The sequence below is a fragment of the Panthera uncia genome, assembly GCF_023721935.1.
Source record: "Panthera uncia isolate 11264 chromosome C1 unlocalized genomic scaffold, Puncia_PCG_1.0 HiC_scaffold_4, whole genome shotgun sequence".
Classification (NCBI taxonomy): Eukaryota; Metazoa; Chordata; class Mammalia; order Carnivora; family Felidae; genus Panthera; species Panthera uncia.
The window spans coordinates 11,686,582-11,758,670 of record NW_026057585.1 but is presented as its reverse complement, the minus strand read 5'-3'; the positions used below and the strand labels follow the sequence as shown (position 1 = coordinate 11,758,670).

At 37.1% G+C, this 72,089-nt stretch overlaps 1 long non-coding RNA gene and 1 other non-coding gene across 3 annotated transcripts; both read right to left on the bottom strand.

The window, feature by feature from the left end:
- Positions 1-42,308: 42,308 nt before the first annotated feature.
- LOC125912266 (uncharacterized) lies at positions 42,309-67,969 on the bottom strand. Of its 2 annotated transcripts, none has more exons than XR_007454656.1 (3): positions 66,541-67,969; positions 45,115-46,844; positions 42,309-44,142 (listed from the first exon to the last, which is right to left on the bottom strand). It is a non-coding gene; the product is annotated as an uncharacterized LOC125912266 (long non-coding RNA). The 2 variants fall into 2 exon arrangements; XR_007454657.1 differs by having other exon boundaries at positions 42,309-46,844; positions 66,541-66,598; positions 67,205-67,969.
- On the bottom strand, positions 49,462-49,546 carry TRNAQ-UUG (transfer RNA glutamine (anticodon UUG)). Its single transcript has one exon. It is a non-coding gene; the product is annotated as a tRNA-Gln (tRNA).
- Positions 67,970-72,089: the final 4,120 nt, after the last annotated feature.

Here is a 72,089-nt window from a genome sequence, read left to right as displayed (position 1 = left end):
GGGAGACACAGAATCCAAGGCAGGCTCCAGGCTCTGAGCTGTCAGCCCAGAGCCTGATGTGGGGCTCAAACTCACAAGCTGTGAGATCATGACCTGAGCCTAAGTCAGGCACCCCACTGACTGAGCCACCCAGGCGCCCCTGTAAGCCTGTTTTAGAAAATGCTGTAAGAGAGAGGGCAGGGACCTATCATTAGGGGTTGGTTAGAAAAGACAGTAAGTTCTCCTGGCAATATTGAGCTTTATCAGGAAGGCATTTATTTTAAGGGGTAGTTAGGGTCATCCTAGGGACACAGTTGTATGTTGCTAAAAGTCATACTGGAGTTTGGTTGTGTCTTACTGCAGAGATTTGGATGCATGCTTAACCAACTGAGCCACCCAGGCACCCCAACAAACTAGAATTTAAATAAAAATTCAGAAAAAAAACCCACAAACTTATATCACTAAAGAGTTGAAAAATTGACCAAAGGTAATGGAAAGTGAAAACCCTGTAGAATCTAATAATCCCCAAATGTCTTCCAGAGAATGTCCAGCATTTCACTGAAAGAACACAAGTCTTATTTTTTAAAATTCAAATCCAAGTTATTTAACACATAGTATAATAATGTTTCAGAAGTAGAATTTCTTTTAAAAAAATTTTTTTTAAACGTTTATTTATTTTTGAGACAGAGAGAGACAGAGCATGAACAGGGGAGGGGCAGAGAGAGAGGGAGACACAGAATCTGAAACAGGCTCCAGGCTCTGAATTGTCAGCACAGAGCCCGACGCGGGGCTCAAACTCACGGACTGCAAGATCATGACCTGAGCTGAAGTCGGATGCGTAACGGACCGGGCCACCCAGGCGCCCCAGAATTTCTTTTTTTAATGTTTATTTATTTGAGAGAGAGAGAGAGAGAGAGAGAGAGAGAGAGAGAGAGAGAATCTGAAGGAAGATCCAGGTTCTGAGCTGTCAGCACAGAGCCAAATGTGGGGCTCAAATTCGTGAATTGCGAGATCTTTGCCTGAGCTGAAGTCGGATGCTTAACCGACTGAGCCACCCAGGCACACTGGATGAAGTCTTTATGTGCTGAAAACTCATGGGACCTCAAGGCCTCCCAAATTTGTCAGCTTGCTTTATCAAAGCCAACCAGGAAGAGTCTCATAGCAAGATGAAGTTCATAATCTTACTTAGCATAAACAGAGAAGTGATATCTCATCACCTTTAATGAATTCTTTTGGTTAGAAGAAAGACACCAGGCCACCCTACACTCAAAAGGAGATGATTACACAAGAGTGTAAATACTAGGAGGTGAGATCATTGGAGGCCATCTTGGAGTTGGCCCACCACATGAGCAAGCATTAAAAATTATATTGCCAGCTAGTATTCTTATAAGAGTCATTTTAAATTCTAGTTCAGACTTCTTACTTATATCTGTGTTGATTACATCCCTGGACATCATTTCTTCCTATTCTTTCTTTTGGAGTGAATTCTTCCATCTTGTCATTTTGGAGGAAGAAAAAATAAATAAGATAAAAAGTAAAAATTAAAAAATTAAAAGCAAAACAAAAAATCAAATAAAGGAAGCTAGATCCTAGGGGTGTTTCCATCTGCTTGTTGAGAGAAGGTTGATAGAATAGAGAAAAAAGAGAAGGGAAAAAAGTTTTAAAATTTTTAAGTAAAAATTTAATAAAATAGAATAAAAATTAAAAATAGAAATATTTGCTCTTTCTGTATCCAAGAAAAAGAAGTAAAATAAAACAGAAAATAACCTACACAGAACCAGAAGCAAAGAAAACAAATAAGTAAATCTGCAAACAGAATGAAACCTGAATGAAGTTACAGCCAGTTTCCTCTAGCACAGAAACTTTGCAGCACACATTTTATAGTCTGTAGACTAATAAGCAGGTGGAGGGGATTTGTGCTGGTCTTCTGGGGAATGTGCCTGGAGAGCACAGGTGGGTGAGGTTTGGTGTAATGGCTATGTTCTTCATTTGGTGGCGCTGCTTAGCTCACTGGGGCTGATCTGTGTGCATGCACACATGCATGTGAGCACTAGAAGTGAAAATGGTTTCACACAGATCCCTAGTCTCTGGTACAGGAACCCCATGCCCTCACCAACCTGCGATCAAGCACCCCTCCCTTGTCTCAGGCCTCTGTCTGCTCCCTGCCTCTACCCTGTCCATGTCCAAGCTGTCCACCTGCCAGGTGGCATATCCCTCCAGAGTTTTATCTCAGATGGGACTGTGTTTCATAACCCCACACCTCAGAGAGCCCTGCAGCTTGGACCTGCACCAAATCTCTGGGGGAGTGTCTCGTTGGACAATGGCCGGGTGCCGGCTTGTCCTGGAAAACATTAGCACAATAACACTGTGGCAGAGGTCCAGGGTTTACGGCAAATCACAACATACAGCTGGCGCCAGATTTTGTTGTACTCCAGTGTCTTTGTTCCAATATCAGTAAACATGGCTGCTCTCCAGGGTCCTCCAGGACTTTTGCCCACTGGGAAGCCATAGGGCCTGTACCAAATGCACTTCAATCAGGAGAACTGATTCTCTTTGTGGCACACGGACCCCATCAGGCCATGGTGCCTGCTTCTGGGATTCACCTTACTTTCTCACTAGAGCACCGGCAGGCACTGAGCTCTGAACTTTTAGACTCTGTTCTCCATAGTTTATAGAATCCTGGTGGTATCGAAATCCTCTTCTTTCTCTCTATCCAGTCCCTTGCGAGTGTTTTCACTTTCTCCCTCTTTCTCTCCAGCTACTTTCGGGGAGGGGGGTGCTTTTCTTGCACAATCCTGATGTGCTGAACTCTCCCCCTTTCTCTTTCTCTTTCTGTCCTCTCTCCAGGAAAATGGCTCTCTACCCTCTGGGGCTCTTCAGCTTTTCTCTCCCCCAAGTCATCTTTCCACACTGCATACCTGCCATTTTCTCTGGCCCCAAGTATGCAGATTGTTGCATTAGTCCTCAGATTAGTTTCCTAGGTGTTCAAAATGGTTTGATGCTGATGTAGCTGCATTTCAGGGAGGAGACAAGCTCAGGGTCTCATCTCTGTCATCTTAACTCTTCCCTCCTCAAGCATATTAGTCTTGATCTCAGCTCAGGTCTTGATCTAAGGTTCTTGAGTTCAAGCCCTGCATTTGGCTCCATGCTGGGCATGAAGCCATTATTCTTCTCTAGTATTCAGGTCACAAAAGATCAGGAAAGATGTAGGACCTTACCCACACAAGAGAAGAGAAAGCAGCCATGACAAGCATGTAATGTGAGATCCCTGACTGGATCTAGATCATGGGTGGATTGTAATAGGATATAATTCAGGACCAGCCAGATGAGGAGATTCAGAGGGCCACGTGTGGGGAAGGGTGCTTCTATGGCCTCTGCAGGTACGCCTCTCTCCCCAAACCTCCATGTGTCCACCAACCCGGAAATTCTGTTCTCTGTATTGAAGTCTCTTATGGTTTGCCTCCCTCTCTGTTTTTAATCTTTTTTTTTTCACTTTAACATTTTTGGAAAATTTTCTGAAATAACCAAGAAATTTATATACAGTAAAAATATCATTTAATATGACATACAAAGCTTCATAAGAATTTTTGCACTACTAGATGTTTATCCAAAGGATACAAAAACTCTGATTCAAAGGGGCACCTGCACCCTGATGCTTACAGCTGCATTATCAATGATAGCTAAATATAGAAATAAGATGTGGTGCCTATATATATATATATATATATATATATATACACATATATATTATGTATTATATACATGTATCATAAATATAATATGTATATAATGTGTATTATATACATAATTGAATATTACTCAGCTGTCAAAAAGAATGAAATCTTGCCATTTGCAACAACATGGATGGAGTTAGAGTGTAAGTGATAAATCACTTACTTAGTGATAAATCACTAAATTCTACTCCTGAAACGAATATTACACTATATGTTAACCAACTAGAAATTAAATAAAAACTGGAAGCACACACACAAAAAAAGAATTTTTTACTCTAAGACATAAACTTAAAATATTTTTAATTAAATACTAAAATAATAAGAAAAACAATTCCATAAAATATTGAAAAAATAAGAAAAGTACAGTTATTTTTCTATAATGTTTATTCTGAACACATGATTTATTCCTATACAATTCACACACTATGGAAGAATTTGAGCATGATATGTATTTTGTATTTCCTTAAACACAGTTTCATACCTAAGAAACACTAGGTGAGTATAAGACTGTACCCAGCTGAACTAAGAGGTGTAAGACATAAAACACATGTTCTCACATACCTCAAGAGAAATGATTCATGCACATCCACATCTGCTATTACAACTGTCCATCTTACATCAGATAACCCTCTTTCCAGACTTCACAATACTTCACAAATTGCAGATTTTCAGATGTCTATTTTGACTGCTCAACCCCCACACATTCTCTTTTTAGTTTTCTCCTCTTTCCTGTCAGCCAATTTGTACTTTTTTCTCTATATTCCCCATTACTCCATTATTTCTCTCTCTTTATCTCCAATTTCTTTTATAAAAATCTCTCCTGGAAAAAAAAAATCTCTTTTGTTCTCTTCCTCACCTATGCAGCACGTTGGGGGCAGGAGATGGTCAGGCTTGCAGGAGAATGAACATGCACTCCCACAATCAATCTCAGGTCTTTTACAAAACAAAGTGCCATGTGTATTACAGTATTTATATATTTATTAACCATTTAACATGTTAAAAACTGTACTTCCATTTTTATTTGGTTCCCTATCTTTTTGTTTAATATCTCAGAAGTTTTTGGTGTTGTGGTCCTAACCTCATTTTCCCATGAGCATAATGGATTTTTATTGCATAATATTGCATAGTGTGGTGATTTTTAGGAATATATGTGTCATGTTATGCCAAACCTGCAAAAATAATCGAAAACCTTTGGAAAGCCACTTCTGGACAAGACAGAGTAACAAGGACTGGATTTTTCCTGCAATTTCAAGTAACAATAATAACAATCAGACAAGAACACATGAAACAACACTTTTCAAGACACTGGAGTCAGGCAATGAAGAACAATACTTTAGTCAGCACAGGCTGTTTATAACAAAATACCATAAAATCGGTGGCTTATAAACAACAAAAATATATTATTCATAGTTCTGGAGGCTGGAAGTCCAATGTCAGGATTCCAGCAGGTCAGATTCTAGTAAGCACCATCTTCTGAGTTACAGACTATTGACTTCTCATTGTATCTTCATATTGAAGAGATTAGAGAAAAGAAGCAAGCTCAGTCTTAACTCTTTTAAGGACACAAATCACATTCATGAGGACTTACCTACATGCCTTCTTCCAATAATAGTTAACTCCCAAAGTCCCCATCACATTGGAGAGGGTTGTTGGTAGGGTTTCAATATATGAGTTTTTGGGAAAACAAATATTTCATCCACAACAGACTGTGATCCTTGAAAGATGAGTAGCAAATGAGGTAATTCTTAGGATACTGCTTTGAGAGAGTTTACAGACCACAGCTCAGAAAACTGAAACTGAGGCAGAAAATGGCAAACTAGCTGAGTTGAGAAAATGAAGCTGAGACTCCAGGAAAAAAGGCAGCTTGAATTGATAGGATAGACTATCAGAGAGAGGAAAGAACTGCATATGAGAACCACAGAGATCTGCTGACAGTCTCTCTTGAATATTCAGTAGAATACTGCTAAGCACATACCTGTAAGGAAACAATACAAAGCTGGATAAAGAACCATCCAAAACGGGGTACCTGAGGGTTCAGTTGGTTAAGCATCTGACTCTTGGTTTTGGCTCAGGTCATGATCTTAGGGCTTTGTGAGCTCGAGCCCTGCATTGGGCTCTCACAGTGTGGAGCCTGCTTGGGATTCTCTGTCTCCCTCTCTCTCTGCCCCTCCTCCACTCACGCTGTCTTTGTCTCTCTCAAAGTAAATAAATAAACTTAAAAAAATTTTAGTAAAAAATAATAAAAATTAAAAAAAAAAACATCCAAAAGGAATAGAGGAAAGGCCACCTGACACCCACACAGGGCTGGAAATAGTGCCCGTTCCCACATCTAGACTGGAAAAACTCATATTTTTATAGGGTACTTCTACACTCCAGATCCACCTAATTAATTATAAAAACAAGACCTCAAGTCAAACTGTTTCCAAGTAAAATGACTGTATCCCAGAGCAAAGTTCAAGTAAATGTGTAGCAATACAAAAATGTCCAGCACCCACAAGGCAATAGCCCCAATGTTAGAATCCAATCCAAAACTAGTAGGCATACAAAGAGACCATAAAATACAATCTGTAATGAGAATAATCAACCAAGCAAAACTGACCTGGATGTTAGAATTAACAAAGAAAGATATTAATATAAATATTATAAACGTATACCATTTGCTCAAAAAGTTAAGTAAAGACATAGAAGATATTTTAAAAATCCAAATAAAAATTTCCAGAGAAGAGTTACAATGCTGAAACAGAAAAAATACACTGGGTTAGATTAATGAAGAATTAGAGATTTCAGAAGAAATGGTAGGTGAACTTGAAAGCTTAGACCCTAGGTGTGCTTTTCTTGGATTTATCTTATTTAGGATGTATAGGGATTCTTGAACCTGTATTTTAATAACTGTAATTAATTTTGGAAATTTCTCCACCAATATTTTTTGAAATATTGCTTCTTTGTCTTTCCCCCCTCTCTCCTTCTGTCTCTTTTCCTTTCTTTATCTTCCCTTTCTTCTGTCTCTGCCATGCCCCCTACACACATTTCTATATTTCAATTACACTTATGGTAGAACTTTTACCAATGTCCCATATGTCTCCTATGATCTATTCAATATTTATCATTTTTTATTTTCTGCATGCTTGATTCGAAATATTTTCTTCTCTCTTATTTTCCAGTTTACCAATCCTCTGTACAATGATGTCTAATAAACTATGCTACCAGTCTATCAAACTATTACTTTCAATTTAGTAGTTTCAGTTGTAGAACTTCCATTTTAATTGTTTTTTACATTTCATATCTCTAATAAAGTTTTCTGTTTTAAAAATTATATTCATGTGTTTATTAATTATACTTTAAAATACCATTTGTTAGGGGTTCCTGGGTGGCTTATCTGGTTAAGCGTTTGACCCTTGGTTTGGGCTCAGGTCATGATCTCACAGTTTCATGAATTCAAGCCCCACATTGGGCTGTCTGCTGGCAGTGCAGAGTCTGCTTGGGATTCTCAATCTCCCTCTCTCTCTGCCCCTCCCCCACTTGTGCTGTCTTTGTCTCCCTCAAAATAAATAAATAAGCCTTAAAATAAAATAAAATAATAAAATAAAATACAATAAAGTAAAATAATAAAATAAAATAAATAAAAAAAATAAAATAAAATAAAATAAAATAAAACAAAATAAAATAAAGTAAAATAAAATAAAATACCGTTTGTTAATTCCCAATCTAACTCATTTCAGAGTTTGTTTTACTGTCTATTTTGTTCTTGTTTTTGTCAATTTCTGCTGTTTTATAAGATGTCTTATGATTTTTTTTGTTGAATGCTGGACATTTACGTTAAACATGTTTAAGGATAAAGCTTTTTTCTGGACAGCAGTAAGAGTACCAATAGACCATATTAATCCTTTAGAGGGTTTGTTTGAGACTATGTTAGGACTAGTATATTTCAGTTTTTATTATTATTCCTATGGCATGGTCCATATTTCTAGGGTGTGTCTATTGTGGAATCTTAACTGAAAGCTCTAATGCTTATCAAAACCCTTTCACATAGCAAGCTTTGAACTCCAACGTCTGTCTCATCAGTAAAACATGGCTGCTGAAACTTGTGCTCAGTTTGTTAATCCCCCAACTGCTGTTTTCTGATTAATTCATTGTATTTCTGCCCTTTGTATGCATAGCTAAGGATGTGGCCAATGATTTCATGTGAATTTGTAGCTGGAATTCTTTCTCTATGGTTTATTCCCTGTAGAAATTTTCTTAAATCCCAGACACATGGCATCTCTGAACTTTGATCTCTGCTGTTCATTCTAAAATGACTGTGTTTTATACTTTCGACTGCAGTCCCTATGTTGGAAAAAGCCATCAGGGAACTGGTCAGAATACATATGAATCTCTCCTTACATGCTTTTTTTTCCCTAACAAGAAGCATAGTTCTTTAATTCCTGACTCCATTGTTTGTTCTCCAATGCCTTTAAATTTTTGTTTTATATAAGCTGTTTACTGTGTACACACACACACACACACACACACACACACACATGTATATGTATGTTTACATGAAACAGATTTAGTAAAATATAATCTACTCTATCCTGGTCAGAACTAGAAGTTTTCTCAAGACAACCCACTGGTTCTTTAATTTCAATATTTATTTTTCTTTCCTAGGATATCCAGCTCCTTTTCAATTGTTTGTCTATGGCTTTTTAATACATGTTTATGTTTTCTAACTTTAACTTTACTCTATAAACAGAGTGAACATATTCCTTTCATACCTTGATTCAGATTACATCAGCATCTAAAATCTTTGAGGGACTTATTCTGCTATCCATTTTTCTGAGTAAGATTTCTGAATGTGAGATCATGTTTCTTGGAAATTTATTTCTTTACTGTTGAGTCCTTTAAGTTGCATTTCTTTTTAGATAATTTGATTTTTAAAACAAAGAATGTTTTCATAAGAGTAAGAAATTTTCAAAGTACTACTAATATACAATAAACTATATAAATTTTAAGTGTGTGGAATAGGAAGGGGCTAAGATGGTGACATAGTAGGAAGACCTTAGGCTTGTCTAGACCTGTGAACACAACTAGTGACTATCAAATCATTCTAAATACCCCAGAAATCAATCTAAAGACTGACGGAACAATCTCCACAACTGAAAGGAGAGAAAATGACACATCAAGGAAGGTAGGAAGAGGGAGACATGATTAGGAACAGAAATGGACTGCAGGTGCTGCAGAGAGGAAGGAGCCATGGTTGCAGAGAAAGGCAATAAAGAGAGGAGCACACAGGGGAATACACAAGGAGAACACTTCCCCAAATTCATTGGCTGGGAAAATGAGAGTGGCTTATTTGGGTGAGTACTTGTGACCAGTGGGGCTTAGAGACTGGAGTTACTTACCATAATATTTTCTGATTGCCTTCTTTTACTTACCATATTTTCCCAATGCATCCAGTTGTAGCATGTAACAGTACTGCATTCCTTTTTGTGGCCAAATGATATTCCATTGGATACACGGTTTATCCATTGATATATTCGATTTATCCATTCATCAGTTGACACACATTTGGGTTGGTTTTACATCTTGGAATAATTAAGAATAATGCCATTAGGGATAACGCTGCTTTATTCATGTGCAAATTTCTGTGTGGACATATGTTTTCATTTCCCATAGATATCTGCCTAGGAGTGAAACTGCTGGGTCATATGCTAAGTCTATGTTTAATCATTTGAGTAAATGCCAGTTTTCCAAAATGACTGAACTATTTTGCAGTCCCACAAGCCGTGTATAAGGGTTTTGATTTTTTGTACTGTTACCAACATTTTTTATTATGTGACTTATTGGTTTTAGCCATCCTAGAGAGTATGAAGTTGCATCTTACTGTGGTTTTGATTTGTATTTCCTGGGTGACAAATGATGTCAAACATCTTTTCATATACTTATTGGTCATATGCATACCTTCCTTGGATAAATGTGTATTGAGACCCTTTGTCCATTTCTTTTTTCTATTTAAAAATATTTAATGTTTATTTTTTATTAAAAATTTTTTAATGTTCATTTATTTTTGAGAGAGAGTGTGAGTGGCGGAGGGGCAGAGAGAGAAGGAGACACAGAATCCAAAGCAGGTCCCAGGTTCTGAGCTGTTAGCATAGAGCCCGATGGGGGACTTGAACCCACGAACCATGAGATCATGACCTGAGCCAAAATCAGACATTTAACTGACTAAGCCACCAAGGCACCCTTCTTTGTCCATTTCTAAATTGGATCATTTGTCTTTTTATTATTGAGTTAGAAGAATTCTTTATACATTCTAGATGCAAGGTGTTTATCAGATACAAGATTTGGAAATATTTTCTCCCATTCTGTGGATAGTTTTGTTCACTTTCTTGATAGTGTACTTTAATGCATGTAATGAGCTGAACTGTGTCCATCAAAATGCATATGATGAAATCCCAAACTCCAGTACCCACAAATATAATCAAAATAAGGTATTTAAAGAGGTAATTAAGTTAAAAGAAGCTATTAGAGAATGGGGCCATAATCAACATGACATGTGTCCCTACGAGAAGGAAACACCATGATCATGTGCTCACAGTGGCAGCAGGAGGGTGGCCATGTACAAGCCAAGAGAGGCCTCAGAGAAAACTAACCCTGCAGGTGCCTTGATCTTGAACTTCTAGCCTCCAGAGAAAATAAATTTCTATTGTTTAAACCACCCAGTCTGTGGTATTTGTTATAGTAATCCTAGAACCCTAATGCAATGCCCAAAGTTTTAATTTTGATGACATCCAATTTATCTATTTTCTGTTCTTGCATTTGGTGTCATATTTAAGAATCTTTTGTCACATTAAAAAAAGTGGGGGTCGCCTGGGTGGTTCAGTCAGTTAAGTGTCCAACTTCAGCTCAGGTCATGATCTCATGGTTTGTGAGTTCAAGCCTCTGTGTCGGGCTCTGTGCTGACAGTTCAGAGCCTGGAGCCTGCTTCAGATTCTGTGTCTCCCTCTCTCTCTGCCCCTCCCCGGCTTGTGCGTGTGCGTTCTCTCTCTCTCTCTCAAAAATAAATAAACATTAAAAAAAGAGAATCTTTCGCCAAATCTAAGATCATGAAGGTTTAATCCTATATAGCTTTCTAAGAGTTTTAGTTTAGTTATATTTAGTTACATTTAGGTCTTTGGTTCATTTTCAGCTGATTTTGTACGGGGAGTAAGGAAAGTATTCAACTTCATTCTTTCCCATGTGATTGGTCAGTTGTCATTACCACTTATCAAAAATATTCTTTCCCTAGAGATAGACTTGTATCCTTGTCAAAGATCTGTTGACTATAGATGTATGGTTTTATTTCCATCATTTGTTTCATTGATATATTTGTATATCTTCTTCCATCACTTCATTGTTTTGTAGGAAGTTTTGAAATCAGCAGGTATGACTCTTCCTACTTGATTCTTCTTATTCAGGATTATTTTGGCTGTTCTAAGTCTCTTTAAAATTCATTATGAATTTTAGAATTGGCTTTTCAATTTGTACAAGGAAGTCAGCTAGCATTTCTCTATGGACTACAATGAAACTGCAGATTTATTTGAGAAGTATTTACTTCTTACAATCTTTGCTTTCAATCTAGGAATATGGTAACGTGTTTACATTTATTCAGATCATTTTGAATTGATTTCAACACTGTTCTGTAATTTTAAGAGTCTAAGTTTGTACTTCTTTTGTTAAATTTATTCCTGAGAATTTTGTTAATTTTGGTGCTATAGTGAATGAAAATGTTTTCTTGTTTCAAATTTGGATTTGTTTAAGATTAACTGACCAATACTTGTGGGTTCATTTCCGGGTTTTCTATTATGTGCCATTGATATATGTGTTTGTTTTTGTGCCAGTAGCATACTGTCTCGATTACTACAGCTTTGTAATATAACTTAAAGTCCAGAATGCTGATGCTTCCAGCTTTGCTTTTCTTTTTCAAAATTGCTTTGACTCTTTGGGGTCTTTTGTGGTTCCATACAAATTTTAGGATTGTTTGTTCTAGCTCTGTAAAATATGCTGGTGGTATTTTGATAGGGATAGCAAGAAATGTGTGCTTTGGGTGATGTAGACATTTAAAAAATATTTGCTCTTCTGATCCATGAGAAAGAATGTTTTTCCATTTCTTTGTGTCATCTTTAATTTCTTTTATCAATGTTTTATAGTTTTCAGAGTATAGGCCTTTCACCTCTTTGGTTAAGTTTATTCTTAGGTATCTTATTGGTTTTGTTGCAGTTGTAAATGGGATCGGTTCCTTGATTTCTCTTTTGCTGCTTCATTATTGATGTATAGAAATGAGACAGATTTCTGTGTGTTGATTTTGTATCCTGTAATTCCACCGAATTCATGTATCAGTTCTAGCTCTTTTTGATGAAGTCTTTTGGGCTTTCTATATAGAATATCATGTCATCTGCAAATAGTTAAATTTAATTTCTTCCTTGCTTATTTGGATGCCTTTTATTTATTTATTTATTTTTTTGGTGTCTGATTGCTGTGTCTAGGACTTCTAGTCTTATATTGAATAAGTGGACATCTCTATTGTTCCCTACCATAGAAGAAAAGTTCTCAGTTTTTCCCTACTGAGGATATTAGCTGTGGATTTTTCATATATGGCCTTCATTTTTTGAGGTATCTTCCCTGTAACCTCATTTTGTTGAGGACTTTTTTTTTTTTTACCATGAATGATGTTGTACTTTGCCAAATGCTTTTTGTGTATCTGTTGAAATAATCATATGGTTCTTATCTTTTATTATTATTACTAGTGGGGTGTATCACATTGATTTGTGAATATTGAACCATACTTGCAGTCCAGGAATAAATTCCACTCTAGGGTAAATGATTCTTTTAATGTATTGTTGGACTTGGTTTGTACATATTTTATTGAGAATTATTGCATCCATGTTCATCAAAGATATTGACTGTAGTTCTTTTTTTTAGTGGAATCTTTCTCTGGGTTTGGGATCATGGTAATGCTGGCCTCATAGAATGAATTTAGAATTTCTCCCTCAATTTCTACTTTCAAGAATAATTTGGAAAGAATAGATATTATATTTTCTTTAAATGATTAGTAGAATTTACCTATGAAGCCACCTGGTCTTGGACTCTTGTTTGTTGGGAGATTTTTGTTTACCGATTCCATTTCCCTACTGGATATCAGTCTGCTTACAATTTCTATTTCTTGGTGTTTCAGTTTTGGCAGTTTATGTGCTTCTAGGAATTGATCCATTTCTTCTGGGTTGTCCAATTTGTTGACATACTGTTTCTCATAAAATTCTCTTGTAATTTTTTGTATTTCCATGTTGTTGGTTGTTATTTCTCCTCTCTCATTTGTGATTTTATTTAATTGGGTCCTTTCTCTTTTCTTTTTCATAACTTTGGCTAGGAGTTTATCAATTTTATTATTTTTTCAAAGAACCAGCTACTGGTTTCTTTGAGCTGTTCTTCTGTTTTTATAGCTTCTATATCACTTATTTTTTTATTATTTCCCTTCTGCTGGCTTTAGACTTGTTTGTTGTTCTTTTTCTCTTTTAGGTATAAGGTTAGGTTGTTTATTTGAGATATTTCTTGCTTCTTGAGATAAGTCTTTATTGCTATATTCTTCCCTCTTATGACTGTTTTTGCTACATCCCAAAGGTTTTGGACTGCCATGTTTTCCTTTTTATTTGTTTCCTTGTTTTTTAAAAATTTCCTCTTTGATTTCCTGGTTGACACATTGATTGTTTAGTTGCATGTTATTTAACTTCCATGTATTTGTGGCCCTTCTAAATTTTTTCTTGTGGTTGACTTCAAGTTTCATATCGTTGTGGTCAGAAAGTATACATGGTATGATCTATCTCAATCTTTTTGTATTTGTTGAAGCCTGATTTGTGACCTAAATATGTGATATATTCTGGAGAATGATCCATTAGCACTTGAAAAGAATGTATATTCTGCTGTTTTAGGGTGGAATATATCTGGTAACTCCATCTGGCCCAGTGAGTCATTCAAAGCCATTGATTCCTTGTTGATTTTCTGTTTAGATGACCTGTTTGTTGATGTAAATGGGGTGTTAAAGTCCCCTACTATTATTGTATTATTATCAAGGAGTACCTTTATGCTTGATATTAATTATTTTATATATTTTCATGCTTCAAAGTTGGGGAATAAGTATTTACAATTGTTGGATATTCCTGTTGGATAGTACCCTTTATTATGATATAGTGCCATTCTCCATGTCTTGTTACAGTCTTTGGCTTAAAATCTATGTTGCCTGATATAAGTATTGCTACTCTGGCTTTCTTTTGATATTTCTTTGCATGATAAATATTTCTCCATGCCCTCCCTTTCAATCTGCAGGACACTTTAGGTCTAAACTGAATCTTTTGGAGGAAGCATATAGACGTGTCTTGTTGTTTTTATCCATTCTGACACCCTATGTTTTTTGATTGGAGAATTAGTCCATTTATATTCAGAGTAATTATTGATACATATGTATTTAGTGTCAGTTTATTACCCGTTTTGACATTGTTTCTAAAGATTTTCTCTGTTCCTTTCTAGTCTTTGTCACTTTTGGTCTTTCTGTCCCACTCAAAGAGTCCCCTTGAATATTTCTTGCAGGGCTGGTTTAGTGGTCACAAACTCATTTAGCTTTTGTTTTTCTGGGAAACTCTTTATCTTGCTTTCTATTCTGAATCATAGCCTTTCTAGAGAGAGTATTCTTGGCTGCAGATCTTTCCCATTCAGCACATTGAACATATCATGTCACTCTTTTCTAGCTTGCCAAGTTTCTGTTGAGAAATCTCCAGTTAGCCTTATGGGTTTCTCTTGTAAATCAAGGGCTTCTTTAATCTTGCTGCTTTTAAGGTTTTTTCTTTATCACTATATTTTGCAAAATTAATTACAATATGTCTTGGCATTGGCCTGCTTTTGTTGATTTTCTTTTAGGTAGACTCCACACCCAATGTGATGTCTGAACTCATGACCTTGAGATCAGGGGTATGATGCTCTACCTAATAAGTCATGGAGGCACCCCTGCTTTCATTGATTTTGATTGGAGTTCTCTGTGCTTCCTGGATTTGGATGTTTGTTTCTTTTGCCAGATTATGGAAGTTTTTCAGCTATTATTTCCTCAAATAAGTTTTCTGCCCCTTTCACTCTCTTCTTCTTGAGACTCCTATTATATGAATGTTATGTTTGATGGAGTCATTGAGTTCCCAACATGTATCCTCATGTTCCATAATTCTTCTTTCTTTATTTCAGCTTCTATATTTTCTATTATTTGTCTTCTATATCACCTATTCATTTCTCTGCTTCTTCTAGCTGACTATTAAGTGCATCAAGCCTATTTCCAATCTCTGTTATTGTATTTTTTATTTCTGACTGATACTTTTTAAAAAACTCTTTATCTCTGTGGTGAGGGTCTTCCTGATGTCTTCATTCTTTTCTCAAGCCTAGCAAGTATCCGTATGATTGTTGCTTTAAACTCTCCATCAGGCGTGTTACTTACTTTACTTAGATCTCTGGTAGTGACCTTATCTTATTCTTTCATTTGGAATTAATTCCTCCATCTAGGCATTCTTTGTAAGTCTCTGCCTTTTTCTCTGTGTTAGAAAAGCGTCTATGTTTCCTGCCTCTGGGAGTAATGGCTTTATAAAGAAGAGGTCATATAGTGTTCAGGGCCTGGCTCTTCAGCAGTTGTCTCTGTTGGTGCTGTGTGTGCTCTGCTGTTGTGTTTTGGCTGCTCTATCCTCAGGCCAGTCTTCTGCAGAGGTTCTCCTTACCTGTAGTGGGCAGTGTTTGGTCTTTGACTAGCACGTGGAGAGTTTTAATTATGTGTGCTCTGGTCTGCTTGTTAAGTGAGACCTGATACCACTTCCACTAGAACTGAAGCCTGCAGAACTCTATGGTCAGGAGACACAGTGTGAGCAAGGGTTTGTGCTGATCTTTTGGGGAAGGGGCCCATTGACCTGGAACTGAGGCATGCCTTGACTGTGATGGGCAGTCCGCCAGAGTGCAGGGGTGTGAGACATGGTGTGAACAAGTTAGGCAGCCTGTGTCAGCCCTGAACTGTTTCCCACAGGTATTTCTGGATTGATCATTGCAAGTGAATAGAAATGGAATTGATTTTGTATATTGATCTTGTATATTCATCCACCTTGCTGAATTCATTCATTAGCTCTAATAGTTTTTAGTGAATTATTTACAATTCTCTATGTATAAATGATGTTTTTTATGAATAGAGATAGTTGTATTTCATCCTTTCCCATCTGGAAGACTCTTATTTCTTTTTCTTGTCCAATTTCTTGGATAGTAACTCCAGAACAATGTTGATTAGAAGGGGCAAGAACAAACATCCTTGTCTTCAACCTGATCGTAGGGAGATGTCATCCAATTTCACCATTGGCTATGATGTTAGCTTTGTTTGTTTGTTTGGTTTGGTTTCTTGGTATATGCCCTTTATCAGGTTATGGGAGTTCCCTTCTATCTCTAGTTTGTTGACTATTTTTTATCATGAAGAGGTGTGTATTTTTTCCAATGCTTTTTTGCATCCATTCAGATAATCATATTATCTTTTTTTATCCTATTGGTTGAGGTCTTACATTAATTTATTTTCAAATATTAAACAAACTTACATAGTGGGATAAATCCCATATGGTATTTTGTGTAATTCATTTTATATGCTATTGGATTTGGTTTGCTTTTTTTTGGCTGTGGATTTTTGCTTTTATATATTTAAGAGATACTTGTCTGTAGTTTTTTTGTGTGTGTGTGATGTCTGTGTCTGATTTTGATATTATGGTAGTTAATACTGGGCTTATTATATAAATTTAAACTATTTGTCCTTCTTCTGTATTTTGGAAAAGTTTGTGAGGAATTCTAGAAATTATTTAAATGTTTCAAAGAATTCAGTGGTGAAGCCATCTGGGCCTGTGTTTTCTTTGCTAGTATTTATTGTTTGTAGTAGTAATTATTATTAATTTAATCTCTCATTTGTTATAGGTTTATTCAATGGTCTATTTCTCCTTGTCCTGGTTTTTGTAGCTGTGTTATTTTAAATGTATCCATTTTATCTAAGTTACCTAATGTGTTAATGTTTTCTTGATATTATTCCTTTACAATTCTATTTGTTTTGTAATGTTGGTAGGTAATGTCCCTCTTTCATTTCCAAGTCTAATAATTTTGGTTTCTCTCATTTTATCTTGGTCAATCTAAGTAGAGACTTGTTAATTTTGTTAATCTCTAAAAAAATCTTGATTCATTACTTTACTAATTTTCCCTAAACTTATTTTCTTCTTTGTGCTGTATTTATGTTTAGTTTGATCCTCTTTATCAAGTGACTTAAGGTGGAAAATTAGGTTATTGACTTGAGATATTTCTTCTTTTTTAAATAGACATTTACAGCCATATATTTGCATTTAAGCACCACTTTGCATGCAACTCAAGTTTTGATAACATGTATCTTCATTCTCATTCATCTCAAAGTATGTTCTCATGTCTCTTTTCATTCTTCTTTGACCCATTCATTATATACAAGTATGTTGTTTAATTTCCACAAATGAGTCAGTTTCCCAATTTTTTTCTCATTACTGATTTCAACTTATACTCCATTGTGTTGAAGTGTATACTTGCATTATTTTTATTCTTTCAAATTTATTGGTGTTTGTTTTATGGTTTAGTACATGGTCTATCTGGAGAATGTTCCATGTGGACTTGAAAATAATTGGGTGAGTGTTCCATAGATTTCTGTTAAGTCTACTAGATTTATAGTGTTTTTCAAGTCTTCTATTTCCTTGCCAATCTTCCATCTAGTTGTTTTATTTATTATTGAAAATGGGGTATTGAAGTTACAATGGCCACTCAGTCTGAGGTATTTTGTTATAGAAGCTCTAGCAGACTAGTACACCAGTAAACAAAAACACGATTGATTTTTTTAAAATATTAACTTCATATCCCAAAACCCTTCTCAGGTCACATATTGTTTCTAGTAGCATTTTTATATTTTCCTTAGAATGGTCTATGTAAATAATCACATTGTTTTTGAATAAAGATGGTTTTGCATCTTCCTTTCCAATCTGTTATCCACTTTCTTTTTATTTACTTGCCATATTTAATTGGCTAGAACTGCTAGTAAAATGTTAAACTGATAAGAGCAGATATGTCTGTCTTATTCTCCATTTCAGGTAAAAATGTATAATATTTCACCATGAAGTATGGTGGTTTTTTTTTTTTATTCAAGTTAGTTAACGTAATATAATGTACTATTGGTTTCAGGAGTAAAATTTAGTGATTCATTACTTGCATAAAACACCCAGTGCTCATCCAAAAAAGTGCCCTCCTCAATGCCCATTTACCTCATACCCCCACCCAACTCCTCTCCAGCAATTCTCAGTTTGTTCTCTGTATTTAAATGTCTCTTATGATTTACCTCCCTCTCTATTTTTATTTTATTTTTCCTTCTCTTCCCCTATGTTCTTTTGTTGTGTTTTTCAAATTCCACATATGAATGAAATCATGTTATCTTTCTGTGACTGACTTATTTCACTTAGAAAAATACACTGTAGTTCCATCCACATTGTTCTAAATGGCAAGGGTTTGTTTATTTTTTTGATCACTGAGTAATATTCCATTGTATATATATACCACATCTTCTTTATCCATTCATCAATTGGTGGACATTTGGGCTCTTTCCATAACTTGGCTATTGTTGATAGCACTGCTTTAAACATTGGAGTTCATGTCCCCCTTTGAATCAACATTTTTGTATCCTGTAGATAAATACCTAGTAGTGCACTTACTGGGTCATAGGGTAGTTCTATTTTTCATTTTTTGAGGAACTTCCATATTGTTTTCCAGACTGGCTGCACCAATTTACATTCAAACCAACAGTGCAAAAGTGTTCCCCTTTCTCCACATCTTCGCTGAAATCTGTTGTTTTCTGAATTGTTAATCTTAGCTATTCTGACAAATGTGAGGTGGTATCTCATTGTGGTTTTGATTTGTACTTCTCTGATGATGAGTGATGTTGAACATCTTTTCATGTGTCTGTTAGCCATCTGATGTCTTCTTTGGAAAAGTGTCTATTCCTGTCTTCTGCCCATTTCTTAACTGAATTGTTTGTTTTTTGGGTGTTGAGTTTGATAAGTTCTTTACAGATTTTGAATACTGACTCTTTATCTAATATGTCATTTGCAAAATTTCTTCTCTCATTCTGTCAGTTGCCTTTTAGTTTTGTTGATTGTTGCTTTGCTTTTTATCTTGTGCAGAAGCTTCCTGTGCAGAAGCTTTTTATCTTGATGAGGTCCCAATAGTTCATCTTTGCTTTTGTTTCCCTTGCCTCTGGAGACATGTCTACTAAGAAGTTGCTGTGGCCAAGTTCAAAGAGATTGTTGCCTGTGTTCTCCTCCAGGTTTCCTGTCTTACATTTAGGTCTTTCATCCATTTTGAATTATTTTTGTATATGATGTAAGAAAGTGGTCCAGTTTCATTCTTTTGCATGTTTCTGTCCAGTTTCCCCAACATAATTTGTGGAACAGATTTTCTCTGTTGGATATTCTTTCCTGCTTTGTTGAAGATTAATTAATGTTAATTTTAGGTTTTTAGTCTTTTATCATATTGAAGAAATTCCATTTATTTATAGTGTGTTAGATTTTTTTTTAAGTAATAAATGTATGTTGAAATTTTGCTCAATACTTTCACTTAATCTGGGTAAAAACTTATATAATTTTATTATTATATAATTTTTGAATGTTGAACCAACCTTGAATTCCTGGGATAAACCACCATTGATTGTCAAGGATTACTCTTATTTGTATATTGCTGAAATAGATGAACTAATATTAAACAAATTTCTATGCTCATGATTGGCAGCCTATATATGTTTCTTATAATTTCTTTGTCAGATTTGTTATCAGGATTATTTTAATCTCATAAACCAAATTTAAATGGATACTTTTGCTATTTTTTGAAATTTTGTATAATATCATTATAGTTTATCCCTTAAAATTTGTTAAAATTCACCAGGGAAACCCTCTGAACTTGGAGATTTATTTCTGGGAAAGTTTTAACTTATAAATTCAAATTTTAATAGAATAAGTGTATTTGGGGGCGCTTGGGTAGCTCAGTCAGTTAAGCATCCAACTGTTGGTTTCAGCTCACATCATGATATCACAGTTTGTGAGTTCAAGCCCTGCACTGGGCACTGTGCTTAAAGTGCAGGGCCTGCCTGGGACTCTCTCTCTCTGCCCCTCCCCCACTTGCATGTGCTCTCTCTCAGAAAAAATAAATAAACTTAAAAAAAGGATGTGTATTTACATTTTCTATTTCTTGTGTTAGTTTTGGTAAGCTGAGTTTTCAAAGTAATTAGCCATTTCTAGTTAGCTTTAAAATATATTGGCATAAATTTCTCCTTTAATATCTGTAAGACATGTAGTGACATTCATGCTACTGTAATATTTTTAAATTAGCCTGGTTAGGGTTTTTACTAATTTATTAATTTTTTCAAGGAAACAGCTTTGGGTTTGTTCATTGTTACTGTTTGTTTTTCACTTCATTGTTGCTCACTCCTATCTTTATAGTTTCCTTGTAATTCTTTGGATTTAATATGTTCTTCCTTTTCTAGTTTATTTCACTGGAGGTTTAGATCATTGCTTTTGAATTTTTCTTCCTTCTAATACAGGATGTAAGGTTATATGTTTTCCTCTTAGGAATACATTAGTTGTATGCTACAAATTTTAATGTGTTACATTTTCATTATTGTTCAGTTATAAATATTTTCTAATTTCCCTTATTGTTTCTAGTTTGACTCTAGAATTAAGTGGCTTCATTCCCAATACTAAAGAATCTTCTGAATATAATATTGTTATTCATTTCTATTTTAATTCTGTTGTGGTTAGAGAGCCTTCTCTTCATTATTTAGTTTTTTTTTTTAAGTTTTTACATAATTTCCAGTTAGTTAACATACAGTGTAATATTAGTTTCAGGTCTAGAATTTAGTGATTTATTACTTACATACAACACCTACTGCTCATCATAAAAGTGCCCTCCTTAATACTCATCACCCATTTAATCCACCCCCACCCACCTTCCCTCCAGTAACCTTTAGTTTGTTCTCTATAGTTAGAAGTCTGTTTTCTGGTTTGCCTCTCTTTCCCCACCCCCCATGTTCACATGTTTTGTTTCTTAAATTATACATATGAATGATATCATCTGGTATCTGTTTTTCTCTGACTAACTTATTTCACTTAGCATAATGATTTCTAACTCCATCCATGTCATTGCAAATGGCAAGATTTCATTCTGTGTTATGACTGAGTAATATGCTTCTGCGTGTGTGTGTGTGTGTGTGTGTGTGTTCGTGTTTGTATACCACATCTTCTTTATCTATTCATCAGTCAATGTACATTTGGGCCCTTTTCATAATTTAGCTATTGTTGATAATGCTGCTATAAACATTGAGGTGCATGTATCTCTTCAAATCAGTATTTTTGTATCCTTTCGATAAATACCTAGCAGTGTAATTGCTGGGTCATAGAGTAATTCTATTTTTAACTTTTGGGGAACCTCCATATTATTTCCAGAGTGGCTACACCAGTTGTCATTCCCACCAACAATGTAAGAGTGCCCCCCTTTCTCTGCATCCTCACCAACACCTGTTGTTTCTTATTGTCATAGACTCTAACTCTAAAGTTCTCTTTTGGCCAGCAAAAGAATGGACAGAGGATTAAAGCGAGAGATGGCTAATGTCTGGGAAAAAGACAAGAGCCCCGAATAAGGGTCCTTGCGCTGTTTTTATTCAGATCACAAGGCTTACAAACATGATGGGCGTGTACAAAGAGACAAAGAAGCTGTGAACATTAACTTGTGGATGTGAGGGAAAAGGGGAGTTTTGAAGATATACAGTGTTTGGGGTTTGGGTCAATATAAAACAAAATCCGGGCACTGGGCAAATGGGTAAATGGTTGGTAACAGCAGACAGGAGGTGCTGTGCCTGTTTATCTTTGCTAGCCTAGGGGATGAGACAGATAGGGGAAAAAACCTCAGGGTTAACAAGATACCTTTTCTTTTGTTAACCATCTCTGCTCTGGGCTGCTTAGCCTGCAGCACAGCGGTCCATAGTCCAATTCACCAATTTACCCAACCTGGCCTATTTTCCTATGAAAGCAGCTTTCTGCTATAGTACTAAATTTGGGGTGCTTTCACCCTGAATATCTAATCTTGCTATTCCCATGTATTGGGCACCTTTGCGCTGTTTCTATTTCAGGCCTTTGCCTCTCTCTATTTTGGGGGCTCTGTACCCCTCCCTATTTCGGGGTGCCTTCGCACCTCCCTATTCCTGGCATCTTTGTGCCTCCCTATTCTTGGGGTTTCTTTGCACCCCGCTATCCTTGGAGTGCCAATCTGGTTTACCCAAACTTGGGTGTGAGCATTTTATGACTTTGTATTTCTTTATGCCTTGGTTAACCCATTGGTGTAAGCCCAGGAGATTCCTAAACTTATCCCCCACATCTTGTGTTGTTAATTTTAGCCATTCTGACAGGTGTAAGATGATATCTCATTGTAGTTTGGATTTGTATTTCCCTAATGATAAGTGATATTGAGTATGTTTCCATGTGTCTGTTGCCCATCTGGATGTCATCTTTGGAAAAGTGTCTATTCATGTCTTCTGCCCATTTTTAAATGGATTATTTGTTTTTTGGAGTGTTGAGTTTGAAAAGTTCTTTATAGATTTTGGATACTAACCCTTTATCAGATATGTAATATGCAAAAATCTTCTCCCATTGCAAAATGATACTCTATACAGAAAGGCCAAAAGACTCCAGCAAAAACTTGCTAGAACTGATACACAAATTCAGTAAAGTTGCAGGATACAAAATCAATGTGTAGAAACCTGTTGCATTTCTATACACCAATAATGAAGTAACAGAAGGAGAAGTTGAGGAATTGACCCCATTTACAATTGCACCAAAACAGTAAGATATCTAGGAATAAACTTAGGCAAAGAGGTAAAAGATCTGCAGTCTGAAAACTGTAAAGTACTTATGAAAAAAATTGAAGTGGACACAAAGAAATGGAAAAATATTCCATGCTCATGGATTGGAAGAACAAATACTGTTAAAATGTCTATACTACCCAAAGAAATCTACAAATTTAATGCAATCCCTATAAAAATACCATCATCATTTTTCACAGAGCTAGAACAAACAATGTTAAAATTTGTATGAAATCACAAAAGATGCTAAATAGCCAAAGTAATCTTGAAAAAGAAAAGCAAAGCTGGAGGCATCACAATTCTGGACCTCGAGTTATATTGCAAAGCTGTAGTTATCAAGACTGTTTGGTACTGGCACAAAAACAAACACATAAATCAATGGAACAGAATAGAAACCTCAGAAATGAACCCACAACTATATGGTCAACTAATCCTTTACAAAGCAGGGAAGAATATGTAATGGGAAAAAAAGACAGTCTGTTCAACAAATGGTGTTGGGAACACTAGACAGCAACATGCAAAAGAATGAAATTAGACCACTTTCTAACACCATACACAAAAATAAATTCAACATGGATGAAAGACCTAAATGTGAGACAGGAAACCATCAAAATCCTAGAGGAGAGCACAGGCAGTAATCTCTTTGACATCAACTGTAGCCACTTCTTACTAGATATGTCTCCTGAGGCAAGGGAAACAAAAGCAAAAATAAACTATTGAGACTTCATCAAGATAAAAAGCTTCAGCACAGTGAAGGAAAAAATCAACAAAACCAAAAAGCAACCTTTGGAATGGAAGAAGATCTTTATGTGATTCATGGTAATGCTTTGAGACTTGTCTTATGACCCAGATATGATCCAACCCAGTCATTGTTCCTTGAACTAATTTTTCTGCCTCATTCTCTTCTCTCCTTCTAAGATGCAAAAGAAAGATTGGAAAGAACAATAAGCTTGTTTTCCAAATTTTAAAAAAATAGTACGATGGAAGATACAAACTAGGATATATAAAATTAATTCATTAAATGTAAGTGGACTCAATTTTCTTATTAAAAGATAAAAAGTTTATGAATAGGAGAAAACTCAAATAGCTCCTGCTTCAAAGATATTCACTTCAAATACAGGGATATAGAAAGAAAAAAGAATTGTATGTTTCCCTAACGATGGTCCCTTTCTTGTTATGGTTTTTTTTGGGGGGGTGTATGCCTAATGTTCATAAAAAATAATGTTATATGTGTTAACATGCAATAGGTTTATTATTTTTAATAAATTAATGAATAAATTTTTTTAATTAAAAAATGGGAAAACATAGGTCACAAAAAATTAAGGAAATGCAAGATGTTATAGCTATATTAATATAAAAGATAGGTTTTTAAGGCAGAATAGAATACCTAGAGATGAGTCATATTTATTTACTCATAAATAAAGGTTAATCTTCTATAATTCTACCTTTATATCATAAATCTATTTTTTTTTGCATCCTTCAGCTAACATCTTCTCTCATTAAGATATAAATGTTTCTAAACATATGTGTAGAAGCATAGGGGAATGTCATATCTTACCACAACATGTCTTACTGAAACAACATGTCACTTGAAGGACAGTTTATGTGGGGTGTAGATTCAATGAGTTCTGCATACAGCTATCCCCATATAATTCCACACATACAAATAAAATCTATAAGTTTGAATTGTATAAAGCACAGACTGACAACTATAAAGAAAATACCCCCAAAATCGACAATCATAGTGGTAATATTAGCCCAACTCTCTTAGTAACTGTATCTATTTCCTGTGGCTGCTATAAGAAATTGCTATAAGAAATGGGGCACTTGGGTGGCTCAGCTGGTTACATTCAACTTTTGATTTTGGCTCAGGTCATAATCTCAAGGTTCATGAATTCAAGCCTGGCAGTGGGCTCTGTGCTGACAGCACACAGTGAACTTGGGATTCTCTCTCCCACTCTCTGCCCGTCCCTGCCTGGATCTCTCTCTTTCTCTTTCAAAAATAAATAAATATTATATATATCTAAATATCTAAATATCTATATATCTATATCTATATCTATATCTATATCTATATCTATCTATACACACACACACATATATATAGATATATATATGTAAATTGTCATAAACTTGGTCTCTTAAAACAAGAAAAATTATTCCCTCACAGTTCTGGGGGCTAAAAGTCCTAAATTAAGCTCTTTCCTGATTTTCAGACCCATTCCTTCCAAAGACTGTAGGGGAGAATATTTCTTTGCCTCTTCTAGCTTTTAGGGGCTTCAGAAATTCCTTAGCTTGGGGGGCCTGGATGTCTCAGTTGGTTAAGTATCCGACTCTTGATTTTGGCTCAGGTCACAATTTCATGGTTCACAAGACTAAGCCGTGTCAGACTCTGTGCTGACAGCATGGAGCCTGCTTGGGATTCTCTCTCTTCCTCTCTCTCTGCCCCTCCCCAACTTGTGCACACATGCTCTCTCTCTCTGTCAAAATAAATAAACATTGGGGAAAAAAAAGAAATTTCTTGGCTTGTGTTAGCACAACTTCAATCTTTGCTTCTGTCTTTACCTGACCTTCTCCTCTGTGCCTCCTGGGCAAGAGGCTCGCAGCCTGTTTGTTGGGATGTTGTGGCAGTAGGAAAATATAAAGGTTAAAATTTGCAATCCAATTGACTCTGTGCCGCCTCAATATCATTAGCAACACTAATTGGGATGGCTAATGCTTGCCGTCTGGGCTTTGGTGATGTTAAAAGTGAACGGAACACTTGACTTAGCCTCTGAAGGCAGATTTTGATAAAGGTGACAACTAGAAAGACCCTTACTAGGCATGTTATGAAGGTTTTATACTTCCTTCACCATGGGGCACCCAATTTTGCAGGAAAAGCCAGGCACCTCTGGATTAAGGAAATCTGTATTATATATCTGTATTATATTATGTATCTGTATTATATATATGTGTGTGTATACACACACACATATATAATATTATATAATTATATATTGTAATTATAATTATATAATAATATAGTTATATTATATTATATTATATTTTATAATATAAAAGCCTTTACATTATAAAAGACTTTTACCTCTTGGCCATTCCTCATAGCTTGGCCTATACTTGTCCAGAGTTATTCATGTGCATGCAGAAGGAGGTATCCTGGATGGCACAAACTCCTCCTTCCCTGGCTAGTAAATAGACAATAGCCAGTCTGTCATCCATTACCATTTGGTCTAGAGACTCACGGACGAGTTGTATAAAGGACAATGTTTTGGTCAGCCTTTGCATATGACCTGGAAGGTCCACTGAAAGTTTCTGTTTGACAGTTATGATTTGATTGCATTTGACAATCTCCAACTCTCTCAATTCCTGTAGCTATGGTAAGTCCTATTAAGACAGGAATAAATATTGTGCATTTTGCCTGGTGTCCTTGGGTTGACAGAATAGGGAGATAGTGGATAAAGAACAATGGGAATGCCCCATGTAACCACTTCACTCTGGGATATGGTTTCATTAGGAAAAACAAGGAGTTGGCAAAGAAAAAAATACATAAGTTGCTGTGCCTGTGAGTCTGAGCTACAGTAGAACTTGAATGTACCATTATTTAGACTGTCATATACCATGAGGATAAGAGAGTAAAATCCTCAGCATGGGGAATTGGCCAAGTGCAGTTGATTCCTGCGTGTAAGCTCTAAGCCTGTGAGAATGACTTGAGTATAATCTGTAGCTGTCCCATGTGAGTACAGTTAAGAATGAAGGTAAGTGGTATATTTAAGCAAATGGGGCTTTCCTCTGAAGCCACAATGAACTTGGTCTAGCATGGAGTTGTCAGGGAGGATTTTGAGGTGGGGCCCCATATCTAGTGGGACTTGTTGGGAGGCCCAACAGTTTCAAAGAGCTAGAGTCATAGCTGAAACTTCGGTGGCCCATTCGTATGAGTCAGAGGTCCTGGTCTGTCACCAGGGAAGTTTGATGGTTGTTGTGATATAAGAGAGAGGACACAGGAAGTGCAGGTGTTCATGGGAGTGGTATGTGTGAATGTATGCTCTTGTGTGCCAGCCCTATGAGTGCTGGGCTGTGTGATATTCCTGCCATGGTCAGTGTTGGAAGGACAGAAATCATGCGAAATCTTTAGAAGGACACATAGGAGTGGCAAATCTGGGGGATGAGTGGTTAGGCACAGCAGAGAAGTGTACTAGGAAATATTCCCTACAGGGTGGTATTTAATTTACAATACTTTGTAATCTAGAGCCTTAATGCATTCTCGAGCTGCTCTACAATCATGGGATTTGAACTCAGTTTCACAGGCAGGTTTCAGCAAAGCAGGATCCAGGGTTAAACAATTAGCAATCTCGGAAAATAGGGACTTGAAGAGTTCATATTCATAGGGAGCAATACAATGTTGCAGTTCACTGGGACTAGCTGTGTGTAGCAGGAGCATGGGTACTGAGTGTGGGAGCTGTTTAAAGGGGAAGTGTCCAAAACAGAATCCAAATACAGAGCAGAGGCAGTTGTCTGAGGTGAAGCTAACTCCATGGATCAACTCTTGGTCTATAATTTCCACTTTTTATGAAGAGTCAGTGGAATGGGAGTTAAGGAGCCATCCTTTATATCCTAAGTACCAGCAGCAAGGTCTCAGTCTTTGGCATTATCTGGTTAGGTACTCCTGTGTCTGAATTAAATATCTAGGGCATCCTAATGGACTTTCAGTGGTTAAAGGATCATATTTAAAAATCTATCCCTGATTGGGCTTTGAAGCCAAAGGGGTTAGAAGAAAACTAAAATTCCTTACATTTAAATGAGGAAACTTTGACAGGAGTTATTAGGACATAAGTGTCCCAGACAATGAAATAAGCCAGATTGGCTTTGACAACAAGCAGGCGCAACTTGTATAAAATTAGTGTGAGGGGTATGGATCCCCCTGAGTGCAGAGTTGAGGACAATGGGGGCTTGGAGGAGTAAAGCCTGCAAGAGGTTCATTTCCCAGATGGCAATTTTAGTAACAAATAAAAGTCCAATAAGATGTTTTAATACCCTGTTCTAATGCCCAGGTCTGGAGATCATGGAAAGTAAAAGGAATCCCTTGGTCAGAATCAAGGATATCTGGAACACTAACGGGGATTAATATGGTCTTCAATTTCTTTCAACAATGTTCTGCAGTTTTCAGTGTAGAGATCTTTCACCTCCTTGACTGAATTTATTCTTAAGTATTTTGTTGTTTTTGATGCTACTGTAATGGCATTGCTTTCTTAATTTGCCTTTCAGTTAGTTCATTGTTAGTGTATAGAAATATAACTGATTTTATATGTTGACTTTGTATCCTGTAACCTTACTAAATTTGTTGATTAGTTCTAATAGTCTTTTGGGTGGGGTCTTTAGGATTTGCCATATATAAGGTCATGTCATTTGCAAATAGAAACAGGTTTGCTTCTTGTTGTCTGACTTGGATGGCTTTTATTTCCTTTTCTTGACTAATTATTCTGGCTAGAACTTCCAGTACTATGTTGAAAATAAGTGGTGAGAATGGGAATCCTTGCCTTGTTCCTAATCTTAGAGGAGAAGTTATTAGCTTTACAGTAGAGATTTATATTCACTGTGGGTTTTTCTTATATGGCCTTTATCATGCTGAGGTACATTCCTTCTATCCATAATCCATTGAAAACATTTATCATGAAAGTATATGTTAAATTTCATAAAATGATTTTTCTGTATCTACTGAAATGATCATATATTTTTATACTTCATTCTGTTAGTGTAGTATATCACTTTTATTGATTTGCTTCTATTGAATCATCCTTGCATTCCAGGGAGAAATCCCACTTTATTATAACGTAGGATCCCTTTCATGTACATTTGACTTTGGTTTGCTAGTATTGTGTTAAGGATATTTTTCAAAATTTTATTTAAATTCTAGCTAGTTAACATATATTATAATATTGTTTTCAGAATTTAGTGATTCATCACTTACATATAATACTCAGTATGCAACTGAACAAGTGCCCTCCTTAATACCCATCACGCATTTAACCCATCTTCCACCCACCTCCTTTCATCAACCCTGAGTTTGTTCTCTATCATAAACAGCCTCCTGTAGTTTGTTTCCATCTGTCCTTTTACCCCCTCTCCCCCTTTCCTATATGTTCATCTGTTTTGTTTCTTAAATTCCATGTATGAGTGAAACTATATGGTATTTTTCTTTCTCTGCCTGACTTATTTTGCTTAGAATAATACACTCTGGCTGCATCCACATGGTGTGGAATTCCCTTAAATAGTTAAAAATAAACTACCCTATGATCCAGAAATTGTACTACTAGGTATTTACCTGAAGGACACAAAAATCTGACAGATTGAAAGGGGTACATGTACCCTGATGTTTATAGTAGCATTACTAACAATAGCGAAACTATGGAAAGAACCCAAATATGTTAAGGATTTTTATATCAAAGTTCACCAAAAATATTGGCCTGTAAATTTATTTTCTTCTGTCATTATCTAGCTTTGGTATCAGGTAATGTTTGCCTCATAAAATGAATTTAGAAGTGTTCCATCCTCTTCAAAGTTTTGGAAAAGTTTGAGAAGTGTTGGCATTAATTCTTTCTTAAATATTTTATAGAATTCACCACTGAGGGCATCTGGTCCTGTATTTTTTCCTTATTGGGAGATTTTTGATTACTGATTTAAAATACTTAACTTCTTATTGGTCTGTTCAGATTTTCTATATTTTCATTATTCAACCTTGGTAAGTTGTATATTTTTAGGAATTTATTTCTTCTAGGTTATCTAATTTGTTGGCATATACTTGTTCACAGTATCCCTTAAGATCCTTTGGATTGCTATCATATCAGTTGTGTCTTTTTTTTTTATAATTTTATTTGAGTCATTTCTCTTTTTCCGTTAGCAGAGCTAAAGGATTGTCAGTTTTGTTATCTTTTCAAAAAACCAACTGGATTTTGTTGATCTCTTCTATTTTCTTTGTATTCTATTTTCTTTATTTCTATTCTAACCTTTATCTCTTTCCTTCTACTAATTTTGGGCAAGTTTTCTTGGTGGTAATAAACTTCCTTAGCTTTCATTTTGCTAAGAAACTCTATCTCTTTTTTATTTCTGAGGGACAACTTTGTTAGCTGAAGTATTCTTGGATGGCTTTTTCCCCCAACACTTTGAATATATCATCCCAATGTTTCCTGGCCTGCAAGATTTCTGCTGCAAAATCTGTTGATAGCCTTATGGGGGTTCTCTTGTAAGTGATGACTTTTTTCTCTTGTTCCTTTCCAAATTCTCACTTTATCATTGATTATGATGTATCTTGAGTATGTCTGAGGATCTTTGAAATTCATGTACTTGAACGTCAATATATCTTCCCAGATTTGGGAAGTTTTAAGCCATTATTTTTTTTTAACTTTTAGTTAGTTAATATACAGTGCAGCATTGATTTCAGAAATAGAATTCAGTGATTCATCACTTACACACAACACCCAGTGCTCACCACAAGTGCCCTCATTAATACCCATAACCAATCTAGTCCATCCTACTCACCTCCCTCCATCAACTTTCAGTTTTTCTCTATCATTGAGTCTCTTGTGTCTTGTGTCTTGTGTCCCTTTCTTCTCTTTCCCCCACACTCCCATATGTTTGTTTGTTTCTTAAATTCCACATATGAGTGAAATCATATGATATTTGTCTTTATGACTGACTTGTTTCACTTAGCATGATATATTCTAGCTCCATCCATATCATTGAAAATGGCAAGATTTCATTCTTTTTGATGACTGAGTAATACTCCATCACACACACACACACACACACACACACACACACACACCACACCACACCACATCTTCTTTATTCATTCGTCAGTTGATGGACATTCAGGCTCTCTCCAGAGTTTGGTTATTGTTGATAATGCTGCTATAAACATTGGGATGCATGTGTCCCTTCAAATACGTATTTTTGTATCCTTTGGTTGAATATCTAATACTGCAATTGCTGGATTGTAGAGTAGTTCTATTTTTAGTTTTTTGAGAACCCTCCATATTGTTTTCCAGAGTGGCTGCACTAGTTTGCACTGGCAGCAGCAGTGCAAGAGGACTCCCCTTTCTCCCCCATTTCTTGTGTTGTTAATTTTAACCATTCTGATAGGTGTGAGGTGGTATCTCATCGTGGTTTTGATTTGTATTTCCCTAATGATGAATGATGTCAAGCATCTTTCCATACATCTGTTAACCATCTTCTTTGGAAAAGTGTCTATTCATGTCTTTTTATATATATAAAGTTTTTTGCTTATTTATTTGAGAGAAAGAGAGAGAGAAAACACAAGCGGGCAAGGGGCAGAGAGAAGGAGAGACAGAATCCCAGTCAGGCTCTGTACCATTAGCACAGAGCCCAATGCAGGGCTTGAACTCACAAACCATGAGATCATGACCTGAGCAGAGATCAAGAGTCAGACACTTAACCAACTGCACCACCCAGGCACCCCTCTCTTCATGTCTTCTGCCATTTCTTAATAGGTTGTTTGTTTTTTATATGTTAAGCTTGATAAGTTCTTTACATATTGTGGATACTAACCCGTTATCTGATATGTCATTTGCAAATATCTTCTCCCATTTTTAAGGTTATGTTTTAGTTTTGTTGATTGTTTCCTTTGCTGTGCAGAAGATCTTATCTTGATCAAGTCCCAAAGTTCATGTTTGCTTTTGTTTCCCTTGCCTCCAGAGAAATGTCTAGTAAGAAGTTGCCCTGAATGAGGTCAAAGAGGTTGCTGCTAGCGATCTCCTCCAGGATTTTGTTGGTTTCCCATCTCACCTTTAGGTCTTTCATTGATTTTGAATTAATTTTGTGTATGATATAAGAAAGTGGTCCAGTTTCATTCTTCTCCATATTGCAGTCCAGTTTTCACAACATTTGTTGAACAGACTGTCTTTTTTCCATTACATATTCTTTCCTGTTTCATCGAAGATGAGTTGACCACATAGTTGGGTCCATTTCTGGGTTTTCTATTCTGTTCCATTGATCTATGTATCTGTTTTTGTGTCAGTACCAAACTATTTTGATGACTACAGCTTTGTAATATAGCTTGAAATTTGGAATTGTGATGCCTCCAGTTTTTTTTTTTTTTTCAGGATTGCTTTGCCTACTTGGGGTCTTTTGTGGTTCCATACAAATTTTAGGATTCTTTGATCTAACTCTGTGAAGAATTCTGGTGTTATTTTAATTGCTATTGCATGAAATGTGTAGATTTCTTTGGGTACTATAGATATTTGAACAATGTTTGTTCTTCCAATCTATGAGCATAGAATGCTTTTCCATTTCTTTGTGTCCTCTTCATTATCTTTCATAAGTGTTCTATAGTTTTCAGAGTACAGATCTTTTTATCTCTTTAGTTAGGTTTATCCCTAGGTTTCTCACTGGTTTTGGTGCAATTGTAAATGGGATTGATTCCTTTATATTTTTTTCTGCTGCTTTGTTATTGGTGTATAGAAATGCAAGAGTTCTACACATTGATTTTATATCCTGTGACTGATTAATTCATGTATTACTTCTAGCAATTTTTTCATGTAGTCTTTCGGGTTTTCTACATACAGTATCATGTCATCTGCAAACAGTAGAAGTTTGACTTCTTTCTTGCTGATTTGTATGCCCATTATTTCTTTTTGTTGTCTGATTCCTGAGTCTAAAATTTCCAGTATTATGTTAAATAGTAATGCTGAGAGAGGGCACCCTTGTCTTCTTCTTGACTGCAGGGGAAAGTTTCCTAGTTTTTCCCCATTGAGGCTTATATTAGCTGTTTCTCATATATGACCTATATTATGTTGAGGTGTGTTCCCTCCAAACCTAGTTTGTTGAGGGCTTTTATCAAGAATGGATGTTGTACTATATCAAGTGCTTTTTCTGTGTCTATTGAAACAATCATATGGTTTTTATCCTTTCTCTTATTGATGTGATGTATCACACTGATTAATTTGAGAATATTTTACCATGCTTGCAACCCAAGAATAAATCCCACTTGAAAATGGTGAATGGCTTTTTACATGTATTGCTGGATTCTGTTTGGTAGTATTTTGTTGATGATTTTTGCACTTACATTCATCAGAGATATTGTAGTTCTTGGTTTTTTTTGTAGTGTCTTTATCTGGTTTTTGTATCAGGGTGATACATAGGCCTCATAGAATGAATTTGAAAGTTTTCCTTCTATTGGAAAGGTTTGAGAAGAATAGATATTAACTCTTCTTTAAATGTCTGGTAGAATTCCCTTGAGAAGCCATCTAACCCACGACTCTAGTTTGCTGGGAGAGTTTTGATTACTGATTCAATTTCTTTGCTGGTTATGGGTCTGTTCAAATTTTTTATTTCTTCCTGTTTCAGTTTTGGTAGTTTGTGAGTTAACTCTTCTGCCCCCTTTTCTCTCTGTTTCCTAGGATCCCCATAATGAGTATATTTGTTCTTATGATGGTGTCTCACAATCCCATATGCTTTCTTCTTTCTTTTTATTCTTTTTTCTTTGACTAGATACTAAAGAGGTCCATCTTCAAGTTCACAGATTCTTCTGTTTGAATCAAGTATATTACAAAGGCTCTCTATTACATTTTTCATTGCATTCATTGTATTCTTTAGCTCCAGTATATTTCTTTTGTTCTTTGAAAAATTATTTCTATCTCTTTGCTAAACTTCTCATTTTGTCCATATATTGATTTCATAAGCTTTTTGAGCTGTTTGTGTTCACTTGAAAATCCCTGACCTTTATGAAAATAATTATTTTGAATTCCTTGTCAGGTAACTTGTAGACCTCCATTTCTTTTGGGTCAGTTACTGGTAATTATTTTGTTGCTTTGGTGGTATCATATTTCTTTACTTTTTCAAGTTTCTAGTGGCCTTGTGTTGATGTCTGTACATTTGTGGGAGAAATCACCTCTTCAGTGGGGAAATACTTTCACTGGCAGGCGGTTGTAAGGCAGTTGTTGGTGAGTGCAGTATACCTGATTCTGGGAAAAGTACAGTGGTATAGTATTTATGCAGCTCCATTACCTTTAGTCATGTCAGTGAAGACTGAAGGTTTTCAGTGACCAAAGCTGTGGGTGTCTTCAGTGGCGGTGGCAACTAGGGATGCTGTGATACTTGGTGGCAAGGCTGCTGGCGTTCTCTTCTTTTTGTCCATAGGAGGAGATTCTAGCCCAGAATATCCTCCTGGAATTGGGTCTAGAACAATGGCACCCAGAGCAGCAGTCAAACTGGGGTCTTGTGCTCAGGAACGTGCATACTACTATGTTACCTAAGGCCTGGGATACAGTTACACTTGCTGTTGTGATGGCATGGGTGTTTGAGGCAGAGGCATGTGCAGATTATTCATGGAAATGATCTCTGAGTAGCTGGGGCTCCTTCCTAGGGGAAGGGAGGCAGAATGCAGCAGAGCATGGGCCCAGGGATGAAAGGTGCAGTCATAGCCTGGGCTTAGGGGGCAGGATGCAGAGGCAGTGCAGCCCTCATAGTGGAAGGTCATAATCATCACTCAGGCCTTAGGGAGCAAAGTGTAGAGTAGCAATAGTGTAGCAACGTCCACAACTTAGACCCTAGCGGGTGGGGCACAGAGCAGTGACAGTGCAGCACTGGTAATGGTGGGCCAAAGCCCTGACTCAGAACACAAGGGATGGGGCACAGCACGGCAGCAGCTCTGGCCCTAGGGAGGAGATGCAGCAACAGGAACCCTGGGCAGCTACATCAACTGTGTTCAGTGTTGGTAAAGTCTGTGGGGTTCTTGGTAGCAAGACTGGAGATGTTCCAAGCAATGATGGAGATTTCTGGACTCCCTCTATTTCCCTTTTCCCCATGAAGTGAATTCTTCTAAGGGGATCCTGCTTGGTGCTGAGCTGCTTTGGACTTGTGAATAGGATGACGCAAGTACAATCTTTTCTATTCTTTTCTATCAGCCATCCTCAGTTTTTGTGCTCCACAGGGTTTCCTGCTACTACTGCATTGTAGTCCAGAGCTTTCAGAACTATTTTTTTTAGTGGTCATCTGTCCTTTTTCTGAAAGACACAATTATTGGAATCTCCAAGTCTATCATCATACTAATTTCACCTCCCAACTTTTTTTTTTTAGGTTCAACTAAGCATTTGGTCTTACAAAACTATCATAGGCTACATTTAAGTATATTCAGAGGCTCTGAGACAGGCACCAGAGCTTGCCATGTGTTGCTTTTTTGTGGAAGTAAGTTTTGTAGGAGTCCCTACGGTAGTTTAAACAGTCACTTTGGTGCTATTTTCTCTGATTCTCCAAGTAAAAGCTCAGTTTCAAGGAAATGGAAATTAACATTAATGGGTGAAATGTAGAAGCTTCTCTGGTTTAAAAGACTCATGATCCTTGGAAGTTTGATGCAAATCCATATCTTCCAGGATTCTCACAAGGAAGTTGTCCAGTTATGAGTCCCACACTAAGGAAATCCAGAGCATATGGCTTCTCATGAGGTATTTATAGTTCTCCAAGTCCAGATTCAATTTACCAATCAACGTTCATTTTAACCTTGGTAAATGTTGCTTAATAACATAGTTGATACATACTTCTTTTATTTATTTTCAGAGCTAGACAACTAACTGAAGGTAAAATTCTCATGCAGGGAGAATTTGACTCTTTACTGATTTTCTACCTTCCATGACCTTTCCTTAACACTTTTAAAATAGGAAAAGATAAACTATTATATTGTATAATCAATATAACTTATCATTCAATGAGACTTCTTAATGTTCCTTATATCCCTGAACCAGATGGACTTTTATTTTAAAAAAAATTTTTTAATGTTTATTCTTGAGAGAGAGACAGAGTGTGAATGGGGGAGGGCCAGGGAGGGAGGGGGACGCAGAATCTGAAGCAGGCTCCAGGCTCTAAGCTGTCAGCACAGAGACTGACACGGGGCTCGAACTCACAAACTGTGAGATCATGACCTGAGCTAAAGTCTGATGCTTAACCGACTGAGCCACCCAGGTGTCCCAACCAGTTGGACTTTTCTTTAGCCAATTAGTTTTTTTTGGGGGGTGGGGGGTTATAAACAACAGAAATTTATTTCTCATAGTCTGGAGTTTGAGAAGTCCAAGATCAAGGCACTAGCAGATTTGATGTGTGGTGAGAGCTGCTTCCTGTTTCATAGATGGCTGTCTTCACGTTGCATTCTCACATGGTGGAAGGAATAAGAGAGCTCTCTACAGCCTATTTTATAAGGGCATTGTCTAGTTTGTTCATGTTGCCACTACAAAATACCATGGACTGTGTGGCATATAAACCTAGAAACTGACTTCTCACAGTTCTGGAGGCTGGAAAATCCAAGATCAAGGCACCAGCAGATTTGATGTCTGGTATGAGCCATTTCCTGGTTCATAGATGGCTGTCTTCATGCTGTGTCATGGCAGAAGGGGTGAGGGAGCACTTTGCAGTCTCCTTTATAAGGACACTGATTCCACTCACAAGGCCTCCACTCTCAAAACATAATCACCACCCAAAGGTCTCACTTCTTAGTACCATCATATTAGTGGCTAGGATTTCAACATACGAATTGTTGGGGAGACACAAACATCCAGTCTATAATAGTCAATCTCTAAGTCAGACCCAGGGGAAGAGTAGGAAGTAGATCTGGAGGAAAAATACCAGAAACTCTATAATATGGTCCATCCATTGTGATCCTCAGCATGCACTCTTGTTCTTAATTCAAATGAAAACTTTGTGTCACAAACACTTATCAACCATTTTATTCTGATTGAAATCCATTCATTCACGTTCTCACCTGAAAATTGGCCATGTCCTGAGTGTTTTTCTGATATGTACTATCACCAAAGCAGAACTTTCCAGGCATATCTTCCATTGTTGCACACTCTTTGTACTTCCCTTTTTAAAAAATGTTTTTACATGAATGAATAAAATATTAATTTTTAATCTTCTCTAATTCATATTTTTAAAAAGTTGATTGTGTGCAATTTACTGTCATTTGTAACACTATGTGTAGTATAGTTCATAAATAATTTTGTTTCACTTCTCAAGGCAGAGCTGTTGAGAGTCACTGTCCTAAAAAGTACACAGGTTAGAGGGCATCGATTATAACACTGGATGTCAACAGTTTTGTTAATAAATAGACAAAAGTTGAAAAACATGTTGTGCTCTGGATCTGGGATTGTTTGAAGCCCCCATTATCCCAATTAGTTTTTTTTAAAGGTTTATTTCTTTTTTTGAGAGAGAGAGAGCATGAGCTGGGGAGGGGCAGAGAAAGAGGGAGATAGAGAATCTGAAGCAGGATCCACACTTGACAGCAGCAAATCCAATGAGGGGTTCCAACTCATGAACCTTGAGATCCTGATGTGAACTGAAGTTGATGCTCAAGCAGCCACCCAGGTGCCCCAGCCAATTATTTTTTATTTTTATTTTTTATTTCATTTTTTTAATGTTTGTTGATTTATTTTTATTTATTTTTTATTTATATTTTTATTTATTTATTTATATTTATTTTTATATATTTCTTTCTTGTTTTCTTATTTTTTATTTCTTTATTTATTTTTAATATGCTTTATTGGCTAACATACAGTGTGTACAGTGTGCTCTAGGTTTTGTGGGTAGATTCCCATGATACATTGCTTGCATACAACACCCAGAGCTCATCCCAACAATACCCCTCCTCAATGCCCACAACCCATTTTCCCCTCTCCCCTACCCCTCCCATCAACCTTCAGTTTGTTCTTTGTATTTAAGAGAATCATATGGTTTGCCTCACTCCCTGTTTGCAACTATTTTTTCCCCTTCCTTCCCCCATGGTCTTCTGTTAAGTTTCACAAGTTCCACATATGAGTGAAAACATGATATTTGTCTCTCTGACTGACTTACTTCACTTAGCATAATACCCTCCAGTTCCATCCACGTTGCTGCAAATGGCAGGATTTCATTCTTTCTCATTGCCAAGTAGTATTCCATTGTATATATAAACCACATCTTCTTTATCTATTCATCAGTTGATGGACATTTAGGCTCTTTCCATAATTTGGCTATTGCTGAAAGTGCTGCCATAAACATTGGAGTTAATGTGCCCCTATGAATCAGCACTTCTCTATCCTTTGGATAAATTCCTAGTAGTGCTATTGCTAGATCGTAGCATAGTCCTATTTTTAATTTTTTGAGGAACTCCCACACTTCTCCAGAGTGGCTGCACCAGTTTGCATTCCCACCAGCAGTGCAAGAGGGTTCCCGTTTTTCCACATCCTCGCCAGCATCTGTTGTTTCCTGATTGGTTCATTTTGGCCACTCTGACCGGTATCTCAGTGTGGTTTTGATTTGTATTTCCCTGATGAGGAGCGACGCTGAGCATCTTTTCATGTGTCTATTGGCCATCTGGATGTCTTCTTTTGGAAAAGTGTCTATTCATGTCTTCTGCCCACTTCTTCACTAGATTATTTGTTTTTTAGGTGTTGAAAATTTTGCATTCTAACCCTTTATCTGATATGTCACCTACAAATATCTTTTCCCATTCTGTTGGTTGCTTTTTAGTATTATTGATTGTTTACTTTGCAATGCAGAAGCTTTTTATTTTGATGAGGTCTCAATAGTTCATTTTTGCTTTTAATTCCCTTGCCTTTGGAGATGTGTCGAGCAAGAAATTGCTGCGGTTGAGGTCAAAGAGGTTGTTGCCTGTTTTCTCCCCTAGGGTTTTTATGGTTTCCTGTCTCACCTTTAGGTCTTTCATCCATTTTATTTTTGTGTATGGTGTAAGAAAGTGGTCTAGTTTCATTCTTCTGCATGTTGCTGTCCAGTTCTCCCAGCACCATTTGTTAAAGAGGCTGTGTTTTTTCCACTGGATATTCTTTCCTGCTTTGTTAAAGATTAGTTGGCTATACATTTGTGGGTCCAATTCTGGATTCTCTGGTCTTTGTGTCTGCTTTTGTGCCAATACCACACTGTCTTGATGACTACAGCTTTGTAGTAGAGGCTAAAGTCTGGGATCATGATACCTGCCACTTTGGTTTTCTTTTTCAACATCACTTTGGCTATTCAGGGTCTTTTGTGGTTCCATACAAATTTTGTAATTGTTTTTTCAGCCTTAAGAAGAATGCTAGTGCAATTGTGATTTGGATTGCATTGAATGTGTAGACTGCTTTGGGTGGTATTGACATTTTAACAATATTTATTCTTCCAATCCATGAGCATGGAATGTTTTTTCATTTCTTTGTGTCTTCTTCAATTTCCTTCATAAGTTCTCTATAGTTTTCAGCATACAGATCTTTTACATCTTTGGTTAGCTTTATTCGTAGGTATTTTATGGTTCTTGGTGCAATTGTGAATGGGATCAGTTTCTTTATTTCTCTTTCTGTTGCTTCATTATTGGTGTATAGAAAGGCAACCAATTTCTGTACATTGATTTTGTATCCTGCAACTTTGCTGAATTCATGTATCGGTTCTACCAGATTTTTGGTGGAGTCTTTGGGTTTTCCATACAGAGTATCATGTCGTCTGCAAAAAGTGAAAGTTTGACTTATTCTTTGCCAATTTGGATGCCTTTTATTTCATTTTGTTGTCGGATTGCTGATGCTAGGACTTCCAACACTATGTTAAACAATAGTGGTGAAAGTGGACATCCCTGAAGTATTCCTGATCTCAGGGGAAAGCTCTCAGTTTTTCCCCATGAAGGATGATATTAGCTGTGGGCTTTTCATAAATGGCTTTTATGATGTTTAGGTATGTTCCTCTATCCTGACTTTCTTGAGGGTTTTTATTAAGGAAGCTGTATTTTATCAAATGCTTTTTTTTTTTTTGCATCTATTGACAGGATATGGTTCTTATCCTTTCTTTCATTAATGTGATGTATTACATTGATTGATTTGCAAATATTGAACCAGCCCTGCAGCCCAGGAATGAATCCCACTTGATCATGGTGAATAATTCTTTTTAGATGCTGTTGAATTCGATTTGCTAGTATCTTGTTGAAAAGTTTTGCATCCATGTTCATCGGGGATATTGGCCTGTAATTCTCTTTTTTTTGTGGGGTCTCTGTCTGGTTTGGGAATCAAGGCAATGCTGGATTCATAGAATGAGTCCGGTAGCTTTCCTTCTGTTTCTATTTTTTGGAAGAGAAGCTTGAGAAGGGTAGGTATTAACTCTGTTATAAATGTCAGGTAGAACTTCCCTGGGAAGCCATCTGGCCCAGGACTCTTATTTGTTGGGAGATTTTTGATAACTGATTCAATTTCTTCACTAGTTATGGGTTTGTTCAAATTTTCTACTTCTTCCTGTTTGAGTTTTGGTAGTGTGTGGGTGTCTAGGAATTTGTCCATTTCTTCCAGGTTGTCCAGTTTGTTTGCATATAATTTTTCACAGCATTCCCTGATAATTGCTTGTATTTCTGAGGGATTGGTTGTAATAAATCCATTTTCATTTGTGATTTTAACTATTTGGGTCCTCTTTCTTTTCTTTTTGAGAAGTCTGGCTAGGTGTTTATCAATTTTGTTGATTTTTTTTTAAAAAAAACAGCTCTTAGTTTCAATGATTTGTACTACTGTTTGTTTTTTTGTTTTGTTTTGTTTTTTGGGGTTTTTTGGTGGGGAGGATTCTATATTGTTTATTTCTGCTCTAATCCTTATTATTTCTCTTCTTCTGCTGTTCTTGGGGCTCCTTTGCTGCTCCGCTTCTAGTTCCTTTAGGTGTGCTATTAGAGTTTATATTTGGGATTTTTCTTGTTTTTAAGATAGGCCTGGATTGCAATGTATTTTCCTCTTAGAACTGCCTTTGCTGCATTCCAAAGGGTTTGGACTGTCATGCTTTCATTTTCATATTTTTCCATATACTTTTTCTTATTTAATTGCCTGGTTGACCCATTCATTCTTTAGTAGGATTTTCTTTAACCTCCATGCATTTGGAGGTTTTCCAAGTATTTTCCTGTGGTTGAAGTTTCATAAGATTGTGATCTGAAAATGTGCGTGGTATGATCTCAGTTCTTTTATATTTATTGAGGGCTGTTTTGTGACCCAGTATGTGATCTATGTTGGAGAATGTTCCATGTGCACTCTAGAAGAATGTGTATTTTGCTGCTCTTGGATGAAAAGTTCTGCATATATCTGTCAACTACATCTGGTCCATTCAGGGCCATTGTTTATTAATATTTCTGCCTAGATGATCTGTCCATTGTTGTAAGGGAAGTATTAAAGTCACCTGAAATTACTGTGTTCTTATCAATAAGATTGCTTATGTTTATAATTGTTTTATATATTTGGGTGCTTTCAAATTGGATGCATAATCATTTATCGTTTTTAGTTCTTGATGGATAGACCCCATAATTATGATATAATGTCCTTCTTCATCTCGTTACAGTCTTTACTTTAAAATCTAGTTTGTCTGATATAAGTGTGGCTACTCCAGCTTTCTTTTGACTTCCAGTAGCATTATAGATGATTCTCCATCCCCTAACTTACAGTGTAAAGGTGTCCTCAGGTCTAAAATGGGTCTCTTCACATCACACAATCACCTTGCTGCTGATTACATGGCCTGGGGTCTCTGCCTTCTCCCCTTCTCCTCCCCCTGCCTCCCTGCCTGCCTCCCTCCCTCCCTCCCTGCAACAGCCCTCCAACTTGGGGTGGCTTGCTAGAGTAGGTGTGAAGGTTTAAGGTCACAGCCTGTGGGACTACTGTTGGGTGTGTGTGGGTGCTCCAGCTGCACCCCTGCTTTTTTTAAGTCTTAAATGATGCCCCCCCACCACACCCCCCCAAACCATTGTCCCTTCTTCACTTTCCACCACCACCCTTGGCCGAAGCATAGATTGTAACCCCCTCTGCTCCCCTCTGAAATTGGCCTTTGGTGAGGAATTCAGGGCTCTCCCCATATCTTCTCCCCCACCTTAATCGAGGGGTGCTGCTTTTTCCTTCCTCCTCCTCAACTCTCTTTTTGTACCATCACCACCCAACACTTTCCACAATACTTCCTTGCTTTGGCCAGAAGCCATCAGGTAAGTTTGGAAAGAGTCTCTGACTTCCCTCATTTAGTTTTGGAACCACATTTACTCACTCTCCACCAGCCTGGGAATGAATATTGGGTCCTCAGCCCTGCCACCCTCTGCTGTCATCATCAGCTGATGCGGTTTTTTAGCTCAGGTTTTGATAAAGTGAAAAGAACAGTCACAAGGGGTACTCACACCTGCCAGCTCTCAAAGTTCTTGGTGGTTAAACTTGGAGAAAGGCCACAGAAGATACTTGTAAGCACACACGATCCCTCTGAATGAATTTTCTTTTCCTGTAATTGCTTTTGCTTTTAAAAATTGAAGAAGTTTTACACAGGGTTCTCATGTGGTCATCTTGCAATCCATTTGGGTCTAGTTTGGAATGTGGCAACTGGAACAAAAAGAACCTTGAATTCGGTGCATACTTTGGTTTTGGTGCTGCTGTTTCTCACGGTCCTCAGCAGGGATTGAAAAAGAACTCGGTGTGCACAGCAGATCCCCGAAATTGGCGGGCTTGACTTCCTGGCAAATTGCTGCGTTTTTCCACTTTTCTGTTCAGGACCACTAAATGCTGAGATGTGGATGCATACCGAAATAAAAGCGATTCATTGTGTTATAAATAAATAAATAAATAAATAATAAAATAAAATAAAATAAAATAAAATAAAATAAAATGGGTCTCTTGTAGACAGCAAATAGATGGGTCTTGTTTTTTAATCCATTCTGATACCCTAAGTCTTTTGATTGGAACATTTAGTCCATTTACATTCAGCGTTATTATTGAAAGATATGGATTTAGTTTCATTGTGTTATCTGTAGGTTTTGTGCTGTAGGTTCAATGCTCAGAGACATTATAGTGATGTCTCTGTCCCTTTGTGGTCTTTGCAACATTCCACTCACAGAGTCCCCCTTAGGATCTCTTATAGGGCTGGTTTAGTGGTGATGAACTCCTTCAGTTTTTGTTTGTCTGGAAAAACCTTTATCTCTCCTTCTATTCTGAATGACAGGCTTGATGGATAAAGGATTCTTGGCTGCATATTTTCCTATTCATCATATTGAATATTTCCTGCCACTCCCTTCTGGCCTGCCAAGTTTCAGAAGATAGGTCTGCTACTACCCTTATGTGTCTACCCATGTAGGTTAAGGCCCATTTGTCCCTAGCTGCTTTCAGAATTCTCTCTTTACCTTTGTATTTTGTCAGTTTCACTATGACATGCCATGCAGAAAATCGATTCTTGTTATGTCTGAAGAGAGTTCTCTCTGCCTCCTGGATTTCAATGTCTGTTTCTTTCCCCAGATTGGGGAAGTTCTCAGCTATGATTTGTTCAAGTACACCTTCCACCCTTTTCTCTTCTTCTTCTTCTGGGACTCCTATGATACAGATATTATTATGTTTCATTGAATTACTTAGTTCTCTAAGTCTCCCCTCATGCTCTAGAATATTTTGTCTCTTTTCCCAGCTTCATCTTTTTCCATAATTTTATCTTCTATTTCACTTATTATCCCCCTCTGCCTCTTCAATCCTCGCTGCCACCACATCTAGTTTATTTTGCACCTCATTTACAACATTTTTTAATTCATGGTTTCTTGATCTCTGCAGGAAGATTCTCTGCTGTCTTCTATGCTTTTTTCAAGCCCAGTGATTAATCTTATGACTATTATTCTAAATTCTTGAACAGCTATATTGTTTATATCTGTTTTGATCAATTCTTTAGCTGTCATTTCTTCTTGGAATTTCTTTTGAGGAGAATTCTTCTGTTTCATCATTTTGGTTTTCTGTCCCTTATGTGTTTTAAAAGCTTGTTATGGGCAAGCACTACTATATTAAAGAGGGGTCATACACTGTCCAGGACCTGGCCATTCAGGAGATGTTTTTGGAATGTGTTATGTGCTCTCTCTTGTTTGAACTCTGGTTGTTTTATCTCCCTATTCGTAGTGATGTTTTGGGCCCTCCACCAGGTGTGCTTTGATTTGTTCATTGAAGTAGCCCTGGAAAAAAAGTTAAAAACAAAAAAACCCCATAAACAAACCAAAAAAAATGGGGGAGGGAGTGAAGTGTTGGTCAAGAGGCCTCATCCCATACAAAGAGAGAAATAACAAGGGTAGGGAAAAAGAAAGGAAAAGAAAATTGACTAGGCAGAGAAACCATATGGCTTAATCCAGAGAGAGAGGGGGGAAAGTAAAGAAGGAGATATAGAATAGGTATAAAGAGAATAGATTAAATATGTCTGCTTAAACAAACCAACAACCAGAATAACCAGACTGGAGGAGGAAAGAAATACAAAGGATAAAAGGAAGAAAAAAAAAATATATATATATATATACATACACAAATTAAATTAGAAAATGCAAAACCACTTGGTGCCTTGGAACCAGTGGCAGTGCTGGTCTGGAGGAGGGGCTGTCTGGTTGGTCAGCGTCAGGTAGATATCCACTTAACAGGTGCTGAAGGGAGTGGTTTGGTGTAGGCAGGTCCTGCCTCCACCGTGGGTCTGCTGTCCATTCCCTGAAGCACCACTCTGTTGATGGGGAGAAAAATGGTGACACCCAGTCTCTCCTCCCCAGATTGGGTGTCCCAAACCCAATCCTGAACTGTCCTGAACTCTGTTCAGGCAGCCCTCCAGTGCTGTGCAAGCACAAATAGGCCCGTTTTTTGTTTGTTTGTTTGGTTGGTTTTGTTTTGTTCTTTGGCTCCACAGTCTCCTGCACCTCCCTGAAGCTCACCTGGGATTCAAACCCAGATGTTCTAAAGGATCCTGCTCCACGCACCCTGATTCCAGGGAAGTGCCACTCCACCCTACCAATAAATGGCCCCTTACTGGTGGGCACAGGCATGGTCCTTTGTCCTTTGAATGGTTATATACCTTCTTCCCACAGCACTCAAGGGAGGGGGTTGCTTTCTCCCACTGAAAACTGCACTTCCGAACCAGTTACTGAGCCCAGAGCAGGCTCCCCTCCTCCCCAGGTGTGCAAACTGGACACCCAGCCCCAGTCCAGAGAAAGCCCCACAGTTAGAGATTGGATCTTTCTCCGTTTTTTTTCTGACCCCCTGCCCATGGTTTTTCTCTTGTATAAACACAGTCCTGCACTTCCACAGCCTCTCTTTCTCTTCCCTTTGCCTCTCTGCAGAAGGGGGATCCCTCCCCTCTGTGCTTACACCACCCATTTTATCTTTCCGAGTTCACAATCATGCACATATAGCCTACCAGGTTGTCCCCATCGGCCCCTGGAGACATCTCTGTCACTCTGCAGCCCAGACTCTTGAAATTCAAAGTCCTCTGGCCTCTAGACTGCTGTGTTTGAGGGACGAGGGAACTTCAAGTCCCCCTACTTCTCCACCATGTTGGATTTCACACACCAGCTCCCACCACGACTCTTCTTGGGCAGCAGACAGCCTCGTTGGGAGCCATGCTCTCAAGTCTCCAGCTCAACCACTCCACATACATCAGAACAGGAGCCCCCTACTTACATAAATCTCAAGTAAATCTTACCTGCGGCAGTGAGGAGCCTCACAGGCCTGCAGCCTGGCTGCAGGGCAGAACCAGCCAATTAGTTTTTAAAGTGCCCATAGATCTTTGTATCCTAGGGATCAAGTGTAAGTTTACATCAGATAACAAAAATAATAGTTTTCACTGTTTTCAGTAAAAGAATTTTTTTCATATATCATCAGCATATTAGGGGTTTTATTCAGTCTGAAAGCAGTCTTAGTCACTCAAAAAAGTTTTGTTCATAGTCTCTTGGCTTAAGTTTTTTAAAAAGTTGATTACTTGAAATCATTTAAGAAATGTTTGCACTCCAGGGAGAGGGGTTCAGAATGGCAGCATAAGAAGTTCATTCTGTATAAACGGATGGGCCTTGGGTATTAAACTAAGTGAAATAAGTCAGATGGAGGACAAATACCACATGATTTCATTAATGTATGGAATCTAAAAAAACCCAAATAAAAGACAAATAATATAAAAACAAACTCAGATACAGAGAACTGCTTGATGATTACCAGAGGGGAACTGTGTTGAGGGTGGGAAAAATGGGTAAAGGGGGTATATTTATGGTAATAGATGGTAACTAGACTTTTTGTGGTGATCACTTTGTAGTGTATACAGGTATTGAATTTTAATGCTGTACACCTGAAACTTATGTTATTTACAAATTTTACTCCAATAATAAAAAAATATGCTTGCATTCCCATCAGTTGTCAGTAGATGACAGCATAGGACATTAGTCACACTCCAGTAGAGAGAGAGTCATTATATATGAACATACACCAGCTGATTTTGTTGATATGTTTCCAGCCTGTCTATGTGTGAAATTAAGCTACAAATCAATGACAATGAGACACCTTTTTAATTCTACTCCTGCAACTAATATAACACTCTATGTTAACTAACTAGAATTTAAATAAAAACTTGAAAAAAAATATAGTGGACTGCTTAAGGAAATATAAAAGCACACAAAAATACTAATTCAAAGGGATGCATGAACTTCAATGCTTACAGCAACATTATTTCCAAGAGTCAAATTATGGAAACAGCCCGAGTGTTCAGGAACTGATGAATGGATAAAGAAGTTGTTGTATATATACACAGTGGAATATTACTCAACTGTAAAAAAGAATGACATTTTCCCATTTGCAGTGACATGGATGGAGCGAGAGACTATTATACTAAGTGAAATAAGTCAGAGAAAGACAAATACCATGTGATGTCACTCATATATGAAATTTAAGAGACAAAAAAAAGAGTAAAGGTGGGGAGAGAGAGGAAAAAAAACCCCAAGAAACAGACTCTTAACTATAGACAACAAAATGATGGTTACCAGTGGGGAGGTGGTGTAGAGATGGGTGAAATAGGTGATGGGATTAAGGTGCACACTTATGTTGAGCACTGGGTGTATGGAAGTGCAGCATCACCATATTGTACACCTGAAACTAATATTACACTGTATGTTAGTCAACTGGAATTTAAACTTAAAAAAAATAAAAAGTATAAACATTTAAAAATTAAGCAACACATTGCAAATGACCACTAGTTCAAAGAAGAACTCACAGTGAAAAGTAGAAACTATTTTAAGTTTAATAATAAAAACAATTTCGAAATTTGTGGGACACATCTAAAGCATAGTTTAGGAGGAAAATGTAAAGCTTTAAACATACCTGTTTTAAGAGAAGAAAGTGAAGTCTACAATTCCACATCCAGAAAAGGAGAAAGAAAGCCAATTAAATCTAAAGAAAAATAGAAGAAAGGCAATGATAAAGAGCAACAATCAGTGAACAGAAAACAGACACATAATAGAGAAAATAAACAAAGCCAGAAGTTTAGTAAAACAATGACTCTTCTAGCAAGACTTATTAAGGGAAAAAAAAGAGAAAAACAACTTTTCAATACCTGGAGCAAAAAAGTGACATCTCTAACAGGAGGTATATGCCTTGGAGGGGCATGAGTTTTGAAAACCAGGATGATTCTTAACTCAATGTGAGTCTTATTTTTTTACACATGAGCTGATACCTGGGGAGACAGAGAAACTAGCTCCTGTATGGTTGTGTGGACTGCTGCAAGAACTACGGCTAATTTTACTCCTGCAGAAGAAGTGTATTGACAGCTGTTTCACTATTCCTATATCATTGTGGGTTTTTGTTTGTTTTTTAATATAATTTATTGTCAAATTAGCTAACATACAGTGTATACAGTGTGCTCTTGGCTTTGGGGGTAGATTCCTGTGATTCATCACTCACATACAACACCCAGTGCTCCTCCCAACAAGTGCTCTCCTCAATACCCATCACCCATTCTTCCCCCTCCCGTGTCCCCCCATCAACCCTCAGTTTGTTCTGTGCATTTAGAATTCCTCATGGTTTGCCTCCCTCTCTGTTTGTAACTATTTTTCCCCTTCCCTTCCCCTATGGTCTTCTGTTAAATTTCTCAAGTTCCACATATGAGTGAAAACATATATTTGTCTTTCTTTGACTTATTTCACTTAGCATAATACATTCTAGTTCCATCCATATTATTGCAAATGGCAAGATTTCATTCTTTTTGATCACCGAATAGTATTCCCTTGTATACATATACCACATCTTCTTTATCCATTCATTAGTTGATGGACATTTGGGCTCTTTTCACAATTTAGTTATTGTTGAAAGCACTGCTATAAACATTGGGGTTAATGTGCCCATATGAATCAGCACTCCTGTATCCTTTGGATAAATTCCTAGTAGTGCTATTGCTGAGTTCTAGGGTAGTTCTATTTTTAATTTTTTGAGGAACCTCCACACTGTTTTCCAGAGTGGCCATATCAGTTTGCATTCCCACCAACTGTGCAAGAGGGTTACTGTTTCTCCACTTCTATATCATTTTGAATAGATCCCTGCTAAGGAAATGTAGCCTCTGTTGTGTGTTGGCAAGACATGAAACTTATAAGGCTGAGGCTCATAGGGAAAAAATGGTTTACCAAAATTCCCAATATGTATGGGAATGGGCAGAGGCTACTAGTATGAGCCATAAAGGGTTCCCAGTGGCCTGCTCGGCAAAGGACCTCAGCAGGTTGTGTTGCTGAAGAAACCAATGTCTAGCACAGCTACCTCAAACACCCCCACCATTTTTGACTCAGAGTTTTCACCCCATAGATTTTTGCATTTGTGAATTCTAGCTGCCCAAATCCCTCTTGGATCCCTTCCCCCATTCCCACTAGATCCCATGAACCACACTGGTAGCCCATAGTCTCTGTGATGGCAAGATGTCAGCCTAGACCATGACAGCTGACCCTACCACCATGGGCACATTTGAGACTAGCCCTTCCAGTTGTACAACTATACAGCTATATATGTCACTGGCCTGGCTGCCATCACCAGACTATATTGCCATGTGCATACCCATGGCAAGACCCTGGATCCACAGGAGCAAATGCCAACAGCCACGGCCTACATAGCTGTTTGTGGACCCAGACTGGTCCCATCTCCTGTCACTGGCCTGTATTGCTGTGCTCAAAACAGCTAACCCATGCAGCTGTGCACCTGCACTAATCCAACTTGACTCCAATTACCAACTTCCACTGCCATATGCACACCTGTGGCAAGACCCAGTAGCCACAGAAGTGCACACCCACAGCCAGAGCCCCCATAGCTGCAAGTGTGACTGAAGTTGACCTCAGCCCTTGCTCCTTGCCCAACACCTTGCCAATTCATGTATGTCTGCAACTACTCCTGCCACTACACAGCTAAGTGTGTGCATAAGACAACTCCAACTATAACCCCCACCTGCTATGGCCTATAGCAGCTAGACCAGGAGGCAACACTAAGGATACAAGCAACACTTGTAGCTACTGCAGACCCCCCCACAGAACTTATGAAGAACCACGTATTTGTTGATGTTGTGGATTCCAGCAGCCTGAGTCAATGAGACATCACATCTACCCCAGTCTAGGAGCCAGCACACACTTCTGCATGTGGCACTCTGTATCACTACCTGGGGTCACTACCTACAGCACTCTCTATTGTGCTCCTACCCACACGTGAAGGTCTTTCTTTACTGAAGTCAGTCCCTAAAGTATGGTAGAGGTGAATGCTTCTTCAAATATATGGAGGTATGTAAAGATATGTAAAGATAAAGGCATTACAAAAGTCAGAGAAACACACCATCCCTAAAAGAACACAGTCAACTTCTAGTAACTGACCCCAAAGAAATAGAAATACATAAATTGCCTGACAAACAATTCAAAATAATTATTTTAATTTTTTTTTTATCTTTGAAGGAGAGAGGGACAGAGCATGAGTGGGGGAGGAGCAGAAAGAGAGGGAGACACAGAATTCGAAGCCGGCTCCAGGTTCTAAGCTGTCAGCACAGAGCCTGATGTGGGGCTCGAACCCACGAACCATGAGATCATGACCTGAGCCAAAGTCAGACGCTCAACCGACTGAGCCACCCAGGCGCCCCTCAAAATAATTATTTTAAAGATGATCAGAGGGCTACAAAAGAACATAGATATACAACTTAACTATATCAGGAAAACAATAAAAGAGCAAATGAGATAGAAAACAAACAATAAAAACCAAAAAGAGAACATAAAAAAAGAACCAAACAGAATTCTAGAAGTGAAGAATACAAAGACTGAACTAAAGAGTTTAATAGAGAGCTTCAACATCAAACTGGACCAAACAGAAGAATTAGTGAACTAGAAAACATTTGAAACTATCCAGTCAGAAGCGAAAAAAGTTTAAAAAGTGAAGAAAGCCTATGGGACTTATGGATGTTGTTAAGGGAAACTGCATTATTGGAGTCTCAGAAGGGCAAGAGTGGAAGAAATGAGCAAAAATCTTATTTAAATAAGAGCTGAGAATTTCCCAAAAGTGGTGAGAAATTTGGCCATCCAAATTCATGAAGCTTATAGGTTCCCAAATTCAATCAAAGAGATCTTCTCCAACACACATTATAATACAACTGTCAAAAATCAAAGAGGGGCACCTGTGTGGCTCATTTGATTAAGCGTCTGATTCTTGATTTGAGCTCAGATCATGATCTCACAGTTTCATGAGTTGGAGCCCTACATCAGGCTCTGTGCTGGCAGTGAGGAGCCTAGTTGGGATTCTTTCTCTCCATTTTTCTCTGTCTCTCCCTCAATCATGCTGTCTCTGTCTCTCTCAAAACAAAAACAAAAAACAAATAAACTTTAAAAAATCAAAGACAAAGAGAATATTGAAGGTAGCAAGAGAAAAGAAGATTGTCACTTACAAAAGAACTCCCATAAAGCTACTAGTGGAATTCTCAGCAGAAATCATACAGGCCAGAAGAGAATGGGAGGATATATTCAAACTGCTAATTAATTAATTAAAAAAAACTGCCAACCAAGAATACTTTATTTAGCAAAGATATCAGAAATAAAAAAAAATAAAGACTATCCAGAAAACAAAAGTTAAAGGAGTTATCACCACCAGATCTGCATTTCAGGAAATGCTGAAAGAAGTCCTTAAACCTGAAATGATCGGAAGCTATCAGTAACATAAAAACATGAAACTCTAAAACACACTGATGAGGGTAAGTATATAGTCAAAATGGGAATACTCCAATGCTATAATATGATGATATATTAATCACTTAACTCTAGTACACTTAACTAACTAAAGTACAAAAGTACTAAAATAGCTATAGCTACAATTTTTAATGGATACACAATATAAGAAGATGCAAACTGTGATATCAAAAACAAAAACACTGGGAGAAGGAGAGAAGGGTAGAGTTTTTGTATGTGATTGAAGTTAACTTGCTATCAACTTAAACTGTTATAACTATAAATGTTTATGTAAGACTCAGGTAACCACAAAGGAAAAAAATCTATTATAGATACAAGATAAAGAGAAGGGAATCAAAGCATACCACTATGGGGGTGCTCGGTGGCTCAGCGGGGTAAGCACCTAACTCCTGATTTTGGCTCAGGTCATGATTTCATAGTTTGTGGGATCAAGCTCCATGTTGGGCTCTATGCTGACAGTGCAGATTGTCTCCCTCTCTGCCCCTTCCCTGTGCACACACTCTCTCTCTCTCAAGATAAATAAATAAACTTAAAAAAAAGGATACCACTATGAAAAATCATCAGTGCAAACAGAAAGAAAATGAGACAGGATGATAGGAACAAAAGAACTACAGACAGCCAGAAAACAGTAAGTTGGTATTAGAAAGAGCTTCACTATCAAAAATTACTGTAAGTGTAAATGGGTTAACTTCTCCAATCAAGGTTAAAGAGTAGCTCAGTGGATTTAAAAAACAATACCCAACAGTATCCTGAAAACAAGAGACTCACTTAATTTTAAGGACACAATAGGCTCATAATGAAGGATTGGAAAAAAGTATTCTATACAAATGCAAACCAAAACAGAGCAGCCATAGTTATACTTCTATCAGACAAAATAGATTTTAAATGAGAATCTGTAATAGGTGACAAGGTATCTCATTATATAATGATAAAGATGTCAATTCACCAAGAGATTATATTGATTGTACATATACATGCACCCAACATCAGAGAATCTAAATGTATTAAGTAACAACTTACATTGGAAGAGAAATAATAACATGAAAATAGTAGAGGACTTCAATACTTCACTTTCAACAATGGACAGGTCATCCAGACAGAAAACCAATAAGGAAGTGTTAGATTTGACCTATACTTTAGATGAACTGGACTTAACAGATTTATACAGAGCATTAAGTGCACAAAGAATATTCTCAAGAGTAGATCATGTGTTAGGTCAAAACACAAGTTTCAGAAAATTTAAAAAGATTGAGTGTCTCTTCTGACCACAACCTAAAAATATCGCAAATATGTAGAAATTAAACAATATGCTCCTGAACAACAGTTCAAAGTAATCAAAAGTAAAACCAAACAATATCTTGAGGCAAAGGAAAAAGAAAATAAAACTTAACAAAACTTAAGGCATGCAGCAAAAGCAGTTGTAAGAGGGAAAATTATAACAATAAATGCCTACATTTAAAAAAAGATCTCAAACAATCTAACTTTATACTGCAAGGAACTAGAAAAAGAACAAACTAAGCCCAAAATTAGAAGAAGGAAGAAAATAACAAAGCTCAGAGCAGAAATAAATGAAATAGAGAAAAGAAAATATAAAACAAAGGGTTGTTTCTTTTAAAAGATAAACAAAACTAAAAAACCTTTAATTAGACTTGGCAAGAAAAAAAGAGGACTCAAATAAATAAAATTACAAATGAAAGAGTTGTTATAATAAATACCACAGAAATACAAAGGTTGATAATAGACTATTATGAACAATTATATATTAACAAATTGGACAACCTACAAGAAATGAATGAATTTCTAGAAACATAAACCTACCAGAATCATGAGGAAATAGGAAATATAAACTGACCAATAATGAGTTAGAAGATTGAATCAGTAATAAAAAACAATCCAACAAAGTAAAACCCAAGACCAGATGGCTTCCCTTGTGAAGTTTACCAACTATTCAAAGAATTAACACTGACCCTTCTCAAACTTTTCCAAAACTTGAAAAAGAGAAGACACTCCCAAATTTATTTTACAAGGCTAATACTACTCTGAAACCAAAGGCAGATAAAGACACTACAATAATATAAAAATCCCTTACAGATCAATATCCCTGATGAACATCAATGCGAAAATTATCAACAAAATATTATCACATTGATTTCAACAGCACATCAAAATATTCCCACACCATGATCAGGTGGGATTTATTACTGGGTTTCAAGGGCAGCTCAACAAATGTAAATCAATTAATGTAATATACAATATAAATGGAAGATAAAAATCATATGATTACCTTAGTAGATGCAGAAAAAGTATTTGACAAAATACAACATCAGTTGATGATAAAAATACTAAGCAAATTAGGTACAGAAGGAAAATACCTTATAAGGACAACTATATATGACAAACCCACAGCTAACATTATACTCAACAGTGTAAGGTTGAAAGCTTTTCTTCTAAGATCAGGAACAAGACAAGGACACCTACTCTCATCACCCCTATTTAACGTAGCACTTGAAGTTCTAGCCACAGCAGTAATCAGGAAGAAGAGGAGAAGGAAGAGGGGGAGCAGAGGGAAGAGGAGGGAGAGGAGGGAAAGGAGGGGAAGAGGAGGGAAAGGAGGAGGAGGGGGAAGAGGAGGGGGAAGGAGGAGGAGGAGAAATAAAAGGCATACAAATCATAAAGAAGTGTACCTGTCTTTGTTTGCAGATGATATGATCTTATATGTGGAAAATCCTAAAGACTACCAAAACACTTTTATTTTTTTTGAAATTTATTGTCAAATTGGTTTCCATACAACAGCCAGTGCTCATCCCAAGAGGTGCCCTCTTCAATACCCATCACCCACCCACCCTCTCCCTCCCACCCCCCATCAACCCTCAGTTTGTTCTCAGTTTTTAAGAGTCTCTTATGCATTGGCTCTCTCCCACCCTAACCTCTTTTTTTTTTCCCTCCCCTCCCCCATGGGTTTCTGTTAAGTTTCTCAGGATCCACATAAGAGTGAAAACATATGGTATCTGTCTTTCTCTGTATGGCTTATTTCACTTAGCATCACACTCTCCAGTTCCATCCACGTTGCTACAAAGGGCCTTATTTCATTCTTTCTCATTGCCACATAGTACTCCATTGTGTATATAAACCACAATTTCTTTATCCATTCATCAGTTGATGGACATTTAGGCTCTTTCCATAATTTGGCTATTGTTGAGAGTGCTGCTATAAACATTGGGGTACAAGTGCCCCTATGCATCAGTACTCCTGTATCCTTTGGGTAAATTCCTAGCAGTGCTACTGCTGGGTCATAGGGTAGGTCTATTTTTAATTTTTTGAGGAAACTGCACACTGTTTTCCAGAGTGGCTGCACCAGTTTGCATTCCCACCAACAGTGCAAGAGGGTTCCTGTTTCTCCACATCCTCTCCAGCACCTATAGTCTCCTGATTTGTTCATTTTGGCCACTCTGACTGGCGTGAGGTGATATCTGAGTGTGGTTTTGATTTGTATTTCCCTGATGAGGAGCGATGTTGAGCATCTTTTCATGTGCCTGTTGGCCATCTGGATGTCTTCTTTAGAGAAGTGTCTATTCACGTCTTCTCCCCATTTCTTCACTGGGTTATTTGTTTTTTGGGTGTGGAGTTTGGTGATCTCTTTATAGATTTTGGATACTAGCCCTTTGTCCGATATGTCATTTGCAAATATCTTTTCCCATTCCGTTGGTTGCCTTTTAGTTTTGTTGGCTGTTTCCTTTGCTGTGAAGAAGCTTTTTATCTTCATGAGGTCCCAGTAGTTCATTTTTGCTTTTAATTCCCTTGCCTTTGGGGATGTGTCAAGTAAGAAATTGCGATGACTGAGGTCAGAGAGGTCTTTTCCTGCTTTCTTCTCTAGGATTTTGATGGTTCCCTGTCTCACATTTCAGGTCCTTTATCCATTTTGAGTTTATTTTTGTGAATGGTGTGAGAGAGTCGTCTAGTTTCAACCTTCTGCATGTTGCTGTCCAGTTCTCCCAGCACCATTTGTTAAAGAGACTGTCTTTTTTCCATTGGATGTTCTTTCCTGCTTTGTCAAAGATTAGTTGGCCATACGTTGTGGGTCTAGTTCTGGGGTTTCTAGTCTATTCCATTGGTCTATGTGTCTGTTTTTGTGCCAATACCATCCCATCTTGATGATTACAGCTTTGTAGTAGAGGCTAAAGTCTGGGATTGTGATGCCTCCTGCTTTCCACCAAAACACTTTTAGAACAAATAAATTCAATAATGTAGCAGGGTACAAAATTAACCTAGAGAAATAACTTGAGTTTCTATACACTAACAACAAAATGTCTGAAAAATAAATTAAGAAAGCAATATCATTTACCACAGCATCAACAACAATAAATTATTTAGGAATAAATTTAAACAAGGAGGTAAAACATCTATGTGCAGAAAACTATAAGGCATTGAAATTGAAGACAACACAAATAAATGGAAAGATAGTCTATGTTCATGGACAAAAAGAGTCAATATTGTTCAAATGTCCATATTACCTACAGCTATCTAGATTCAATGCAATTCCTACCAAAAGTCTAATGGCATTTTTTACAAAAATAGAAAAAACAATTCTAAAATTTGTAGGGGAATCACAGAAGACCCTGAAGAGTCAAAACAATCCCAAGAAAGAAAAGAAAAGCTAGTCAGTACACTTCATCATTTGAAACTATGGTAAAAGCTATAGTAATCAAAACAGTATAGTACTGGCAAAAAATAGCACATAGACAAATGAAACAAAATAGCACAGAAATAAACCCTCTTATATATGTACATATACAATCAACTAGTATTTGATAAGGAAGCTTAGAATATGCAACTGGGAAAGGATAGTCTATTCAAGAAATGGTTTTGGAAAACTGGAAAACCACATGTGGAAGAATAAAATTAGATCAATATTTTAAAGCACTCACAAAAATTAACTCAAAGTAGATTATAAACTTAAACATAAGACTTGAAACCACAAAACTTCTAGAATATAGGAGAAAACTCCTTGAAAATAGTCTTGGCAATGAGTTTTTGAACATGACATCAAAAGTAAAGCAATAAAAGCAAAAATTAACAACTGGGATTATATCAAGCTAAAATGCTTATGCACAACAAAGGAAACAATCACAAAAATGAAAAGGCAATCCATGCAATGAGAGAAAATAACTGCAAATTATATATCTGTTAAAGGGCTAATATCCATAATAGGCAAAGAACTCATACAACTCAATAGCTGAAACCAACACTCAAATAGTCAAATGACCTGAAAAGACATTTTTGAGAAGAAGACATAGAAATGGCTAACAGGATATTGGCCTGTGATTCTGCTTTTAAGTGGGGTCTTTGTCTGGTTTTGGAATCAAGGTAATGCTGGCTTCATAGATGAGTTTAGCAGTTTTTCTTACATTTCTATTTTTTCAAACAGTTTCAAGGGGAATAGGTATTAACTCTTCTTTAAGTGTCTGGTAAAATTCCCCTGGGAAGTCATCTGGCCCTGAACTTTTGTTCATTCAGAGATTTTTTTTATTACTGATTCAATTTCTTTGCTGGTTATGAGTCTGTTCAAATTTTCTATTTCTTTCTGTTTCAGTTTTGGTATTTTGTGAGTTTCTAGGAATTTGTCCAATTCTTCCAGATTGCCCAGTTTGTTGGCATTTAATTTTTCATAATATTCTCATTGTTTGTATTTCTGTGAGTTTATTATTTCTCCTCTCATTTGTGATTTTATTTGGGTACTTTTCTTTTTGTTAAATCTGGTTGGGGGGTTATCAATTTTATTATTTTTTTTCAAAGAACCAGCTCCTGGATTCCTAGATCTGTTCTACTGTATTTTCACTTGTATATCATTTTTCTCTAATCTTTATTATTTCCCTTCCTCTGCTGCTTTAGGTTTCATTTGTTCTTTTTGCAGCTCCTTTAGGTGTAAGTTTACATGCTTATTTGAGACATTCTTGCTTCTTGAGATAGGCTTGTATTGCTATATACTTCTCCCTTAAGACCACTTTGCTGCATTCCAAATGTTTTGGGCTGTTGTGTTTTCCTTTCATTTGTTTCTATGTATTTTTTAAAATTTCTTCTCTGATTTCCTGGTTGACCCATTCATTCTTTAGTTGGATGTTCTTTAACCTCCGTGTATTTGTGGTCTTTCCAATTTTTTTTTCTCGTGGTTGACTTAATTTCACAGTGTTGTAGTCAGAAAATATGCATGGTATGATATCAATCTTTTTGTATTTGTGGAGGCCTTATTTGTTTCCCTAGTATGTGATCTATTCTGAAGTAAGTTCCATGTGCTTTGAAAAGAATGTGTATTCTGCTGCTTTAGGATGAAATGTTCTGAATATATCTGTTAAGTCTATCCGGTACAGTGTGTCATTCAAAGCCATTGTTTCCCTGTTGTTTTTCTGCTTAATCTATCCATTGCACTAAGTGTGGTGTTGAAGTCCCCTACTATTATTGTAATATTATCAATGAGTTACTTTGTTTGTTGTTAATTGTTTCATACATTTGGTTGTTCCAAGTTGGCATAAATGTTTATGATTATTAGATCTTGTTGGATAGTCCCCTTTATTATGATATAGTGCCATTCTTCATCTCTGTTACAGTCTTTGGTTTAAAATCTATGCTGTCTGATATAAGTATTGCTACTCTGGCTTTCTTTTGATGTCCATTTCCATGATAAATGTTTCTCTACCCCATCACTTTCAATCTTCAGGTCTCTTTAGGTCTGAAATAAATGTCTTAGAGGCAGTGCATAGATGAATCTGTTTTTTTTTTAATCATTCTGACACCCTATGCCTTTTTATTGTTTAGTCCATTTATGTTCAGAGTATTTATTGATACATATTTAGTATCATTTTATTACTTGCTTTGCCATAGTTTCTAGAGGTTTTCTCTGTTCCTTTCTCATCTTTGTCAATTTTGGTCTTTCTGTCCCACTCAGAGAGTCCCTTTAACATTTCTTGCCAGACTGGTTTACTAGTCATGAACTCCTTTAGTTTTTACTTGTCTGGGAAACTCTGTCTCGCCTTCTATCCTGAATGATAGTCTTGCTGGATAGAGTATTCTTGGCTGCAGATTTTTTCCCATTTGGCATGTTGAACATACTATGCCACTACCCTCTGGCTTGCCAAGTTTCTGTGGAGACATCTGCTGCTAACCTTATTGGTGTTCCCTTGTAATTTAGGGACTTCTTCAGTTTTTCTGATTTTAGGATTTTTTCTTCATCTATTTTGCAAATTTTACTACAATATGTCTTTGTGTTTGCCTGTTTTTGTTTATTTTAATGGGAGTTATCTGTTTCCTGGATTTGGATATCCATTTCCTTCCCCAGATTAGGGAAGTTTTCAGCTAAATTTCCCCAAATAAACCTTTTGCCCCTCTTTCCTTTCTTCTTCTGGGACTCCTATAATATGAATGTTAGTATGTTTGATGGAGTAACCGAGTTGTCTCTCTTCTTTCATGACCCAAGATTTTTCTTTGCTCTTTTGTTCATCTTCATTTGTGCCCATAATTCTATGTTCTATATCACTTACTTGTTCCTCTGCTTTTCCTTCCTTGTGGCCATTAATCTGTTTCATTTCAAATCTTGGTTACTACATTTTTCATTTTGGCCTGATTGGTTTTTAGCTCTTTTATCCCTGTGGTAAGGGTCTCCCTCATGTCTCCTATGCTTTTCTCAAGCTCAGCTAGTATCCTTATAATTATTGCTTTAAATTCTGGATCAGGCATATTAATTATATCTTTTTTGATCCAATCCCTGGCTGTGACCTTTTCTTGTTCTTTCTTGTGGGATGAATTCCTCCATCTAGGCATTTTGTCTAGGCATCTGTCTTCTATATGTTAGAAAAGCCTGTTATGTTTCCTGCTCTTGAGAGTATTGGTCTTATGAAGAAGAGGTCATATAATGTCCAGTGCCTGGCACTTTGGGGAGTGTCTCTGGTATGTGCTGCAAGTACTCTGTTGCTGGTTTCAGCTGCTCTATCCACCAAGTCAGTCTTCTGCAGAGTTTCTCCTTGCCAGCAGTGTGGAGTGTTTGTACTTTGGCCAGTTCATGCCAAGTTTTAACTATATGTGCTCTAGTCTGCTTGCTAAAAGAGACCCAATGGTATTTACACTAGAACTGAAGCTTTGCAGAACTCAATGGTAGTAGATGTGGTGCATGCAGGGGTTTGTGCTGGTCTTCTGGGGGAGAGGCCTTCTGTGCTGGTCCTAAGGCACACTTGGCTGAGCAACGCAGTACCAGCAGAGCACAGGGAGGGCAAGACTTGGTATAAGCAGGTGAGGCGGCCAGTGTTGGTTTTGTGCTGTTGACTGAAGTTGGTTTATGCTGAGGGGTGGGGGAGATAAATGGTGCCAGCCTGCCCCTTTGTCCCTGGAGATGGTAGTCCATCCTTGCTGAATTCAGGAGAATTCAAAAGTTCCAGCCAAAAGTTCCTTACCCAGCAAGCCTGCCATCCAGAATAGGAGAGATAAGGAGATACTCTATGTAGAAAACCCAAAAGACTCCACCAAAAAATTTCTAGAACTGATACAGGAATTCAGCAAAGTCACAGGATATAAAATCAATGTACAGAAATCAGCTGCATTTCTATACACCAATAATGAAGAAGCAGAAAGATAAATGAAAGAATCAATCCCATTTACAATTGTACCCAAACACATAAGATACTTAGGAATAAACCTAACCAAAAGATCCGTATGTGGAAAAATATAGAATGCTTATAAAAGAAATTGAAGAAGACACAAAGAAATGAAAAAACGCCACATGTTCATGGGTTGGAAGAACAAATATTGTTAAAATATCTATACTAGCCACAGCAATCTACACATTCAATGCAACCCCAATCAAAATAACACCAGCATTCTTCACAGAGCTAGAACAAACAATTCTAATATTTGTATGGAACCAAAGAAGACACTGAATGGCCAAAGAAACCTTGAAAAAGAAAAACTGGAGGCATCACAATTCTGGACTTCAAGTTGTATTACAGAGCTGGAATCATCAAAACACTATGGAACTGGCACAAAAAACAGACACACAGATCAATGGAACAGAATAGGAATCCCAGAAATGGACCTACAAACCTATAGCCAATTAATCTTCAACAAAGCAGAAAAGAACATCCGATGGAAAAATGACAGTCTCTTCAGCAAATGGTGCAGGGAAAATTGGACAGCGACATGTAGAAGAATGAACCTGGACCACTTTCTTACACCATACAAAAAACAAACTCACAATGGATGAAAGATTGAAATGTGAGATAGGAAACCATCAAAATCATAGAGGAGAAAACAGGCAACCACCTCTTTGACCTTGGCTATAGTGACTTCTTACCAGGCATGTTTCTGGAGGCAAGGGAAACAGAGCAAAAAGGAACTATTGGGACCTCATCAAAATAAAAAGCTTCTGCACAGCAATGGAAACAATCAACAAAACTAAAAGTCAACCATCAGAATGGGAGAAGATATTTATAAAAGCCATATATGATAAAGGGTTAGTATCCAAAATATATAAAGAAATTATAAAACTCAACACCCCAAAAAATAAATATTCCAGTAAAGAAATGGGCAGGGACATGTATAGACACTTTTCCAAAGAAGTCATCCAGGTGGCTAACAGATACATAAAAAGATGTTCAATATCACTCATCGTCAGGTAAATACAAATCAAAACCACAATGAGGTACCACTTCACACTTGTCAGAATGGCTAAAATTAACAACTCAGGAAACAGATGTTCATGAGGACGCGGAGAAAGGGGAACACTTTTGCACTGGTGGTGGGAATGCAAACTGGTGCAGCCACCTTTGGAAACAATACGGAAGGTCCTCCAAAAAGTCAGAACTACCCTACAACCAAGCAATTGCACTGCTAGGTATTTATCCAAGGATACAAAAATGCTGATTCAAAGGGGCACAGGCACACCAATGTTTATAGCAGTGCTATAAACAATAACCAAATTACAGAAAGGGCCCAAATGTCCATCAACTGATGAATATATAAAGAAGATGTGGTATGTGTGTGTGTACACACACACACACACACACACACGATGAAATATTACTCAGCAATCAAAAAGAATTATATCTTGTCATATGCAACAATGTTGTTGGAACTAGAGTGAATTATGCTAAGCGAAATAAGTCAATCAAAGAAAGACAAATATCATATGGTTTCACTCATATGTGGATTAAGAAACAAAACAGATGAACTTAGGGGATGGGAAGGAAAAATAAAATAAGATAAAAACAGAGAGGGAGGCAAACAAGAGAGTCTTGAATATAGAGGACAAATTGAGGGTTGCTGGTGGGGAGGTGGGTGGGTGGATGGGCTAAATGGGCAATGGGCATTAAGTAGGGCGTTTGTTGTGATGAGCACTGGGTGTTAGATGTAAGTTACAAACTAGACTATGTTACATTTTATTTACTGTTAAAAAGGGAACCGCGAGATCATGACCTGAGCGGAAGTCAGACACCTAACCAACTGAGCCACCCAGGTGCCCCTGCAGGTTTTTTTTAAATGTTTTTTTATTTATTTTTGAGACAGAGAGAGACAGAGCATAAGCAGGGGAGGGGCAGAGAGGGAGGGAAACACAGAATCTAAAGCAGGCTCCAGGATCTCAGCTGTCAGCAGAGAGTCAGATGCAGGGCTCAAACTCACAGACTGTAAGATCATGACCTGAGCTGAAGTCGGACACCTAACCAACTGAGCCACCCAGGCGCCCCAGTTCTCTTTTTCAATAAAGTCTCCACATGGTTTTGGAATCAAGACAATGCTGGCCTCATAGAATGAGTTTGGAAAATTTCCTTCCATTTCTATTTTTTTGGAACAGTTTGAGAGAAATAGGTATTAACTCTTCTTTAAACATTTGGTAGAATTCCCCTACGAAGCCATCTGGTCATGAACTTTTGTTTGTTGGTGGATTTTTTGTTACTGATTCAATTTCTTTGCTGGTTATGGGTCTGTTCAAATTTTCTATTTCCTTCTGTTTCAGTTTTGGTAATTTGCATATTTCTAGGAATTTGTCCATTTTTTCTAGATTTTCCAGCTTGTTGGCATATAATTTTTCATAATATTCTCTTATAATTGTTTGTATTTTTGTGACATTATTTCTTCTCTCTCATTTGTGGTTTTATTTATTTGGGTCTTTTTTCTTTTTGATAAGTCTGGGTAGGAATTTTCAATTTTATTCTTTTAAACAACAAGCTCTTAGTTTCATTGATCTGTTCTAGGTTATTTTTGTTTGTTTCTATATTGTTTATTGCTGGTCTAATCTTTATTATTTCCCTTCTTCTACTGGCTTTAGGCTTTATTTGCTGTTCCTTTTCTTGTTCCTTTAGTTGTAAAGATAGGTTGTGTATTTAAGACTTTTCTTGCTTCTTGAGCTAAACTTGTATTGCAATATACTTCCTTCTTAGGACTGCCTTTGCTGCATTCAAAAAATATTGGACTGTCATATTTCATTTTCATTCCCTTTCATGTACTTACCAATTTCTTCTTTAATTTCTTGGATAACCCATTCATTATTTAGTAGGAATTTCTTTAACCTCCATGTATTTCTGATCTTCCCTCATTTTTTCTTGTGGTTGACTCCAAGTTTCATAGTGTTCTGGTCTGAAAATATGCATGGTATGATCTCAATCGTTTTGTAGTTATTGAAAGCTGATTTGTGACCCATTATGTGATCTATCTGGAAAATGTTCCATGTGCACTCAAAAAAATGTGTATTCTGCTGCTTTAGGATGAAATGTTCTGAATATATCCATCCCATGGTTAAGTCCATCCAACCCAGTATGTTATTCAAAGCCATTGTTTCCTTGTTGATTTTCTGCTTAGATGATCTGTCCATTGCTGTACATGAGGTGTCAAAGTCCCCTACTATTATTGAATTATTTTCAATGAGTTTCTTTATGTTTGTGATATATATATATATATATATATATATATATATATATTCATTCATTCATTTGGGTGTTCCAATTTTGTGGTATAAATATGTACAATTGTTAGATCTTGATGGGTAGGCCCCTTAATTATGATATAATGCCCTCCTTCATCTCTTGCTAGTCTTTTTTTTAAGTTTATTTATTTATTTTGAGAGATACAGAGAAAGCATGAGTGGGTGAAGGACAGAGAGAGAAAGAATCTTAAGCAGGCTCTGCACTGTCAGCATGGAGCCCAATGCAGGGCTCAAACTCACGAAACTGTGAGATCATGACCTGAGCCTAAACCAAGAGTCAGACACTTAATTGACTGAGCCAACCAGGTGCCACTTTTGTTACAGTCTTTGTTTTAAAGTATAGTTTTTCTGATGTACGTATGGGTACTCCAGCTTTCTTTTGACATCTGTCAGCATGACAGATGATTATCCACTCCCTCAGATTCCATCTGCAGGTGTCTTTAGGTCTAAAATGAGACTCTTGAAGGCAGCATATAGATGGATCTTGTTTTTTTAATCTATTCTCATACCTTCTATCTTTTGATTGGAGCATTTAGTCCCTTAACATCCAGAGTGATTATTGAAAGATATGAGTTTAGTGCCATTGTGTTACCTATAAAGTAGGTGTTTCTGGTGATGCTCTCTGTTCCCCTCTAGTCTTTGTTGCTTTTGGTATTTTTCCCCCCACTCCAAGAGTCCCCCTTAAAATTTCTTGCAGGGCAAGTTTCATGGTCATGAACTCCTTTAATTTTTGTTTGCCTTGGAAACTCTTTTTTTTTATTGTTTATTCATGTTTTTGAGAGAGAGAGAGAGAGAGATGCACACACAGAATCTGAAGCAGTCTCCAGGCTCTGAGCTGTCAGCACAGAGCCTAATGCACAGCTTGAACTCACAAGGAGCCATGAGATCATGACCTGAGCTGAAGTCGGATGCTCAACTGACAGCCTCCAAGGTGCCCTGGGAAACTCTTTCTCTCTTCTTCTATTCTGAATGACAGCCTTACTAAAGAAATCTTGACTTGATCCTTTTCTCATTCATCACGTTGAATATTTCCTGCCACTCCTTTCTGGGCTGCCATGCTTCTGTGGACAGATCTTCTGTGACCTGATCTGTCTTCCTTTGTAGGATGAGAACTTTTTTCCCCCTTGCTCCTTTCATGATTCTTTCCTTGTCAGTTTATTGTGTGAATTTGACTATGATATGCCTTGATGGTGTTCAACTTTTGTTGTATTAAATGGGAGTTCTCTGTGCTTCTTGGATTTTGATGTCTGTGTCCTTTCCCAGATTAGGGACATTTTCAGCTATAATTTCCTCACAGAAACCTTCTTCCTGTTTTTCTCCCTTAATCTTCTGGGACTCCTATGATATGAATGTTCTTCCTCTTAATAAGTCACTGAATTCTCTAAGTCTTGTATTATGATCTTTTTGCCTTTGTTTCTGTCTTCTTTTCAGCTTCATTATTTTCCATAATTTTATCTTCTGTATCACTGTTCACTGCTCTGCATTGTCCATCCTCACTGTAATGGCATCCATTCAAGATTGTATCTCAGTTATAGCATTTTTTGTGTGTGTGTGACTAGGTTTTCTTTTATCTCAGGGATAAAAGAATGGGATTCTCTAGTGTCCTCTATTCTTTTTTCAACCCCAGGTACTATTCTTATAAGCATGGTTTTAAGTTCTAGTTTAGACATCTTACTCATACCTGTGCTGATTAAATTCCTGGACATCATTTCTTCCTGTTCTTTCTTTTGCTTTTTGGGAACACAGCTCAACATCATAAATCAAGATCATCAGGGAAATACAAATCAAAACCATGATGAGATACCACCTCACACCTGTCAGAATGGGTAAAATTAACAATACAAGAAACAACAAGTGTTGGCAAGGAAGCAGAGAAAGAGGAACCCTCTTGTAATGCTGGTGGCAATGCAAACTGGTGCAGCCACTCTGAAAAACAGTATGGAGGTTTCTCAAAAAGTTAAAAATAGAACTAGCCTACAATCCAGCGATTGATTAGGTATTTAACCAAAGGATACAAAAATACAGATTCAAAAGGGTAAATGCACACCGATGTTTATAGCAACAATATCAACAATAGCCTAACTAAACAGAGAGCAAATGCCCTTAGGCTAATGAATGAATATGAGATATATGTATGTATATATGTCTTACTATATATATATACATATACATATATATGTATATATATCATACACACACACACATACACAGAGAATGGAATATTACTCAGTCATCAAAAAGAATGAAATCTTGCCATCTGCAATGATGTGGATGGAGTTACAGTGTATTATGCTAAGCAAAATAAGTCAGTCAGAGAAAGACAAATACCATATGATGTCTCTCATATGTGGAATTTAAGAAAAAAGCAGATAAACATAAGGCAAGGTTGGGAAGAAAGGAAAAAGAAAAGAGAGACAGGGAAACAAACCATAAGAGACTCTTAATGATAGAGAACAAACTGAGGGTAGATGGAGGGAGGAGGGTGTGGGATAGGCTAGATGACAGGTGACAGGTATAAGGAAGGCAACTGTTGTGATGAGCACTGGGTACTGTATGTAAGAGACCAATCACTGAATTCTACTCCTGAAACCAATATTGCACTCTATGTTAACTATCTAGAATTTAAATAAAAATTTAAAAACTAAATAAAATAAAATAAAATAGGATAAATAAACATGAGCCAACTATATGTTGTTGAAGGAAAAACATTTTAGATACAAAGACACAAATAGAGTAAAAGTAGAAAGGATGAAAAAGACATATTAGGCAACCACAGGAAATCTGGAATACAAATGTAAATATAAGATAAAATAGACCTTAAAACAAAACAAAATAAAACAAAAATTATTAAGAAGAAAATATTATAATTATAATTGGGTCAATTTGTCAGGAAGATAATTTTAAAATATAAACATACATATACCCAATAACAGAATATGAAAATATATAAAGAAAAAAAGAAAGAAAGGGAGAATACGTGCAAACAATAATAGTTGGAGACTTCAGTGACACACTTTCAACAATGAACAGGACTAGTTCAACTGGAAAGATGGTGAAATAGAAAGACCCTAAGATACAACCCTCATCCCACAGATACAACTAGATAACATAGGTGTAAATAACCCAGAAAACCACCTGAAGACTGGCAGAACAAACTCCACAAGTAAATGTAAAGAAGAGGAAGAGGCAACACTGAGTGTAGGAAGGGCAGAGACCCAGGGGGGAGTTAAACAGACCAGTGGGACTATCTGCAGGAAAGAGGCACACACAGGTGCAGTCAGGGAAGGGAAACAGACTGTCACACCAGGAAACCCACACGGGGAAGATGAATCTCCATAAAATTTGGCTTTGAAAACCAGAATGGCCAAATTTCATGACTTTTAACAACCAGTGGGACTTAAAACCGTACTTTAAAAAATCAGTGGTCTCAGCTCTAGGAGAGCTGAGAGAACAAGAGGAAATTGAATCCCTGCCCCTAAGGAGACAGCACAAGAAGCACCCCCCAGAGTACAGCAAAGAAGCAGAAGTTTGAAAAATGCCTGGGACATATGGAAGGGAGAGTAGCTTACTAAACGCAAAGCATATCCTAGGGGGACAAAGATCATTGGGACACTCCTCCAGGAACAAAGGAGCTGGCAGGTGCCATTTCTCACCCCCACACCCCAACATAAACACGCAACTACCTGTAGAAACCAGTGTGGTGCTGACACTTGTTACCAAAATTGATAACACCAAGTGTCCTGCTAGATACACCTCCTCACGCTTTGGCAGATCTTTCCACTAAACCCAGGCCTGCCGCAGTCCCTGCACTGAGCTCCCCTCTCACAGAGGACTGGATCACAAACCCTGCTAACACGGCATGCCACACCCCTCCACATGTTACTATCTACCTCCTCCAATACACTCTTGCCGGAGACATTCCAAAGTCATACTATACCTGGCAGTGTATAAACAGCCCCAGCAGAGGCTGGCACCACTCCAAAGTGATTCCTGCCCTGGGGAGAGAGAAAGATAACCACACACACTAGTTAGACTTTGATCATAGCAAAGGACACAGGGTAGACAGTTGGTCTGACTTCATTCTGTGCCCTCCAATGAAAACTTCTCAGGTTACAACACAAGGAAAGCACGTGGCAATTTGGTGCTACTGCATTATCTGACAAATGCCTGTCTGACTCAACTCAAGTCCAAGGCAGCCCCAAATTGGCCCACTAACACTACAGGGACCAGACACTGCCCAGAACAAGCAAAGAGAACTGCTGACGACTGTACTGAAAGAAAAAGCAGCTAAGCCACAATAGTACGGGGGCACACAACACACATAGGAGACACCCACAAAGTGCCAGACTCCACTGAACAAAGGACACTTCAATGCAGAGCACTACAGAATCTCTTCTTCATAAGGGCACTGCTTTCAAGAGCAGGAGACATAACTGGATTTCCTACCATACAGGAACAGACACAGTGTTAAAGAAAATGAGGACACAGAGGAATATGTCCCCAGTGAAAGAATGGGACAAAATTACAGCAAGACACTAAGGGAAATGGAGATAAATAGTATGCCTGACAGAGACTTTAAAGTAATGATCATAAATACTCACCTGACTTGAGAAAATAGTGGAGGACATCAGTAAGAATCTTAAAAAGGAGATGAAAAAGAACCAATCAGAAAAGAACACAATAAATGAAACTAAAAATATATTTGATGGAGTAAATAGAAGACTAAAGAAAGCAGAACATATCAATGACCTGGAGGGCAGAGTAATAGAAAGTAATTAAACAGAGCAAGTGAGAGAAAAAAAACATGCAAAATGAGAATGGACTTAGGGAACACAGTGACATAATCAAGTGTAATAACATTCACATCATAGGGGTACCAGAAGGAGAGAGAAATGCGGGAAGAAAATTAATTTGAGTAATAATAAGTTCCCAAATCTGGGAAAAGAAACAGAAATGCAGGTCCAGGAGGCACAGAGATACACCCCACGAAATCAACTCGAGGAGGTTTACACAAAGACACATAATAATTAAAGCAGCAAAAGGTACCAATAAAGAGAATTTTAAAAGCAGCAAGAGAGAGAAAAAAAAAAGTTACATACAAGGGAAACTCCACCAGGAGATCAGCTGATTTTTCAGCAGATACTCTGCAGGCCAGAAGTCTGTGGCATGATATATTTTAAGTGCTAAAAGGAAAAAGTTTGCAGCCACGAATACTCTACAGCAAGGTGATAATTCAGAATAGAAGGAGAGATAGAGTGTGTCATAAAAACAAAAGTTAAAGGAATTCATGATGATTAAATTAATCTTACAAGAAATGTTAAAGGGGACTCTGAGTGGAAAAGAAATTCCATGAGCAAGAGTATGAAAAAGTGGGAAGCAAAAAAAAAAAAAAAAAGCAGTAAAAATAATGTATCTGTAAAAATCAGTAAAGGGACTCACAAAATAACAGGTTGCAGAAGCTGACACCTATACCCAAAATGAGGGAGAGAGGGAGGAGTAAAGAATAGCCACAAAGTTAAGCAACCACCAACTTAATATAGACTTCTATATATGTATACATATTAGATTATATACAAACCTAATGGTAACCACAAATAAAAAGCATTAATAAATATTAAAAAAAGAGAAATCCAAGTATATCACTAAAAAAAAAAAAAGACAACTTATAGTAAGAGAAGACAGCAAGGGAAGAAGGAACAGAGAAGAACTATAAAAACAACCATAAACCAAGTAACAAAATGATAATAAATACATACCTGTCAATAATTACTTTGAGGAGCGCCTGGGTGGCGCAGTCGGTTAAGCGTCCGACTTCAGCCAGGTCACGATCTCGCGGTCCGTGAGTTCGAGCCCCACGTCAGGCTCTGGGCTGATGGCTCGGAGCCTGGAGCCTGTTTCCGATTCTGTGTCTCCCTCTCTCTGCCCCTCCCCCGTTCATGCTCTGTCTCTCTCTGTCCCAAAAATAAATAAAAAACGTTGAAAAAAAAAAAAATAATAATTACTTTGAATGTAAACGGACTAAATTCTCAAATTAAAGGCATATGGTGATGGAATGGATAAAAAAATAAGACCCATCTATATGCTGCCTATAAGAGATTAATTTCACATTAAATTAATGTGATTGAAAGTGAGAGGCTATAAGGCACCTGGGTGGCTCAGTTGGTTAAGTATCTGACTTCAGCTCAGGTTCATCTCGCAGTTTGTGAGTTTGAGCCCCATGTCAGGCTCTGTGCTGAAAGCTCAGAGCCTGGAGCCTATTTCGGATTCTGTGTCTCCCTCTCTCTCTGCACCTCCACTGCTCACATTCTGACTCTCTCTTTCTCTCAAAAAGAAATAAACATAAAATAATGTTTTAAAATAAAGTAAGAGGATAGAGCAAGGAAACAATGGCTTTGAATGACATGCAGGGCCAGATAGACTTAACAGATATATATAGAACATTTCATCCTAATGCAGCAGAATACACATTCTGCTCAAGTGCACATGGAACATTCTCCAGAATAAATCACAAACCAGCCTTCAATAAGTACAAAAATATCTATATCATACCATGCATATTTTCAGACCACAACATTATGAAACTCAAAAACAACCACAAGAAAAAATTTGGAAAGTCCTTGAAATCTATGAAATTGAAGAACATCTGACTAAAGAATTAATGGGCTAACCAGGAAGTTAAAGAGGAAATTAAAAAGTACATGAAGCCAATGAAAATGAAAACACGAAACTCCAAAACGTCTGGGATGGAGCAAAGGCAATCATAAGAGGGAAGTATATAGCAATCCAGGCCTTGCTGAAGAAGGAAGAAATGTCTCAAGTACACAACTTAACATGGAACCTAAAGAAGCTGGCAAAATAACAACAAATAAAGCTCAAAACCAGCAGAAGAAGGGAAATAATAAAGGTTAGAGCAGAAATCAATAATATCAAAATAAAAAAAATAGAACAGATCAATGAAATCAGGAGCTGGTTCTTTGAAAGAATTAACAAAAATGATAAACCCATAGCAAGAATTATCAAAAAGAAAAAGGAAAGGACCCAAATAAATAAACTCACAAATGAAAGAGTAGAGATCACAACTAACACTGTAGAAATAAAAACAATAATAAGAGAATATTATGAGCAATTAGGTGACTATATTGGGCAACCTGGAGAAATGGACAAATTCCTAGAAACATATAAACTACCAACATTGAAACAGGAAAAAAATATAAAATTTGGACAGACCCACAACCAATAAAGAAATTGAATCAGTAATAAAAAATCTCCCAACATATAAGAGTCCCAGGACCAGATGGCTTGCCAGAGGAATCTACCAAACATTTAAAGAAAAGTTAATACCTATTCCTTTGAAGCTGTTCCAAAAAAATACAAATGGAAGGAAAACTTGCAAACTCACTCTATGAGGCCAGAATTACCTTGATTTCAAAACCAAAGACAATTACAGTAAAATTACAGTAAAACAGTAATTACCAGTAAAAACAATTACAGACCAACTTCCTGATGAACATGGATTCAAAAATTCTCGACAAGATACTAGAAAACTCAGTCAAACAATACAGTAAAGAATTATTCACCATGATGAAGTGGGATTTATTTCTGGGTTGCTGTGGTGGTTGAATATCTGTAAATCAATCAACATGATACATCACATTAATAAAAGAAAGATTAAGAATGACATGATACTCTCAAAAGAAAAGAAAAAGCATTTGACAAATGCATCCTTTCTTGATAAAAAGCCCTTAAGAAAGTAGGGATAGAAGGATAATACCTCAAGATCATAAAAGCCATATATGAAAGACCCAACACTAAAATCATGCTCAATGGGGAAAAACTGAGAGCTTTCCCCCTAAGGTCAGGAACAAGACAGAGATGTCCATTCTCACCATTGTTGTTCAACATAGTGTTGGAAGTCCTAGCTGCAGCAATCAGACAACATAAAGAAATAAAGGGCATACAAATTGGCAAGGAAGAAATCAAACTTTTACTTTTCACAGATGACATGATACTCTACATGGAAAACCCAAAAGACTCCACCCAAAAGCTGCTAGAACTGACACACGAATTCAGCAAGGTGGCAGAATATAAAATCAGTGTACAGAAATCGATTGCATTTCTATACGCTAATAATGAAGCAGCAGAAAGAGAAATAAAGGAATTGATCACATTTACAACTGCACCAAAAACCATAAAATACCTAGGAATAAACCTAACCAAAGAGGTAAAAGATCTGTATGCTGAAAACTATAGAAATTTATGAAAGAAATTGAAGAAGACACAAAGAAATGGAAAAACATTCCATGCTCATGGATTAGAAGAATATTGTGAAAATGTTGCTACTACCCAAAGCAATCTACACATTCAATGCAATCCCTATCAAAATAACATCAGCATTCTTCACAGAGCTAGAACAAACAATTCTAATATTGTATGGAACCAGAAAAGGCCTTGAATAACCAAAGTAATGTTGAAAAAGAAAACCAAACCTGGAAGCATCACAATTCCAGACTTTAAGCTGTATTACAAAGCTGGAATAATCAAAACACTATGCAACTGGCACAAAAACAGACACACAGATCAATGGAACAGAATAGAGAACTCATAAATGGACTCACAAATGTATGGCCAATTAATCTTCAACAAAGCAGAAAAGAATATCCAATGGAAAAATGACAGTCTCTTCAGCAAATGGTGCAGGGAAAATTGGACAGTGACATGCAGAAGAATGAACCTGGACCACTTTCTTACATCATACACAAAAGCAAACTGAAAATGGATGAAAGATCTAAATGTGAGACAGGAAACCACCAAAACTGTAGAGGAGAAAACAGTCAACAAACTCTTTGACCTTGGTCACAGCAACTTCTTATTAGACATATCTCAGGAGGCAAGGTAAACAAAAGCAAAAATGAACTATTAGGACCTCTTCAAGATAAAACTTCTGCACAGAAAAGGAAACAATCAACAAAACTAAAAGGCAACCAACAGAATGGGAGAAGATATTTGCAAATGACAAGTATTCCAGTGAAGAAATGGGCAAAAGACAAGAACACTTTTCCAAAGAAACATCCATATGTTTCATGGCTAACAGATACACGAAAAGATGTTCAACATCACTCATCATCAGGGAAATAGAAATCAAAACCACAATGAGATACCACCTCCCACCTGTGAGAATGACTAAAATTAACACTCAGGAAACAGATACAAAGGGGAACCTTTTTGCACTGCTGGTGGGAATGCAAACTGGTGCTGCCATTCTGGAAAACAGTATGGCGGGTCCTCAAAATAATTAAAAATAGAGCTACTCTATGACCCAGCAATTGCTCTACTAGGTATTTATCCAAAGGATACAAAAATGCTGATTTGAAGGGGCACATGCACTGCAATGTTTATAGCCGTGCTATCAACAATACCCAAATTTCACATCCCAAATACCCATCCACTGACTAGTGGGTAAAGAAAATATAGCATATATATACAATG